Source organism: Poecilia reticulata, linkage group LG1 (genome assembly GCF_000633615.1).
Source record: "Poecilia reticulata strain Guanapo linkage group LG1, Guppy_female_1.0+MT, whole genome shotgun sequence".
NCBI classification, from domain to species: domain Eukaryota; kingdom Metazoa; phylum Chordata; class Actinopteri; order Cyprinodontiformes; family Poeciliidae; genus Poecilia; species Poecilia reticulata.
Window position 1 is genome coordinate 15,990,918 of NC_024331.1, and position 59,483 is coordinate 16,050,400.

At 39.7% G+C, this 59,483-nt stretch overlaps 4 protein-coding genes across 16 annotated transcripts; 1 reads left to right on the forward strand and 3 right to left on the reverse strand.

Annotated features, from left to right (window-relative positions):
- Positions 1-2,831: 2,831 nt before the first annotated feature.
- Positions 2,832-5,988, reverse strand: timm10 (translocase of inner mitochondrial membrane 10 homolog (yeast)). Its single transcript, XM_008407788.2, has 2 exons — positions 5,775-5,988; positions 2,832-3,650 (listed from the first exon to the last, which is right to left on the reverse strand). The coding sequence occupies exons 1-2, from the start codon at positions 5,843-5,845 to the stop codon at positions 3,455-3,457; spliced, it is 267 nt and encodes an 88-aa protein (XP_008406010.1). The 5' UTR covers positions 5,846-5,988; the 3' UTR covers positions 2,832-3,454.
- A 106-nt stretch (positions 5,989-6,094) lies between these two features.
- Positions 6,095-13,781, reverse strand: LOC103463981 (uncharacterized). 2 transcript variants are annotated; one of them, XM_008407767.2, is made up of 8 exons: positions 13,589-13,781; positions 11,895-11,963; positions 11,590-11,704; positions 10,579-11,510; positions 10,087-10,176; positions 9,404-9,893; positions 6,927-8,579; positions 6,095-6,634 (listed from the first exon to the last, which is right to left on the reverse strand). In XM_008407767.2, the coding sequence occupies exons 3-8, from the start codon at positions 11,690-11,692 to the stop codon at positions 6,444-6,446; spliced, it is 3,459 nt and encodes a 1,152-aa protein (XP_008405989.1). In that variant the 5' UTR covers positions 11,693-11,704; positions 11,895-11,963; positions 13,589-13,781; the 3' UTR covers positions 6,095-6,443. The 2 variants fall into 2 exon arrangements, with proteins under 2 accessions (XP_008405989.1, XP_008405997.1); XM_008407775.1 differs by lacking the exon at positions 13,589-13,781 and adding an exon at positions 12,293-12,313.
- A 1,562-nt stretch (positions 13,782-15,343) lies between these two features.
- Positions 15,344-47,441, reverse strand: ctnnd1 (catenin (cadherin-associated protein), delta 1). Of its 9 annotated transcripts, none has more exons than XM_008407676.2 (23): positions 47,185-47,441; positions 36,833-36,980; positions 33,614-33,688; positions 33,214-33,336; positions 32,135-32,415; positions 31,902-31,992; positions 31,528-31,718; positions 31,200-31,446; positions 30,964-31,035; positions 30,203-30,353; positions 29,008-29,209; positions 25,716-25,833; positions 25,419-25,575; positions 24,476-24,493; positions 24,112-24,177; positions 23,864-23,991; positions 22,642-22,792; positions 22,326-22,521; positions 21,614-21,810; positions 21,000-21,047; positions 19,405-19,487; positions 18,581-18,635; positions 15,344-17,280 (listed from the first exon to the last, which is right to left on the reverse strand). In XM_008407676.2, the coding sequence occupies exons 2-23, from the start codon at positions 36,971-36,973 to the stop codon at positions 17,222-17,224; spliced, it is 2,850 nt and encodes a 949-aa protein (XP_008405898.1). In that variant the 5' UTR covers positions 36,974-36,980; positions 47,185-47,441; the 3' UTR covers positions 15,344-17,221. The 9 variants fall into 9 exon arrangements, with proteins under 9 accessions (XP_008405898.1, XP_008405932.1, XP_008405906.1 ...); XM_008407710.2 differs by having other exon boundaries at positions 18,541-18,635; XM_008407684.2 differs by lacking the exon at positions 47,185-47,441 and adding an exon at positions 46,961-47,168.
- A 2,957-nt stretch (positions 47,442-50,398) lies between these two features.
- Positions 50,399-58,708, forward strand: slc43a3a (solute carrier family 43 member 3a). Of its 4 annotated transcripts, none has more exons than XM_008407647.2 (14): positions 50,399-51,904; positions 52,040-52,241; positions 52,816-53,135; positions 53,759-53,888; positions 54,378-54,424; positions 54,562-54,638; positions 54,729-54,821; positions 55,431-55,570; positions 55,657-55,781; positions 56,677-56,820; positions 56,928-57,035; positions 57,116-57,302; positions 58,127-58,250; positions 58,352-58,708. In XM_008407647.2, the coding sequence occupies exons 3-14, from the start codon at positions 52,946-52,948 to the stop codon at positions 58,493-58,495; spliced, it is 1,509 nt and encodes a 502-aa protein (XP_008405869.1). In that variant the 5' UTR covers positions 50,399-51,904; positions 52,040-52,241; positions 52,816-52,945; the 3' UTR covers positions 58,496-58,708. The 4 variants fall into 4 exon arrangements, with proteins under 4 accessions (XP_008405869.1, XP_008405876.1, XP_008405860.1 ...); XM_008407654.2 differs by having other exon boundaries at positions 52,064-52,241; XM_008407638.2 differs by having other exon boundaries at positions 50,399-52,241.
- Positions 58,709-59,483: the final 775 nt, after the last annotated feature.

Sequence of the window (59,483 nt, forward strand, 5' to 3'; positions counted from 1 at the left end):
TAATTTCAGTATGTTTTAAATTACATCTCAGTGTAAATTTTAGGGTAATAAAGTATGCCTTAATTTTCTTTATTTAACCACGTGAACCCCATTGAGATCCAGATCTCATTTTTAAGAGGGACCTGGGCAGAAGTCTGCATCACGCAGTAACCTGATTACAAAATTGATACATATGCAGAAGTATGTCTTTTAGGCACCTTTAAAGTGTGTTTAATGTAATATGTATGCATACTTTTTAAGTACCTAAAAAGTATGAATTTTTAAGTGCCAATAATCTTTTACTATTTATTAAAATTGCATACAATAAAAAAAATGATAATCATGATGTAATTTTTAAGAAAGTACCCAATCCATTTTCAGATGTGTGATGTAAAACCTGATAATCAACGGCCTTAGCTCCAGTTCACACTCCAGACCAGATGGTGGCGGTATCGCACACTTTCATTTATTTAAAAAACGGCACAAAGAGAAGAAAAAACTTGAACGCAGGGAAGATAACAAGCGCTGTTCAAATTCGCCATTTTTACTTGCATAATATTGCCTTCAAAGTAGAGAGGGCCTTGACAATAGTTACTAATTTTGGTAAATTCAAGCTGGTGATGTCAGATTACATTGTGTTGCATTCAATTGGAAAAAAGAGATTTCGATAACAAATCGGACATTAAGCGCAAATCGGACATGCGTTTAATGTCCGATTTGCCATAACTATTTATTGAATTCATAGTCGCCAGCTGGGGTGGCAAATGCCACCCCATGCCACCCAAGTAGATCCGCCCCTGCTCTTCGCTTTTCTTCCAGACTCTGGGTCCTTGGTTTTAAAACTAAATGCAAAAATGTCTTTCCTCTGAAAACAACTGGACTGAATCCAGCTGCTGCCCACACTTCATCAATCTCAATCTCTTGAACGGGCTTTGAGTCACAATCCATTCAATGCTGTTTCTTATGCACCGTTTTTTGCCTTTTCTGTTTTTCTTCCACTAGCTTTTTTAAATAACACCGCCCTGTGTGAATTGTCTGCTTCCTGAGCAGTGATCTTCAGCAGCTTACCCTCATTGTCCACTGGACAGCTATGAATAAACAACAAATTGGAACTAATGGGTCAGGAATGTGGGTCAAAACTGAGAGATTGAGTGGGCTGTAAGAAAATGCAATTTTTTAAAAAAAATTTAAACTTTGACCTTCACAAATCAAAAACTTATTTTAATATGAAAACAGACTGACTTAAAGACATTAGAGAGAGAAAGAATCTATAAATCCCTGTAGATAATTTGCTTAATTTATAGTCAGGAAGAAGAAGTGGATACAGTCACTCGTTCATTTGCATTTGTGTATTTAGCTCACGTTAATGAATGAGTGTACACAAGACAAAAAGTTGTGTTTGTGTTTACTATGAAAATAAAATGAATAAACGACGTGACTGACAAATAATTTGCAATGAGTCAGCTTTTCATTCTTGTACCATTCTTGCATTGCGATGCCAAAACATAATATTCCACAATTAAAATTTCATTTTCGTTGCTCCTATGTGACATCCCAACTATGAGAGGAAAGAGAATTAAGTTTTTACTTGCTGTAAACCATAATAATCAAACACAAATAAAAACTTGGAATATAGCCCTTTCAACCACTTTTCTTATTGAAATACTGACAAATAATGTTTTTAATTTTGGCTAATTGAGATGCATGAAGCATGGGACAGATTCAGTTTCTCAGAAGATAAACAGTACACTGTTTTTATTGAGCGTAGTTAACAGACTCTGCAGTTTGCACATGAACAAATTTTAATCGACGAAACACTGCGGTCCGGTAAGAGCCAAACAAAGTCAACACAAACACAACAAAGAGCAGAGTCCATTTTATCTGGATTAACCATACAGCAACAGCTGGACATAAAAAAAATTATGAGCAAATGTTGGGTAGCACTTTATTTGAAGGGGTGTGCATAAGACTGACATAACATAACATCTGTCATGAACATGAAATCTTTGAATGTTTATGACTGTTGTCATGAAGTGWCATTCGGTAAATAACGACACTTTTAATGCAAAGTTGCTCTAAAAGTTGCATTAAAAGTCCATTAAAAATGCCAACTTTGCATTAAATTATCATAATTTACAAAATCATGCAAAGTTGGCATATTTAAATCGACTTTCAATGCAACTTTTAGAGCAACTTTGCATTAAAAGTGTCATTATTTACCGAATGACACTTCATGACAACAATCATAAACATTGATAAAAACGTCTTTGTTCATGACAGTGTCATGTCAGTCTTATGCACACCCCTTCAAATACAGTGTTACCAAATGTTGCATAGTGTCTTGATTAAAAACACTTCATCTCAACCAACACAGCCACTGTTTTCTAAATTAGTTGTAGACTCGGTAGAGCTTTAACTATGCAGATCTTGCAGGCAGAGCCGACCCTAGAGTATTTGGGGCCCTGGGCAGATCACACCCACCAACCCAAACCCTGATATCTCTTTTAGTCTGTCTCAGTTTGACAGTGTGATGATTTCCTGCTAAGATAAATTGACCCTATCAAAGAATGAGTTCCTTGAGCCCATAATTAATCATTTTCCATTAATTACTACAGAAATAGCATTAAATACACTTTGTAAGCAGGTTTAGTTCGCAGACTTATGTGGGCCCGAGAGCTTATAAGAAAGTTTTTAAAAAAATTAAAATTATTTGTAGTTAAGTGTAAATAAAAAAAATATCCAGTTCAAATGTAAGCAAAACAAATAAGTTAGCTCCAGTAAATCATGACTGTTAACCATCTTTCTCTACCACATTTGTTAGTTCTTTAAATCACACCTTACCTTACATTTAATTTTTTTTCCAATTCAAAGATTTGGGAACCAAATACAAAAGTATGCTCTTAAATATATTTCCAAATCTGTAATTTTGAGACTTGTATACACAAGCCCTGTTGGGGCCCCCTGCTGGTCTGGAGGTGCTAGGCACCAGCTAAAGTTACTTATATCTTGGACCGGCTATGTCTGCGACCTTATGCAATCTTAGGAGCTTACTTTTTTTTTTTTTTTGAAACAGAAAAACATGTGAAAAGGCTGACTGAGTTCATCTCATAATCAGTAACAGCTCAGAAGCTTGAATGGTTCTGGACCAGAGAAAGCTGGAAATTAGCTGTAAAACTGAACGTAAAATGTCCTTCTTCCCAGGCGGTTCTCTGCAGGTGAGGTCTTCAGGCAAATCTGAAGAAACCAAATTCAGAGAAGCTTGTGGAGAACCACTTTCCTCCATTACTTCTGCCGTTCGTGTCATCCTCTGATGCAAAAGAGTAGGAATCTCATCTTAATGGACCCTCAAAACCTTTAACTTAACATTTTTTTTTATTTACCCACCCTCTTATTAAGACATGAGTCTGTTAGATCCCACACATCCCAGCCCAAACTCTTGCATTTCTCTACACAGACGCCGTTTTCTTCAAAGTCTCTATCCGCTCCCCACCGCCGCTTTCCTCATCATCTCCTCATCCTGCACGGAGAGCTCTGTGAGTTTACGTCCCAGTCTCTCGTGAAGGTCCAGATACTTGGCCACGCAGCGGTCCAGGCACACCGACTCTCCCTTCGTCAGCTCCGCTTCCTTGTAGTGTGGCGGGACGCACTTCCTGTGGCAGGCGTTTGTCATCCTGAGAACAGAAAAAGTCCACATTGTTGATTTAATACAGACAAAAAGTCAAAGTCATCCCAAAGAAAAAAAGGAAAAAGAAAAAGAGAAGTTACTTCATTTATGCTCAAAATCTGCTGTCTGGTAAACCTCAACAGCACCACCTGCTGGATTGTAATTTTAATTTAATGTATTCATTTGTTCAAACAGGAGGATAATGAATTTTAATGAAATTTCGCAAAACGTTGTGGCCGATGAGGATGTTGGCTGATAAATGGCTTGGATCAAAAAGTGCAACTTCAAATTATAAACATAACATTTCACAAAACAACTTTTCCAGATACTTTGCTTCAAACAGTAATGTGAGAAATATTATTTCAAAGAACCCAACAACTGAAAACAAGCAGCATGAGTCAACCACAGACGACAGGAATGAATCCACGCACCCCTGTTGTGAATCAATTTAAAACAAACCAACGTGACTCAGGCAACTTCCGGAAACATTTCCTTTCTTTTTATTCATGTTGGTCTGATTTTCACACAATCATCCAATTTGAAGAGTTTCTGTTCTCATTACACACCTGCTGCACACCTGACGTCAGCAGGATGATTTCAGTCTGAGCACATTACAGGAGATCTGGAATCACAAGTTGGTCCGGATAAAATGGAAAAATGTTGTAGATCAGGGACCAAGTTTGGTACATGTTTTGAAAACTTTTTTTTTTTTCCACTCTACAACCTTGCACCATATTGGGACTACGACATCAATCAACACAGAAAGTCACTCGATGCTTACTGAGCTGCACTTCCACTGGACGAGGGAAGTTGATGAAACTCTTTCTTCGTTCACAAGTTGCATTAATTACAGACTGTGTGCGCTATTGCGCTTTTGGATCCTACAGTCTTAGCTGAAACAATCCCCGTCTCATCACACCAGTGCTACCAGGAGGGCTTGGATTGTTTTTTTGCAAACATCACATTCTCACAGTACCATCTTCTGAAATTAGATAATCAAAATAAATCTCTCAACACAAAGTAGCAGAAATGTGTAAAAGTGTAATTAAAGGACATGATTTCCATTTTGTCTGCACCCGTGTTCAGCCCCTTTCCTCTGACACACTGAAGAAAAATATTCCCACAGCATGATACTACCATCACCATGTAAATGGTGTATTCACATTTCTTTTTCTGTTGCCAAAGCATTTTTTTTTTTTTTTACTTTTAAAAATGTATTTTACACCGCATAGCAATTTGACCCTCCAGAATTACCCTTTAAGCTGGCTTGGCTTTATGCAGGAGTAGACACTTATAAAAGGATTTGTTTTCCGTTATAATTTTTTATTTTATTTTATTGAAATACTGTAATTTAAGCTTAACACATTATTGTTTTTATATTGCATTATCTTATAGAAAACTCGCCTTAAGACCAGAGCAGGATTTCAAAAAGAATGCAACACTGATTATTTATGCTCAGCCTACAAATCGTGACCTTATGACCGAGTGGTGAGAAGAAAAGTCATAAAATGTTACTGTTGACGTTCATTGCAAGCCATGTGGTTGTCCTTCTGGAAGAAGAGCTTAGGTCCGACGAACCAAAACTTAACTTTTGAATCATACATGCAAAAAAATGCACATCACACACCGTTCTCATGCTGAAACATGGTTGCGCCTGGTGACACAAATAGTGCTGGGTATTTTATAATGGCTTTCTTTTTTTGCGACGTCACTCTTCACATGCAGCAGAAATCAGGTAAAACAGACAGCATCATGCTGTGGGGATTCTTTTTAGTCGAGCCTGAGAAATTGTACACAATTAATGGGGGGATGATGATGATGATGATGATGATGATGAACGGACCCTTAACATACAGGCGGAGCTACAGTGGGTTGGTTTGGATCAAAGGATCTGCTTACATTAAGTGTAAAGTGACAAATGTTGAGGAGTGAACATACTTTAGTTATGGATTGCACCTTATAAGATATAAAATGAACGACTTTATAAGTTGCAGGTTGAAAACAGTCCTTCTGATCAGAATATATTCTAGATCAACCTAAAACACTTGAATGATCGACATTCACCTTATTTTGTGTGTGCGCGCGCGCGCAAAACTCGGAAACGATTTTGGTTCGTTAGCGGAGCATTTACCGGTTGTACATGTCAGCCATCATCTCCACCTCCAACTCCGCCGCCAGCTGCTGCGCCTTCATGGGGTCCATGTCGCCGTCTCCGTGCTGCTCAGCCCCGGCCTCTAACCGCAACCCTCGCCGCTCCTCTGACCCTCTGCTGCGGACAGAAGATCCAACCGCCGCTTCTCCTGTAACCTTCAAAATCTGCAGCTAAAACACGTGTGGTGCGTTTCCTCTGTGACTTCCGCTGGCAAGACAACGTAAAACGAGGGCTTCCAAAACAGTGCGCCCCCTAGAGGCGTTTCTCTGTGCCGAGGAAGAGAAGGCAAAAGCCAGACATGAAAAGACAACGTTTTAATTAACATAACATTATATTTTACACATAAGACTGTTTTCAACTTAATAGCTTCTAATTTTTGTCAAAGAAATTAGTTAAATTTATTTGAAAAATATAAACAACAGTGAGAACTTTCCTCCTGCTTGTTAATACAAGAAATGTAAACACCCTCCACTTGAACTGTACATTTTTAACTAAATCTGGTGGAAAACTAAATTCTGATTCAATAAAAAAAGCATATGCCAGATAGAAACGAGTGAACTCCAAAAATTATATAAAAATATGGAACCATTAAGAGTGCTGAACAAACATTGTGAAAAAAAACAACAACAAAAAAAACATAACTAAGCATTATTCTCCTTCATCTCCTATGACATCTATTTCAATAACATCCTCCTCCTCCTCCTCTTCATCTGGAATGACGACGACCCTTTCCTCTAGCTCTCTGGTTGAAAACTTGTCAGGAGAGTAAAGTATGACGTCCACCTCTTCGTCCTCCTCCTTCCCGTTGCAGCCGGACAGGGTGCTGCCGCCATCGGCGCCTGGTGACACAAATAGTGCTGGGTATTTTATAATGGCTTTCTTTTTTTGCGACGTCACTCTTCACATGCAGCAGAAATCAGGTAAAACAGAGCACACTGAAAATGTCCGAGAGTGTGTGAACAGTTTGTTCCTGCATCGACAAACAGATGAGTTTTTGTCTCAATATGGAAAGCTATACAGCATCTCGGTCTTTCGGTGGCAACACACAAGACTGGGACGCTTTCACAGTCCGTGAGGTTTTAAAAGCTAAATCAAACCAAAAGCACTGATGAAAATCAAACCTCTTCATACCTTCATCAAGTCTTGTAGCAGACTGTTTCTCCTCTTCTGGGATGTTGCAGGAAGAGGCCGGTTTGTCCTCCTCGCCCGAACCGCAGCTCTTCCTGGCCTCTGAGCTGCTCGTTGCATCCTGCTGGCTCGTTTTACACGCAGCTGCCGACGTGTTGGGAAGTCGGGTGTGATTTTCATCAACTGTAGCATCAAAAAGCGCCCGGCGGTGAGTCTCTGAGGCGCCACTCTTGTCCATTTCTGCCTTCTTCTCCAAGTCTCCAACATCCGCAGGTTTGTTTCTGTCTTGGACTTCAGTCCCTTTCCTTGTTTTGGAGTGTTTGCGTTTAATCAGTTTTTGGAACTCCTTCAGAGTCACCATCCACGACTGCTTCTGTGGTTCCCCACTTTTCATGTTATCCGTTTCGTTTCTTCCAGAGCTCTCATCACTAGCGGTCCTCTTCAGCTGCCCCGCCTCTCCCTCGCTGCCCATCGGCTTTCCACACTTTACGTCTTCCAGTGGCGATTCCTTCTCCGATATTTCCTCGCCGGCCTCAATGTGACCCTTTATCTCAACGAAGGCGCCGACATCTTCTGGAAACTTCTCAAGTTTTATTTTAGGCGGTCTCCCACGTTTCCTCTTGGTCACGGTCGGATCTTGTTTGTGCGCCACGACGGCCCGGTGGATCACCGGGATTAAAACGCAGCACTTATCTGAGACGGCGCTGCTCGCGCCGTGCTCAGACTGCTTCACGAAGCCCCTGGTCCTGATCCGCGGCTGTTTGGCGCCGAGGTTTCTGGGCTCTCGGGATTTCTCGTTGCCTGTCGATGCTGACGGGGGATTGTTTAAGGAGCTGATGGCGATTTTCCTCTGCTTCATCAGAACGTTGTTGCACGACAAACTCACGGAACAAACTGTTGTTGCTGCATTTCTGACTTCTGGGTCCAGGGATGAAACTTTAGGCAACTCTCTCCAAGAATCCGGTCGGCGCCTCCTTCTCCTCTTGGGCGGTGCCATGTCTTCAGCAGCGTCTTGTTTGCTTTTCTTCCTCTTTATGGCATCAGGTTTTTTCTCTCGTTTGGGTTTTAGTTCTCCCTGCCCCACGCTCTTCGCAGACCCTGCCTCTCCTTCATTTTTCAGTTTGAGCTTCCTGAAGCTTTGCAACTGCTCTGCGTCGCTGCCCGTTTGCAGCAGCTCGGTTTTACCCGCTGTGATGGCGTTGAGCGGAAAGGTCAGCATGCAGGCGGTCTTTGTGAGCCAGGGCAGAGTTTGAACATCGCTTTCCATCCGACCCGAGGCGCTGGGGTCGGGCTGTTGGTGACCTGCAGGGGGCACCAACGGGGAAAGACATTGCGGCAGCCTCAAGTCCTCCATAGTGGGCAGGGAAAACGCTTCGGCTGACTGCGTGTCGCTCTCATGCGAGAGGGACAAAAACTCGATGCTTTGGTCTTCCTGGCAGAATGGCTGCTGCAGCATCAAGTCGTGAAGTTTCTGCCCGCTGGGGAAACACGAAACGGGATACGGGGAGCTCTCCCCTCCGGTCCAGCTCAGCCCATCCATCGGTCCAAAAGATCTGAACTCCGAGTGCTGCGGTTGCTCTGTCTGCAGAGCCGTGTGTGCAGCTGAGGGGTTTGTGTAGCCTGGTTGGTTCTGAGCTCCAAAACAGTAATGGAGCCCTAGAAAACCAGATCATCAGGGGTTAAAGATCAACAGCAGAGAAAGAGAGAGAGAGAAAGAGAGAAAGGAGATTCCGTTAAGTTCATGTTTTGGTTTGAAAATAAAAATCCATCCCGGATCATTTTTAGACAACAAATGTTCTGATCAGGGATGCAACTAATGATTATTTTTGGCAATCAAGTATTCTGATGGTTAATCGGATAAAACAACAGGCTCATAAAGCAGATTTTCAATTTTCAATTTAACCATTGAAGACTTTTAATGTAATATTAGAAATAATTAAATGATGCATCTAAACAAATAATCCAACTCCTTCTTTAAATAAGAAAAAATGTATAGCCTACAATTAATAACGGCATTTCTTTAGTGAATGCTTCATCATTTGTAGCAAAGGATTCAGAGGCAGCTAAAAATATCATTGTGAAATCAACATGTGAAAAGCTCGACCCTTTCTCCTCAACTTAACATCCACAGAATAGGGCTGGTATGTTGATTTTATTTTACTTTATTTTGCAGAATTTGAACCAGGTGATGCTAAAACTGCCACCTGAGGAACATTTATATACTGCTCAAAAAAATAAAGGGAACACTTAAGTATTCACTTAAGTGTTCCCTTTATTTATTTGAGCAGTGTATATATTTTTACAGTTTTGACTTACTTACTGCTCTGAGTATGTGTTGTTCTTTCAGCAAATTGACTTTTTTTATAGTCTGTATTAATCAATTACTAAATTATCGAACAATTACTTAATCAATTAATCACAATTAATCGCTTCAGCTCTGGTTTGGTCACATTAATACAGCAGAGTCAAACAAAACCCACCTGTGTCCGTGTTTGAGTGGCTCCCCTGCCTCCCCAGGTCTTGGTAGAAAACACACTCCTCTGCGCAGACGTCGGAGAGCGGCGCCGCCGGCCCCGCCCCGCTCTCCACACCAGGGACCTGGCAGAAGGTCGGCACGCCGTGATGGTTCGCGTGCGTCTTCCTGCAGCTCCTGCCCAGGTCCGGCAGCATGCTCATGCTCATTATGATGTTCTCCAACAGCTTGTCGATCTTCTCATCGGATTCCTCCATGGGACCCTGAAGCGGGGAGCGACCCTCGGACTCCAGCTCGCTGCTGCGGCTCAGAGAGAGCCAGCCACTGGAGCGCGCCTCCGAGTCCGAGCTGGTGTTGGCGTGCTTAGGAGGCTGGGGGGAGGAGGTGAAGACAGGCTGGACCCTCAGGGTCTCTGGCTTCTGGACCGGATGGACAGAGCGGGCGGGGGTGTGGACAACTTTGGGAGCAGAATGATGGGGTTTCCGGTTGGAGCAACTCTGCGGAAACAGACACAAGTTGGATTTTAGGAACACGTTTGTTTTTTTTGGGGGGGGTTTTTTACGTTTAAATCTAATCATTTTCAATCTGCACTGACTGAACTAGACTGAATATAAAAAAAAAAGTGTGGGTCAAAGTTCATCCATTGTGGCATAAAACAGATTAAGCTGTGATATTATGCTGTGAATCTACCTGATTCGGGTTGGTAGGAACCGACGCAGACTCGTCTGCGTCTTCCACGATCTCCCACTCTTCTCCTTTAGTCCTCCTCCTCAGTTTCACCTGAGCCAAAGATTATTGAAATAATGTGATAAAACCACAGCTCTGTTCTTCCTATTTAAGTTTCTGTGGGTTCATTGCTTTGAGCATTACAATTTGCAGCCACCAAACAAACACATCAAATAAAGTTCTGATTACTTTTATGTCTCTTCTGTCTCTATTTCACCAGGTTACCTTCTGAATTTTTCCACTATGTATTTTTTGTAAAGTGGGAAGAGGTTTGGCCAGCACACGGAGACGTACAGGAAGTATTACTCCAGGATGCGAAAACATCCATTAAAATTGTCTTTAATTTGTAGATTTTAATAAGCTTCTAAATGTTTCCAGATTATGAGACGTTTTCGATTATAGTTCCCCTTGATTATCGTTCAGTGTCATCATCTGAGTGCAGTGTGCAGGTCTCACCTTGACAGAAATCTGTGCAGAATCCATCATCTGCTCCACCTCTTTCATCCTGTCCATATTTTTTCCACTTCTTCTGAGATGCGAGTTGCTCTTCTCCTTTTCTTCTCCCCGTGTCGTTTCCCTGCAGACTCCTCTTGGCTGAGCACAACTCCCTCCGTCCACAGTCACGTTTCCGTCTTCCTGTCCTGGCTTCTCTCGCTCCACCAACTGTCTGGAAACGCTCTTTTCATGAGATGCTGGTGAACAGGCGGCGGCAGCGGCGGTGTTGGCGACCGGTGGCACCGTTCCTCTGCACCTGGACGACGCTGAGAAGGATGAGGAGTGTGTTAAGTAGTCGGAGGACTGTCCAGCTGTAGACTCCGGCTCGCTGTGGACGGTCAGGAAAGGAGTGAGCGAAAACTTGGAGATGTTTTGAGGTAGCAGTGAGGCAGACGAGTTTGTTGGAGGCGGAGTATAATCAGAAAGAGGACCAGGACTGGCCGCAGACATCAGAGTATCGTTTACAGTTTGTGTCTCAACAGATAAAAAGCTTTTCCTCTGAACAAGGGAATCATTCTCCGTCTTTCCACTGATCTCAGTCTCAACCTGTGCATCCTGCATTTCCATCCCTTTGCCCTCTCCCGTGTGAAACCTCTGCCCTCGTTCCAGCAGCTCTGCGCCTTTCCTCTCCCCATCTCTGCATCCCAACACGAGGTCAGAGATTCCAAACTTGTGGGCGGCGGCCAGAACGTCGTTCTGCTCCTTGCTGCTTTTCACTTCCAGCCGCCCGGAGTACAGGAGCCCAACGAGCTTCAGTAAGGTGTGGGCCGTCACCTCCTGCAGGTGGAGCAGACGTTTCTGTCCCAACGGAGGGGTGGGAGAGTCCGACAGCCTCTGGCTCAGATAAGGGCTGAGGGCGGCGAGGACACAGCTGTGGGTTGGGATGGAGATACCTTGGTGGAGACAAGTCGGAGAAGTTACTAACAGGGACTTCTTTGGTTTTCCTGATGTGGCTTTTAGTAGCGGCCTCACCCTCAGTTTGCAGCAGGGTATCACAGAACTGGGCACGGTTTTGTTGCATCTGCAGCTGTTCGAGAAGCTGCATTTCATAGCCGGGCCACCAGAACCTCTGCATGTTCGCAAGATCCTGGGAGCAAAAAGCACCAATTAAGAGGGGCACTTCAAAAAACATACTGCAGCTCAACAAACTACTTGTAATGTTAGACTAAGACCACCAGAGTCAACATAAAATGCAATAATGTTATTCTTTAAGGCAAAAAGCTCTACAATCAAAGAGGAGGAAATACAACTGCCTCCTTGGTTACATCATTAATTACCTGTGATTAATCACATTTTTTGGGGGGCTACGTTTGACGAGTCACACCAAGGGCTGGTTACTGCCGGATCTGTGGGACAAATAAATACGATTATCAAACTTATATTGATCAAACAAGAAACTTAAACACAACTTGTCTGACAACATGAGGTCGGCGAAAAGCAGGGCTGGACAACTTATCACGACAGAAGCATATGATGTCAATCGATATCAATAATTGTCTATATCATTAATTATCGATTAGATTTTGTTTTAAATATCTGAAATACTGGCATGACCTTTCTTGTTTTATCTAGTTTTTACTCCACACCTTTACCCAAATAAACCTTTAGGTTTATTTGGGTAAAGGAGTTAACTGTCTTTAACTTTTAAAAAGTTAAAAACTTTTCAGTTTTTAACCTGAAACTGCTGCTGTTACTCTACAGGTTGTTGCTAGGTAACCAAAGTAAGAGGAGGGTAGGGGACTTGACACTGCTTGTTACCCAGCAGTAGGCTGTTGCTAGGTAACCAAAGAGTGAGTTTAGATGATTCCACTCACCTTGCTTGGCTCACAGTGAGGTTCAGTGATTAAAGCCTTTCCTCTGCCTACATCTCCCAGAATGCTGTGCGGTTCTGCATTGGAGTTCAGTGAATATTCTGTGTATTGAACACTATCAGATGTACTACGTACTGATATTGATCACGTGTTTATTGCGGTATGTTGTTATTGATTTATTGTCCAGCCCTAAGCGAAAAGCTCTTCAAACGCAAACATACGTCTTGGTCTAAAAAGTCTTTGGCATCCAACAGTCTGAAAGGGTTTATAAAGCAATTTCTATGGCTTCGGGACTCGAGGGAACCACGATGATGATGATGGAACAGGAGCAGCCGGCCAACCAAAATTACTCCAAAAGGGTTTTAACAGCTCATTCAGGAAGTAACAGAGCAACAAAGCACTGCAGTCTACACTTGTCACGGGTAACCCAGCGGTAAGGTGGAAGTTTGGATCCATGAGAAAGTTTCAAGGCCTAAATCACTGCTGAGCAGAGAGAGTACAATGGTCCATGTCACCTCTGTACTGTTATGACCTGAGCATCAAACATGGTGATGGCAGTGTGATGGTCTGGGGCTGCTTTGCTACTTATGGATAACTTACAATTTCAGAACAAAAAAAATGTAAAATAATAATTTAAATTGGATTATATCATAGACATCACATATTCTGTAAAACACACGGTGTAGGATGGATGAAGTTTTCAAAAATAATCCGGTTCCAGTTCAATTTACGGGAACCCCCTTGGTGCGTGCTACATCGGATGCTAACTTCAGCAAAATCCTATTGTTATGGACGGGTCTAGATTTTGTAGTCTGCAGTCTAATTTGGAAATTTATAACGCACTTTAAAAAACCCCAGACTGAACATTTCCGATTCATCGTATAAACGTTTTGGATTTCTTAAGGGTCTCAAAGCAGAACACGTGGAGTAAGGTCCATCTTTTCTCATGCTGGAGTTAAGGTCTATGACCTTCACTGATTACAAAAAAAAACCTTAAGGCTAACCGTTAGCTCTTGTAATTAGGCAGATTAATCTAAAACAGACGCACAAAAACCTTTTCTAATAACGATTAGCCCGGCTGGATAAACCCTGAACTTGTTGATGTTAGCTATGTTACATTGCTAAATTTGCTAGCTGCGGGTTAGCTTAAAAATACTCACCTTTACGTTTCCTGTAGCGCAAGCATTTGTCTAACGAGGGATTAATCTTCTTTTCACATGAAACTTACGCCAAACTGAACATTACAAAGAATTGATAAATGTTCAGCAGTTCTCTCTCTCACTTGCCGTTTAGCGTTTAATCTAAAGAGGAGTCACCGCTTTTGCGCGGAGCAATGCCACCTTGCGGCCGCTCTGTCAAACTACAGGAGGGAAAAACGAGGAAACCTGTTAAGACTATAGAAATTTTGACAATTTAAGTTAGTTCTTTGGAGACAAAATATTTTTACTTGTTATAAGTATTTAAAATAAATATTGCATATGACGCAATATATCAAATAATATATATTATTTGATAATAACATATCATGAACTCAAATCCAGCTCCATGTCAATATTTAACCACTTAGACAAAACGTCCCTGCTACCAATTTCCACCCTCTTACTTTAATTGACCGAGATGCTCAAGTTAACAAAGACCGGTAGGCACCTTGACAGAAAGACAGACAGGATATAATCAAGTCACTGTAATTTTCAGAAATAGTTTTAGAATCGCATGTTTCCTCACATCATAGAGTTTTAATTATGACTGATCCATATTTTCAGTTTACAGAACTTTGTGTGTCTCAATGAATCACATTGAGACACAATGTGTCTCAATGTGATTCATTCAATGTGAACTTTGGTTCATCAAGTTAAGCTTGATGAACCAAAGTCATTCCTGACAATACGCAGACCAAGAGTTTAAAAAAAAAAAAAAAAAAGCAACCAGAATCCACCGGGACATTTTAAAAAACCTGAAGAACTGCTAATCAAATAAAATTTTAAAGAAAGTACAGTACTCTGATCTGTGACATAAAGCCGAACAGAAAGTAGTAACCATGAAACAACTCAAATGCTTTTAAGAGATATTTATTGTTGTGTGCTGCAGAAGGGAGTAGGTTAGCAAAAAAGAGCTGCTGGTGAAAATTTAAGTTTGTGGTTGTTGATTTTGAACTCCATTCCTACTTAAATTTCAACTTGCACTTTGGTTATTGCTTTATTTTATTTAAGCAAGTTATTAAAAGATAAATTCTTATTTACAATTACAATCACCAGTGTCAAAACATTGCTATGACACTGGTGGTGTGGGTTCTGTAAACCCAGTAACAAAGACAAGTAGGGATTACACCTTCAGCACTTTTGAAAACATAATTTATGAAGACCTCAGTAGACTGGTAACCAACCCAAAATGTGAAAATTGAGGAAATTACTCTGCCACAATTTAATAACTTACCAATATATTTTAAACAAGCGCTGGTAAATGCAGAAAGTGATAAAGTTTAGAAGTTGTTAGTTGCAGGGATGCTCTTAAATGGAAGAACAACCTTGTGCAGATTGATCAGCAAACTGGAATTGATCATTATTCTAGTTTTGTTCATTATTTGAAGAGTTTTTAAATGTTTTTTTTCTACCATGATACCAGATCCACAACAATCACCTCAACTACTTATAAACAGGATGTACTGATAATGCCTCTGCTAGCAGCTCAGTTTAAATACTTAATAAAATTTAAAAAATTAATAAAAAAGCCCACCTTGTCGTGGTGGGTCACAAATAATGAATGAGCAGTAATCCACCAGTACGTGATTCTCCTTCATCGTATTTATGTTGTACAACACATCACTGGTTAATTTATCCACACAAAAAGGACATTTGATTTCCTATACTTACACATTATCCCCGTTTCGCTACAAAAAACAAAATCACAACGATAGACAAGACAGAAATCTAGCGTTCTTTTTTATTAAAAACATTATTGCTAGTTACATAATTCAATCATAAATGAGAATGTGCAACTTTTAAGAGCCAAGGCAAAGAGATTAAGGTGTAATCCACAATCAGAATGTTCTGCGTAGGAAGTTTGTTTTAATCCAGCTATGTCGGTTTGCATTTAATTAAGACGTAAACTGAGTTTTTGTTTAAATCAAAAACGTAAAAATTGATTGCATATGCATTCACCCAGCACACCCAAAACAATGAACTCCCAAATCAATATAAAAAGAAAAATACATAAAACCATTAATTTTAACAAATATTCTCTTGAATAGATATAGTTTAGATGTGCTTTTATTCTTTTCACCATTTTAACTAGTAGCAAATTGTGTTCTATGCCTCCTTACAGATTTTCTGACATTATCCTTTGCTGTTCTCCAACTTTACTAAGTTTATGGTCGAAGGCAAGTTGTCTGCTTAGGAAAAAAAAAAAAAAAAAGAATCATTTTTCACCTGGAATGGAAAAGTAAAAAAAGACAAAACAAAAGAGAAAAAAACAAAACAACCCAAATACATTTCCCCCCTATAGTGCTTCTTTTAACAATCCAGACAATATCTACACCTCACTCGGCACTAACAAATGTGGGCTAAAACTCACAACACGGATTCACCTTCCAAATAGTGTTCTGAAGTAGTAAATTAAACAGAAATTGAGAATTTTATGCCATATAAAGAGGAGATTTTAAGCATTAAGTTCACTTATTCTTCCAGAACAGGCGTAAAAAAAAACCCAAAAAACGATGTATTCCCAACATATAAGCTGCAGCGATAGGAGAAAGTGAAAAACGTTTGTCTTTTCAGGCTATGTTGGATACATCCAATATGTGAGGCACTCCAGTTAGCTCACTGTTAGCAACAGCTCCCTTGCACATTCATAAGGTTTAAAGACCGGCAGATCCAGTTTGATGGCTGCTTCGGCGTCTCCCAAGAGTTTCCAAGATTATTAAACTATTTGAAAGAAGGATCACTTTCACTGTCTGCTCCAACAAGCCAGAGGAAAAATATTCTCATTTATTCCTCTGGACCGACACATATGCATTACAGACACTTGCACTGATTTATATTTATGGATATTCACCAAAGTCAGAGGCCCCCAAAGAGATCAGCGATGCAAGCTTTGAAGCACAGGCGGCACGTCAAATAAAGCAAAAGACATTTGTTAGTCCAGCTACTGAAAGAAAAAAAAAGAAAAGATTTTGAAGTCGGCCTCAACATTTTGGCACAGGTAGGCGCATGTACACGAGTAGCAGTTCAGAGCAAAAGCAAGTAGAGGATCAACCACTACAGCAACAAGAGGCAGAAGCTTTAAACAAATCTAATAAGACAGAAACAATGATTCTCAGAGAATTATGTAGCATTTAACCAGCAAAAAAATTAGGAAAAAAAAAAAAATAATTCCCTTGATTTCGTCAAAATAGTGTCATCGTCATGAATGTAAAACTTCCCCACAAAGTGTTCCAGTCTGATCATTTCCATTAAAAAGTGTCAAATCAGGCCTTTTAGTGTCTTCCTGGTAGAGTTGTACTGTAGTGTTGCTTCATGGAGACGCAAGAATCATAAGCCACAAACTCAAACTTAGTGGTTATTGAGTCACGGAGCACAGAGTGGTTATTGAGTCACAATCCGTTGTCCACAGGCAGCGCTTTAGATCCACATCACTTCCTGTGGTTTCATTCATTCGTCCGCTGCAATACAGGAATGTAACAGAGAGAGAAGAAGAAGAAGAAGGAGAAGAAGAGGAGAAGCTGCGACAGAAAGGAGTGAGTGTACATGTTGGAGTTAAATCCTGGCGGTAGTGTAGTGGTCGCCCCCGTTGTCAGTTCAGCAGGGGCAGTAAGTTGGAGGAGGCTGTCGTCTTGCGATGCACACAATCAGTTCTTCTGAAAAACAACAGAAAATCAGCGTGTTGGGAGCTGACTGTGTGAAGAAGCGAGTGATCAAAGGTGCCCATGCTTCAAATTCAAACTCAGAAAAATAATAATACAAGATTCACGAGAAGTAGCTGTGGGAAGCAATGTCATCACATCTTAAGACAAAAACTGTGAGGGAGAAAAAAAAAAAAAGCAAAACATCAAGATAAGAAAAATAACAGTTTCCACCAGCAGAGGGGGCAAAACAACGGTTTAAATACAGTACAATGAGAGCTCAATGAAAACAGAGGATGCTTTTGCAGTGCCTTGCAAAAGTCCTGGAATATTTTACATGTTACAGCCACAAACCTCACGGTGTTAATTTTGAGATTTTATGCAGCAGACAACACAAATTAGTACATAATTTCTAAAGTGGAAATAGAAAGAGAGGGACACATGTTTCTCAGCTGTTTTATCACTAATCAAAATTAAAAAGTGTGCCAGGCATTTGCATTTAGCAACCTTTTTACTCTGCAACCCCCAAATAAAACTCAGCCGCACACTTCTTCCAGAAGCTTTCTGAACCCTGCACAAAAATAATCACCCCACTGCTTGATGGTGGCAACACTTTTATTACTTTTTAGGTTTTGTTCATTAATTTACCTTCAAAATATTCCAAGATTTTATTTTTTTCTCCCCTTCGAGTTTTTCAAGCATTGAGTTTTTAAACTCAGTGCTTCAGATTAAATAGTTGCTAATGAGCTACTGCATTGTTTTTTTTGTTTGTTTTTTTAATCACAGGAGAAACTTTCATCAGTTTAAACATATAAGTTCAGATCTAAACAAAATCTGGTTCATAAATCTTAGGCCAACTTTGAAACTCAGCAGTAAAATAATTATATATTTTAAAAAAAAATTATTAATCAATTATATCTCAATTCCTTATAAAAGAAGCAAATCTTTTCCAGATTTGGCAAAAGCTAAAATTAATTTCCAAATTTTTCCAGACCTTGCCAGGTAGATTCTCTTACCTCCACTGTTGATCTGTAGCTGCGTCATGTTTTTTTTTTTTTCCCATCTATATATTCTGAATTTAATTCATTTTCCTATGAACTACCACGTGTTGATCTATCAGGTCAAAATCCCAGTGAAACACATAGAAGTTTCTGACTGTAACATAACAAAACGTCAATATCTAGAGGTATAAATATTTCTGCAAGGTACTTTTACACACTCCTACAATATTAGGCCATGCGGTGAGTTGAGCAGGGAAGCTGGTGGGACACATACCATGCGCTGACATGCAGTGTGACAGTGGATGTAGCCTAACCATCGTAAGAATCCAACAGAGGCAAGGAAGCCTGCCTCTCCCCATACATCCCTCCCTGAGAGAAGAGACAAAATATAAAGAGATAGAGAGTGTGATAGATTATGAAAAGACAGGAAGAAAAGCCCAGAGGTGGGACGACACAAAGAGAGCGGTGAACAAAGGAAAAAAATGAGTTCAGTGTGAGTGGACACCAAAAGTTCAGAGGATGTAGTTAAAGGGAAACAAARRGTGAGATAAAAAAAAAAAAAAAAAAAAAAARWAAWAWTAKTRSTGCGATGTTAGTTCATGTTTCAGGGAGACACATGGGAGATAACGTTCAAGATAGAGATCGAGCACTTTGCTCTGATAGGACGTGCCACAACATGCCATCTGTGGGTGTGAGAACGTTCACACACCAACATTCCCGGAGCTCGCATTCAGTGTTTGTGTGTGTGTTGCGCATGACCTAGTCACATCCATGAATTTCCAACCTTTTAAACGACAAAGCAATGACATGTATTTTCCCAGCTTTATGAGAACTCTGCCTGAACAGATACAACGTTAAGTGGAAATATTTCACAGAGGTGCTGAAGCAGCCGAAGAAGCGCTTGACTGGGCTTTTGTTGACCAACAGTCCTAAACCCCAACAATTTACAGATAAAATAAAGATGAAAGTTCGTTTCTTAAGAAGCGGGGTTAGGAAAGAAGGTGTTGGAAGTGTTTTCCAGAGGTTTTGTTTTTTTTTTTTTGTTTTTTTTTTTCAGCGATAAAGGTAGCTACTGTTTTAACCAAGGGTGCAGTCATGCGACGTTGTGGATGCGTGTTCCCATGGGATCAGCGTCTACCTGTACTGAGTCTTGGTCAGCAGCGTCGAGTGTTTTATCCAGCGTGTTCTTTCTGCCTCTCTGGTCCAGTGTGGAGTAGGCGTCTGTAGGGGGAAGCAGACGTCTTTAAGATCCTGTGGTACAGACATCTATGATACAAGCCAGTAAAATCGTCCTGTTTTCTGTGGACATGAAGCCCAGGAGGAGCGAAGCTGTGCAGCTGAAAATAGCTACGCATTTGTTCTGTACTGATTAAAAAATGTACTTGTACCATTTTAATTCAGTTAGGACTATTAACCATTATACTTTAGATAAAAAATTTAAAAAAAAGTTTTCAAATTCAGAGATTTACACACATTTCCTCAGTTTCTGGTAGAAACCCATTTGAAATGTGTGACATGACTGAGGTGTTTTTTTCTTTATCCCGACATAGATTACACAACAGTCTGCTGGAATTTTGTCCCATTTTTCCTGACAGAACAGGTGTAACGGGGTCAGGTCTGTGTTTATTCAAACTATTGAATTGGAGTAAAGAAATCTTGATCTAAACTCTTTTTATTCTGGCATTTCAGAAATGGAAATAATTTTGGGAATTCTCACTGACCAAAAACAGGAAAAATGTAGGTTAATTTAGTGGGGGGGTTTGTAAATACAGTGCATGTAAATATAAGGTTTTAACTGAATATGACTAACTTCAATCTACATAAAATCAGTCTGCAAGATTTTTGTATTATTGCAAAGAAAAACTTCTTTTTTCTACTGAGTAGTAATGAGTAAAGTGTGTCTTTCATGCAATAAAAGGCATTAAGAGTGAGCTCTGTCTGGAAAACCAGGAAGAAATTCTCCCTGGAGAGTCAAACTAGAAGACATTTAGAGCAGGGTCCATTCAAAACTAAATACATAATAACAAAATCAACTACAATAAATAGAAAAAACAACCCAGGTTTCAGGACCTCATTGCCTTTAAATGAGTTACTTAATTTGCTATCTTAACTAAATATTTGTGTCTATAATCTTGAGTACAGTAGCTGCTAAAACATCCAACAGAACTTGTTATATCTCAGAGGGTTTTGTCAGATACCATGAGCTCACTCCAACTGCCGCAAGTAAGATACTTTGTATGATTGCAAAGAAACAGATTTTCTGCATAAGCCCCAAGACAAAAAAATATTGTCCTTACAGTAGAAACATTGAGCTCATGTTTAAATTTTTTACAGCTCAATTTGAACAACATTTCCTAAAGCTTGGCTCAATAGAAAGTCTATTTCAGAATAGCCATTGTGTTTGGGTTTTAGACAAGTGTGCTCCACTTTCTGAGTGGCAAAGACTAAAAATCTTTTGAACAAAAATAATGTAAAAATTTTTTTTTTTTTTTTTAAATGCAATAAAGTAACAGGCGTCACAAATTATACTTGCAAAATATATCTGATGAGTATAAATTATTAGAAGTGCAGCTATTCTAAGATAAATTCTAATCATTCAACTTTTATCCACCGTCTTCTCACACATTCACTGATTATACGAAAGCATTTCCTCACTCATGGGTTTCCACCATGTTCCATAACTACAATGTCTCTTTCTACATTGTAGATGTATGTAATGATTTCTGCACTTGCCTGGTCCAAACTCATTCAATGGAATCATTTCTTCGTCTCTTTTCCCACCTGTATGAAAGCAAAACATTAAAACTGAGTGAAAAGCTTTATTTTCTAAATGTCAGGTTAAAAAATAAGGTCGGCCTAAGGCTTACAGTCACAGAGAAACAGCCCGTTACTTGATTTATTTATGAGTGGTAACAGCATGCATAATATTTCATTAATAAACTGGCATTCAAAATTGATATGTTAATATTGTTTTCAGACTATGAAGGTCGTCTTCAGTACGTTTCCAGATGCTGCTTTGTAAACCTGAACAGGTTGTTCAGATTCTCTTCATGCCTCAAGGCTACAAGGTTTCCGAAGCTTCTGAACTTCTTGGATTCTTTGGCTTACAAGACCAACAAACGTCTTCAAAGCCATGAAGTAGATTTTTCTTTTTTTTAATGCAAAAACTGCAACACTTAATTCAAAACAAAACAAAACGTGAAAAATAAATCATGTTAGTCGAATCTTTAGAAGTATTAATAGAAACGCAGGCAGCTGCAAAAGCAATAAGCCGGTGTGTGGGCTGTTTGTGTTTTTAATGTGTACATATAGTGAAACCATGAAGGAAAGCTTGACATCTCCCCAACCTTTGTCAATGAGAGGCAAAGTGCTGTCGTCATGTCTTCCATTGAGCCTGTTGTCGACGGGTTTGGGGGAATTTAGGTTGACCATAAAGTCGGTCTTTCTCCAGCCGTCTTTCTCCAAAGTCCGACGGAGCTCTTTGTGGGCCCACACACTCTGCAGCACCAGCCCGGCTCCACGCACCTCCCGTTCTGAGCGGTTACTGTTTCCCCAAGTTCAAAGAGGGAAAAAAAATGCTGGATGTTATAAAAAGAGAAAAAACAAGCAAGCAACTTCAAAAGGGCAATAAAAGCTGATCTATACTAAACCAGGCTTTCTGCAGGATTCACCAACTCAAACTAAAGGCTTCAATGGTAAATGGACTGAACTTAAATAGCATTTTTCCAATCATTTGGAAATAAAATTTAGCCATGTTGGACATATCTGCACACAACTCAGTTTTGAGTTGTGTGCAGAACAACTCAAAACTCAGTACTGAAGTTTTGAGTAACAGTAAAGTCCTGTGATAAAAAAAATGAAACTACATAAAATATCTGAGATTAAATAGTCATACCACAACAAAACTTAAGATTTGGGATAACATATTTAAGGCCAACTCTTTAACCAAAATGAATTTAAGACATTATACGGCCTTGATTTTTAGATGCCTTAAAGACTTTTTAAGAATGCGCTTTCACCCTGATTAAACAATCAATATACATCCGACTCTGCCATTACTTGTCCTTGTAGGTGAGCACCAGTCTCTCAATTCCTTGCGAGGCCCTCAAGGTTTTTGCAGCCTCCACGTCGGTTCCCAGCACCTCATGGAGCGTGCTCAGTATGGACACCACCGTCTCTTCTTTCAGCGCTTTCACTGGTTGATTCTGCCCACCACCAGGCAAGTCTGCCACCAGGTAGGGTACCGCATATTTAGCTGCCAACAGGCACAGGTAAACAAAAGTTAAACACTCCTCAACACAAACACCAGCACCGATCCAATCCGTCCCTGGAAACTCAGAGTCTGTTTGGTTGGAAATTACTTTTGATGCCTCACCGAGCAGTTTCCTGTTTTGCGGATCTATAGCCAGGTTACGGATCGCTCCGGACATGGCGCGGACGACTCTGTCATTGGAGTTATCCAGCAGCTCGCTCACCACGACCAAGCCTTTCTCTTCACGCATCAACGCACGGATGTACCGTCCATGCTAAACAGACGAGAGCACAGAGGATTTTCAGTAAACTACAAGTCGTGCCTAATCTGAAAACTTACAAATTACAAATATATGAAATAAGCATCAGCAGCCAAAGTGTTTTAGTAATGATGCTGACAAAACATTGAGGTTTGGTCAAAAAAAAAAGAAAAAAGAAACATTTCCAATTAGAAGGAGAAGCAACTTTTGTTTACTGGCACAACTAAATCCAAAAAAAAGTTGTTTTTAACCACATTGCATTTGCAGACAATCACACAGAAAAACACAGTTGTAACAGAAAATAAATGTCGGTATAATTTTTCCTTTCTCTAAACTCTTAGATTTTCTTGTCATTTGTTCTGCAGCTTTCTGAAAGTCTCTCAGAAAGTTTTCTTAAATTTCTCCTTCACATATTTCCTATACATAGTTGCTAATTTTGCAGAGCATTGCTTGGATAAAATTAGTAAAGTGCACACCTGAAGATCAAAAACAAAAGTATCTACATCTGATTCAACAAAATACATTTAGACTTTTAGAGTTTTTGGGCGACAAGAAGCCATGAATAAATTTGAATTCTGGAGCCTTTAATACCTGACTGATTCATGAGTCAGATTTAAAAGACTTATCAAACAAAACACATTCCTGTGTAAATAGTCAAGTATCCAACTAAAAACAAGTGAAAAGCAACTAAAAGAATGAAAAAAGAGACAACTTCAACGCCTTAAAATAGTGATCAAAACCCATTTTCCAAAACTACAGGAACATCTAGCCGCTTGGAAGCAAAATACAAACAACTTGTGAGGATGATTCATTGTTACACTGCCGCTGATAACAAGGGTAACACAAACTGTTACAGGTAATTACATTTCAAGGACAAAACATTCTGAGACAGTTGGTTCAAAAGCATCTTCACTGATCAACACCTGGAAGCTCAGGAGGTGAGATGGGAAGACTGTGATGGCGGGAAATAAAGATAGAAATGCAGAAGCTTTTGCAGCCCCACAGGGAGTTCTGGTGAACTCCCTGTGGGGAGTCATCATCCTTAAGTCATCATCCCTGTGGATGATGACTTAAGGTGGCTCTTACCGTCCATTTTCCAGCACAGAGGTTCTGAATGGCTCCAGCTGAGGCTTCCAGCACGATGGCGTTGCCGCTCTCCTTTAGCAGCGATGTGTAAAGGCGGACCACCTCTGGCTGGAACAGCAGCTCATAGCCTGCAGGATGGACGGATTTACACAGGAAGGAGGGAGGAAGCATGTAACAGGAGGTGAGCAGAGGAAAATGTAGAGATTTATGTGATGCAGTCAAACATCGCCTCCAAGGTCTACGCTTACCTTTAGCAGGTGCGGTCCTCGGTGGGATACTTATTCTCTCTTGAGGTGCCTCCTCATCTTTCCTTCCTAGACGCAGCAGACCCTCGACGTTACATTTCAAGAAATGACAGGAACAAGTGTGTACTACCTCTAAATAGGAGGCATTTCTAGTGCAATTTCTACTGCTGTTGCAATTCAACTAGTTTTGAAGTCTGCAAACACACTAGCAAAAAGGAAAAGTCAAACTAAGATGCAAGTTCTTGACTGAGGGTTACGGTGCAGGACAACCACAACGATGAGCAGGCGTGCTTGTTAGTTTCAACAACCCAGACTTGATCACGCAGCGGAAGCTAAGTGTTGCTACACAGAGGTAAAGAAAGCTTACCTTTGGAAAACCACTCATCTGTAGCCAAACCCAGATGGGGAAAAGAGGAACGGAGGAGAGAAAAAGATAAGGAAGAAAAGAGTGGCAGAAAAAAAAAAACGAAGGAGAGAAAGCGTTATAAGGGAAAGCAGCCATTACTCCGTCACCTAAATAACATGTGCTCACATCCTGACCACCAGCACAGATGACATGCGCCTTGTATGTATTCAAGAATTTATGTTTTCTGAACAGGTTGTGGTTGAAAATGAGAATTTGTTCACAATCATCTCATCTGGTTAAATAAATGTTAACTAACACAAACAGATGTGTCTTTAAGAATTTATTACCAACAGATTTAGCTTAGTAAAAGAAAAGAAACATCAACTAGTTCAGAGAAAGCAAACCGACGTCAGCCCGACCCTTTAACCAACTCCTCAGTGGAAACAAGACGTGTATTAAACGCAGTTTGTTTCTGCATGTGCCGCTAGATGATCATAAAATGTAAACTTTCTATCAGCAGTAAAAGAACTTTTACTCTCACATAAAAAGATAAATTTAGCATGATTGATTGTTAATGATCAAAAAGTAAACAAGTGAAAAATAACTAAAAAAACTCACTATTTCTGAATGAACTCGGTTAACATGAATAACACATACGATAAAGTATCAGCTTATGTTCCAGCAAAAAAAAAAAAGAAAAAAGCTGCAGCTGAAACAAATCAATGCTCTCAATGAAAAACCAGCAGCGACCACAAACGATGAGAATGTTGGCATTCCTTAAACATCGAGTAGTTTTGTTTGTTGAGGCGTGTGTGTGTGTGTGTGTGTGTGTGTGTGTGTTTTGGTATCAGTTGAGTTAGAATGTGTAGTCAGTGATGCCACCCTAAATGCCCCAGAAACTGAATGAGTGCACACACACACACACACACAACACATGACTTCCATGTCGCTCTGTGACACCGACCTTTGCCCTTGCGGGAGCTGAAGCAGCCAGCCCTCTGGCTTGAGGGGGCGGGGTTCGAGTTGGCTTGTTTGCTCTCGTCGTAGGCCTCGTAGTTCGGTATTTCTTTGTGCACATGATACGACAAGTTCCTCAGCAGACAAACACAGTTCTCAGTCAGCTGTGGAGACAGAACAAGGTGCAGGTGTAAAAAGATAAAAAAAATTAAAATTAAAAATAAAAAGTTGCAGGACACACAATTAGTTTTAAATACAGAATTTTGAAAATACCGATTGTAAATCCAGCCAACCTTGCACGTACCTTACTGTTGAGCTCTTTACAGTTAATCTGGGACTGAACGATGTACATGAGGGAATCGACCAAACCGGAGCACTCTCTCAGCTTCCGCCTCGCCTCAATTCTTTCTGAACTCACATTCCTAAAAACAGACACGAAAAAAGAAGAATGAGGCAACTGAGAAATGAAAAGCCATAAAGAAGGGGAAAAAAAGAAAATTGTCAGTTTTGGTCACAACATGAACCGACAACAAGTACAGCTGTGTCTGAAAACGCCCCCCCACAGTTGTTTGAATGAAACTCCCTTTAAATCTGCAGTTTCACAAAGAAGAGTACAGTCTGACAAGATCCCGTTACATCTCCGACTCATTCTTACTTAAAGATCAATCTCAACTCTGTGTGTGTGTTTGTGTGTGGGACATTGAGTTAGTCGAGAAACGTAAAGGAAGCAGGATAAACTAGAAAACCGCAGCCATTCAGTGTTGTATTTCCCAGCGACAGACGGCCGTTTCGTTCAACACCAGGACACGTTCCCTCCAACTGCGACTACGTACAGGTCGGTAAGTTCACTAGAACTATGCAGGGACAGAAAGTAGCACAGCTCTATCCTCGTTTGTTCTTGTTGTCATGTGCCAGTGGTTGCGCAAAACACACCGAATAGTTGTGCATACTGCGCATGTGCACTTCCACACACTTGCGGAGTGCTATTCACCTTCGCCAACGGCGTTATGGAAAAGTTTCACTGAGTCATGGTTTCAAAAGTTCCACTGTGAGAGACTCTCGTCATCGGTGTTGCGTAAACGAGCGGCTGGATTGCATCAAAAAGGTTGCAGTTTAACTGATCAGCGTCTCTGTGTAACAAGGCCTCAGAGTGAAACTTTTCTGTAACATCCCATACAGAGGTGTGAGGAAATCTGCAGGTGTGAACGCACACTTGCGCAGAACGCACAGCTGTAGGGTTTATTCTTTCCCTGCGCGGGCAGACAACAACAAAAACAATGGCTGATGGCATTGTGCTGTGTTGTGCTACTTAACCTGTTCAGCTTGGCACAGTTCCTAATAAGGAATATGTGTGTTTTACATGAGCACCTTCACTGAAGGAAGACGGGCTGCTGTTTACAATGTGGTTGAAGCTAGTGAGGTAGAAGCTAAGAATCAAAGAGCGAATGCTCGTTCGATGACGCACTAAAATCGCAGCTCCATATTCTGTTGTCGAAACGTGGTGCTTTTACCCAATTAACATCTGAAAATACAGACAGTTTCTAGGCTAGATTAGCTGCAATAAATCTGACCTGGAGAAGACTCGCTGGTTTCTGAAAATATGGACATAATCTTCCAACTTTAGTACTCTCTTTTTGGAATGAAACTAAAAGCTAAAACAACTTGTAGAACTTTTGGTAATTGTACTTGGAGATGCAAAATTTCTGCTTCTTCAAAACTCTGATATGTACGAGTAGAAGCTGAGTAAATACACCAGTTGCCATCAGAAGTTTTCCTCCAGCTTCAGACAGTTTTCATCCCTGTTCTAAAAGTGTAATAGCCGGGTTGGAATAACTGCAAACTGAGAACTAGATCACTCGTCTAAAGTTGTTATTTAGAGTGAAAGTTCACACAAATCACAGAAAAAGTTGAATAAATTAAAGCAAAGTTGTTTGTCTATATTTATTTGAGCTTTCAGCCTGTCAGGGAGCATGGTGGCTCATGGAAATCTTGGAAGTCTTTCAAACAGAGTTAAGATGGGAATCTAGGAATAAACCCGAGAGTGATCCTTACAGCTACTAATCCAAACCATACCCCTCACATCCATCAACCAGATTCTACAATTTGAACTATTAATGTCTCATTTTCATCCCCGATTCATTCGATTCGTTCTGGAGCATCAGGCAGACAGTAAAAGCTCAACATGTCGTTTATCCTACTTGATGCCGAGCACAAATCATCAACCACCAAGACTTTTAAAGTCTTCAAGATAACGTTATTTACATGCTTCTCCCATGAAGCAGAACAGCTCCAATTAACCGAACTGTGGAAGAGAATCCACTGATAACAGACCCACTGGCCTGCTAATACTGTTTACAGTGCACAGGCCATTGCCCTACTGCTCTCTGCTATTTCCTGCAATAACTTAAATTCCTTTCTTCCCGTTCCTCTGATTTATTTAAACATTGTGGCAGACCGCTTCCAAATTTAACAAGCAGCAGGGCTCTGAAAGAATTGTCAGTGACAGACCAACTCAAAGTAGTTCATAATGGTGAGGTGTAATAACGAGGACACTTTTTTTTAACCTATACAAATCTTAAAAGTGTGGAGTTCATTTAAGCTCAGCTCTTCTGTTCATACTTTCTAGAACCAGGTGCTGATATCAACCTGGTTTAAATCAAAACTCTCCACTGCTCATTGAAATTGATCAGGTTCAGTCGGAATAAATGGAAAGAATCTGTGGAAAGACACTTTCAGGCTTCAGCCACAGATTCTCAGTTAGTTTGGGGTCTAGACTTTGACTGGGCCAGTCTAATCTAAAAGCAGGTTCGCTTTGACTTTAAACCACTCCACTGTAGCTCTCTTGTCTAAAGTTTCACTCTAAATAACTAAGGGTGAAATAACAATGGAGGAAGGAGGGACATGTGCATTTTGTTGCTGGAAAAACGGCAACAAAATGCTGTTTTTCCAGCATTTTGCTGGAAGTTGCTGGGAAGTCCGGGGCGACTGATCTGCTGGACATTGAACTTCTGTCTCAGTCTCAAGTCTTTTCCAGCCTCTAAAACTTTTTGTTCCAAGATTGACCAATATACTGAGGAAAAACAACCCCAGAGCATCTCCATGTTTTATGGTAGACGGTGGGTTCAGGCCGATGTGTGGTGTTAGAGATTGTGAACAGCTGTATGGAGATTAAAATTAAACATCAGGTGATGTACGGAAGTAATTGGTAGAACTTAGTGATCCACAATTTTTGGATTTGTTTGGTAAAACCTTTTGAAAACTAAGCAACATAAACACACTTGTAAGATCAAACGCTGCAGAAAAATCACTCATTACATGATTACTCTAGTCAGACTATGTTTATGTAGACAAAACCTTTCTTGAAGAGCAGCAGAGTTCAATCAGATTAATGAAAGCTTGGAAAATCTTTGCATTCCAACTATGTTCTATGTAGCTTTATAAAAACACACCCAGGTCCTCTGCTGTGTTAACTTTCTTCCTTCCTCCTATCAATCTGCTTAACCAGATTCCTTCCCTGTTGTTTTCCTGAAAAGATCAGGTCTCCCCTCCATTAGCGGCAGCTTTGATCTGCGTTCTTCCCTTTCCTTCCTTCATACCTCAGACAGCCCGCTGTATTAGTGAGCGCCGTATCCCACTCAGGAGTTCTGGGCTTGCCGTTTTCTTCGCCCCCTCCAGCTCCGTTGGTCGCCCGCTCCCAGCCCGAATGGGGAACCATGACCTCGTCACAGAGAGCGTGCAGAGCGTTATCCACAATCTCCATCTTCACGGAGTCCTGGGACGACAGGTTCCACAGAGTCCCTTTGGGGAAAACGCACCATTTTATGGTTAATGTGTGAAAAGACGATGCTTAGTCTAGTTTTAAAGTGACATTTTAAAAACGGATATAATTGGGGAAACTACAGGAAAGAAGACCTGGAAATTTTGAATTATATGAAATATGCTTATATAGCATGATTAAAACAATAACAGTAAACCACAACTTCTGAATAAACATTTCTATTGTTTCATAGATTATTTATTTTGTTATGCGTCAGCATCTTTTATTCCTATTCATCGGTTTTTGCCGAGAGTTTCATTATTTTCTCCAAGGTACACGTTCCAAAGACCGTCTAGAAGCCACATTTATCAGAGATTGTAAGCAGCCAATATAAACAGGAAACAAAACTTATTACATACAACTATTCAGCATTTTATATCATGATCCATACCGTCTCTACACAAAAATAACCTAAAAAACACAATTTGAAGAAAAACAGCCTGCAAGAATGTGATTTTTTTTAGGCCTCTGAATTCTGTAATTCAACTAAATACAACTTTCATTGTTGTCCCTGTACTTCAGCTCAGGCCCTGTGTTTTCCTCAATCTTTGTTTTGCTCATGTGCATCAACTACAGATGCAAATGATCTGAAGAAGGAGCTTTACCATAAATGAAAAACCTACACAGAGAAAAAAAGTTCTGTCGGAAGGAAGACCTTTAATTTAGCAAGGAAGTGGAGACAAGAACATAATGGATTTAATAAGCTTGAAATACATGACATAACCTACAACAACTTTCTGAATCCATGTATGTACAATATAACTACTAAACGAAATGCAAATTTCAAACAGAAGGAGATCTAGTTGGCTGCCAGATTAGTGGAGGAAATATTGCCAAGTTTCTGCTCTTTCAACTGCATTCAATCATTTATTTTTAAAGAAAAACAGCTTTAAAAATAAATGATGAAACAAACTACAATACAGACCAGATGTCCAGAACATACAAAGCCTGTGATTTTTTACTATAAGTCTAACCTGTGATGATCTCTGTGAGGTCCTGGTCGCGCGTCTTTCTCAGCAGCCGGATCAGCGCTGGAACTCCATCGCAGTTCTTGATGGCAATTTTATTGTCTGCATCTTTGCCGAAAGAAATGTTCTTTAGTGCTCCACACGCTGCAAAGTGAACCTGTAACACAGAGCCAGGGACAGCTTTATGAGACACTAGTGATTACTCTGTAAACAAAAGATTAAATGCGTGTAAGGGAACCAGAATGTTGTAACCCAGAGTTATGCTGCACATAGTGCATAACACACTTCTCTCTCACTCTAGATGAAATGTAGAGCTATGAACCAGCTTTAATCTGAACCAGTGTACCTCTGGTTTGAACCAATACATCAGTTTTCCAACAAATATCTGATTTTAAGATTATTAAAACCTGTTTCAGACACAAATTGTACAATATATTGAGGTTTATTACATTACATAGAAAATGTTCAAAAAATGTTGCAACAAAAAAAAAAACATTCATATGGATTAAGCCCAAAATCATATTAAGACCATGTGTCCCCAAATAATTCACATTTATAGCTTTAGTTCCTTCTGTACAAACACAGAAGGTTTCTGTCTCGACAAATTTACCATGTAAACACATCGCCTAAGACATTTTATCGCACTCAGTTTAAAGAGCAAAAGCAGTGCAGTAAAAGCTCGATCCATCAATTTGGCTCCACTTAGCTCAGGCATAAATAACTTATGAAACAGACAGAAAACAAGTTGGGGAGAGATTCAAACTGACCTCTCTGTTAGGGTTGTCAAGCATGGACACGAGGGCAGGGATGCCCTTCAGTCGGCGGACGTCAGACTTCACCTGTAAATCAAGGAGGTTGATGTTATTCGTGTGCTTGTGTTATAGCGCGCTTCCTTATATTTCACCAGGTTCAGTGACAAACGCTTTTAAGGTCCGGTGCTCAAGTGGATAAAAAGGGCACCACGTGGAAAAGGTCATCTTCACGATGGAAGAAAAAGTCTTACTTTGTCGTTCTTAAAGGTGAGATGCTGCAGGTACGCAGCTGCATTGCTCCTGACTGGGTCCAGTCTGTAGTTCAGCATGGCGATGACCTCTGGCAGCTCCGGCTGACGCCATCCACTAGCTGGTGGTCCTTTCCTCATACTCAGAGTGTCCAGTGAAGCCACGCTGCCCCTCTCGCCCTTAGCCAGCGGTGCCCCGGCACCATAATAGTAAACCTCTCCTGCACCATCTAAAGCGCCTTCATAACTCCTGCAGAGGGAGAACAAGCTTGTTGTTTCAGCTATGAGAGAGAAGAACCAGTTTTTTGCCAAACCGTACTACCACACTCACCCGGTCCTGCGTGGCGGGGGGCCATGTGGGAAGGCATGGTTGAGGGGCATGGTGTTGTAGTGCATTGGGTGTCCCATGCCGTAGTCCGGCTCATCGTAGCCGATGCTGCGCTGGTCATCCTCCAGACCGTACGGATCTGCGACAAACCGGGGAATGGACGACAGCTCCAATGCACTTCCCATTCGCCCAACCTGTGGAGAGACGGAAATAACGCTTTACAGTAGCTGGAGACCAGTTATTCCAGTAGATTTTGACACACTGTAGCTGGCAAACAAATTGTCAATGTCAGGTAAAACCTGCAAGATCAGCATGCCAGAGCTAGATTCAGTTAAAACAAGCCCTGAAGCTAATGATGCAGTGACTGTTGCACACACTTGTGGTTGGGCAGCATATGGGTCCAACTGGTTCCTACTAGGAGCTCGGTAGCTCGGATCCAGGGTTCTGTAGCCATCTGCGTGGACTGGTCTGATAGAGAATAGATAGAGTGGAGGGAAAACTCAGCCGAAATGAATTCATTCAACCATCTGAACGCAACAAGCTCAAAATGCAGCGACTGCGTCACTAAAATCCGATGAGAGGAGTTCAGGTTTCAGTAAACTCCTGTTACCTGTAGCGATCGTCCATCCGAGCCCCCCTGCTGAGGCTGGAGTACGCCTCAGACGGAGGTCCTCCGCGGTAGTCGTCATAGCCCCCTGGGGGACCGTAGTTGTAATTGCGGGGCACGGTATGGGTGGGGTACTCCATGGGCACGGCGCCGCCCGGGCCCGGCCTGTAGACCATGGGTGAGGCGTAACCCCCGACAAGAGAACCGCCTCCATCCACAGACAGAGTGTCCGACACAGAGGGGATGACTGTGCGAGTTGTGGTGGTCTTTACTACTTTCTTCACCTAAAAAGGGAAGAAAGGGAGCGAGTGTTTTACCGTGGTTTTTGTTAACACACCTAGCCCTAAAACAGGAGCTACGTTCTTTACACTTGTTGACATTTTGTCAAGGATTGGCCTGTTTTTATAGGAAGCTGATTGTCTGGGTATCATTTAGATATCAGAGCAAAGAAGCATGAATGCAACAGCAAAATTTTAATAAAGCTAATTTTCTCTCTGTCCCCAGGTCACTACTATGAACTATGTTGTTAATTTATTACAAATAACAGACTTGTTGCAACATGGAAAAGACATGGTGTAGCTGCCGTGAGAGGTTTTGTCAGTTCTGTTTGTGTTTTCATACGCTACTTTAATCAGAAACTTCTGAAAGTCATGCTGGAGAAAGCATTCCCAAACATTTCAACAATAACATAAAATCCCCGTCAAAATTGAATTGCCACAGACACAAAATGCCACATAGGCACATCAAGAAATTAAAATATGCTTTCTAACAAAGCTCTTTTTGTCAGATTAAAAGTATCTTTAGAAAACAATCTTTAAGCAGGTGTTAAATGTGCCTATTCAAATTGTTTTACAAGTCAGAATGTTGTTAAATGTTTTAATTAGCTGAAAGTAAAAACAAAAAAAAATCATCATAGTTAACAGAAATAAATCCTTGAAAACATCAGTCTATGAACTGCATTTATATGTTCTTCAAACGAGTTACTGAAATAAATGAGCTTTTGAATAATGTTCCAACTTTCTGAGATGCACTTAGACTTTTCGACTCTAAAACACGCCACTGCCATTTGATCTCCTCCTTACCGTGGTTTCTGTGCGCCTCGTGGTCCCGTCGTCATCCGTCTCCACGGAGATTACCGGGGCCAAATCCTGAGGCTCCTCCATTGTGAAAGTCTCCTGCACCAGCTGACCAGGCTCCATCCTGAACTAAATGCACAGGTACACAATGCTCAATTTCAGTCCCGATGTCTCAAGTTGTGAGACTCCAAAGGGTCGTTTTGATATAACATAACATAGCTCAATTTATTGTGTGATGATCAATACACTATTTACGGTACTCTCAAACCAGTTCCAGTTATGAGCATTAAATGCAGTCTGCATCTTATACTCCATCTTCTATGTTGCTAAAGCGTATATAGTTAACAGAAAAGGAATGTGATGCTCCGTTATCTCCAGCTTCAGGCATCAGAGGTCTGATTCTTACATGATGTGTCCCGTTGATGTAACCCTCGTTCAGCGTCAGCCTTTCTAGGTCTGCATCACAAGGAATGCGGCCGTTCTGTTAACAGACAGAAACAAAATCATGTTCGTGAGAGAATCACACACGGCACTAGCAAGAAACTGAATTTAAATATGCATTTCTAGGCAAACACAGCATTTGTGTCACGCTGCTAGCTACTGAGCAGATGCCTTTATTCATCCAGAACAAGGAGAAAGCAGCGATTTATCAGATTACTTTTTAATTTCAGCCACATCTGTGTACCAAGAAAAAAAAAGGAATGTTATGAGACCTTTTTCTCCCATCATGCATTACAAACACGCAATCAACAGACCAGAAATCAAACAAATGGTTTTAAGAACTATATACTTGCAGTCATGACGATACAACTAAGGTTTTTATATTTAAGAAGGTAAAATATTTTTACCTTAATACAGTTTTTGCATAAGAATCCATCCTCCATCAACCTTTTCACATTCAGTTACTTTACAACCACATCTATTTTATTGGGATTTCCAACGACAACAAACATAGTGCTGCATATTTTTAAGTGGTAGGAAACTTTATGGGATTGGCAACTTTTTTTTTTATTTTTATTTTTTTTACAAATGAACATATAAAAACTGACCATCATTATCCGGCCATCGGGTGGAAATGGTTTGCTTTTTGCTTCATTTATAAAAAATAATTTTTTAGTATAAAATGAAAACAAATTTCCCATAGAAGACCTTTAGAAATTTTTTTTTTATTTTTTCCAAACATTCGTGGCTTTAAGCAAATTATATTTAGTTGGATTCAGGGATAAAAAAAATTCTAAAGGTTGCGGTTGTAAATAGCCAAAATATGAGAAACTTCAAGGAGGTATGAATACTTTTGCAGGGCATTGTTGCATAACGATAATGAATGAGCTGTGATGGGGGTATGAATAGATGACAAATGGAGAATTTGTCAGTAATGAAAGAAAAAACAGCTGACATGATAGATGATTTTCAGCCACAGACAGACCTCTGTTCCTGCTTAGTACCCATTTAAAATGAGATTCTTCGTGATTTAAAGTTAAAAAACAGAAATAAGCCACTGTTGGCTGGAAACGGATGACAATAAGGTCTTCAACACACACACACACACAAGCGCACATCAGATTAAGCTACTGGACTCAAACTGTTCAGATCAGATTAAGCCACAGACAGAAAGAGAAGCAGCTGGACAGATGGAGACATGTGGATACCTGTCAGTAAAGACCGATATCATGTTGTGTTGCCTAGCAGAGGCATGCTGGAGCCTTCAGGCAATGTTAACACACACCAATACACAGCAGTGATGGGGGCAACACAAGCAACATTCCTGGTCTGCACACACTCACTATTTAACATCCTGCATTTACAGCAGCACCTTATGACTCAGAACAGTCTTGAAATTACCTGAGACATTGTCAGATTAAGGTGCGGCTACATGCCAGAGCAGCAAACTGAGGTGGATGGTTATTGGTTAAAGCAGCAAGGGTTCCCTGATGGTGAGGAAGTGCTAAGCTGTACACACTAATGGCTCCTCTGAGAAAGTGAAAGAATTATCGAGCGTTTTAAGTTTGGGTTCAGAGCCAAGTAACTGACTCACCCCGTGACTGATAAGCAAAACAGTGACATACTTTAAGAAATCAAAAGACAGGATCTTATTTTCATCCTTACCCCAACAGGGGATACCCTCCAGCAAGTAAAGACAGAAGAACAAGAGTAGTCCGGATCAGAAAAAGTCGGAACAACAAACCAAACATAAAAGCAAGACGTAGTTTTGCATGCAAACATTCATGGACAAGTCGGGACAAAACCATCGGGCGGCGCAGCATTTCCAAAGCCTGACATTTTGGGGGGAACAATCTCAAGAACGTCTTTGTGGAACTTACAGATGTTATCTGAAATAATATGGCGTTTGAACTTATGCCCAAAGGTTGTGGGACAGACGTCAGTGACCAGGAACCTTCATCAAAAATACAGTGTAAGGAGCCCTGGTAGTGCCAAAAAAAAAAAAAAAAACATATTTTGGTTGTTTTACTTCCAGTATTGATGATGGAAAAATAATGCAAGTTCTCTCCCTCAAAGATGAATAATCGTTAATTTTGTAAAGAACACTTAACACTGGAACTGGAAGCCAGTTTTAAATATCCAAAAACAAAAACAGTACTGGTAAATATAATGGAAATAAAAACAACTCACAACCAAAACCGTAAATAAAATGGATTATGAAGTCTCTAAACATAATTGCCTTTCAAAAAATATAAATTATTAGAAAGGAAATTATTCTTTCCTTTCCGTTCTTTGCACAGGTAATGTCCACGGGTGAGTCTGTGGTTTCCAGAAGTTTGTAGCCTTATTTGTGACATTTCTAGAATGTCTGTATACACTACACTATAAAGCAAAGAATTCTGGGGAGGGATAAACCTAAGCAATAATCGCATGGTATATTAAAATAAGCTAATCTTTCTATTATCTTTGAAAGGCAATTTTGTTGAAAGAAACTTCATAATCCATTGTATTTATGGTTTTGGCTTGGTGTGGTTTTTATTTATTGGTTTTGGGTGTTGTGTTTTGTTTCGGATATTTAGAATATCTTCCAGTTTCAGTGTTAAGTGTTCTGTACATAATTAAAGTTTATTAGTCTTTGAGAGAGCAAACTTGCATTATTGTGCATTACCAATATATTGCGTGAAAATGATCCCAAAACAACAATATTGCCATTTACAGCAGTAATTTCTGTGACAATTTATTGTTCAGCACGTTATTATGACAGGCCTAATCCAAATTATTTTATCGTATGCTCCGTTCTCATTTTCTCTGAAACTATAGCAGTTGCTGTGATACTTATACTTCTGATGGAGTCTCTTGATATCAAGATCATTGAAATAGAGCTTATAATTTCTAAGAAAATATAAATTAGATTTGGATGTTTTATTTTAAACACATACTTCAGAAACCCCCTCTGGGGCTTAAGTTTTAAAAAGCATTTACTTGACTTTATTTAATCTGAATTCTAAGAGTCACGTGTTTTAGCTGCTGCTGTGGTCTGCTGCCGTCCAGCACAGATGAGATGAGGGTGATGATGAAGATGACTTTGGATGAACCGGTTCAGATCAAATGGAAGAATCCGAGGAGGATTGAGACGGAAAAGGTGCATGAGGGTAGTGAGGGTGGAAGAGTCAGAGGGCATTACCTGCATGTTGGGGAGGGGGCGGGGCAAGGTGCCGGCACACGACCTCCGCTCCTCCTCCAGAGCCCGGCTCAGCATCTCAAACTGCCTCTCCTGCTCCCGCACGGAGGCCAGCAGGGAGGCCGTACTCGCACACTGCTCCATTCACACACTGAGAGCAGAGCACAGGACAGGACAGGACCGTCACCACACAGCACAGGGACAGATGCGTCCAACACCAAGATTTATCAGAGGACAGACAGAAAGCCACCAACGTGCACACAGATAAAAAAGAGCAGGGCTCTGACGCAGGGCGCCACCAGGAATCTAAACAGCAAAGAAGCGATAATGAAGTTTATACTTAATTAGCGAGAAGCTGGAAAGTAAAGCAGAGAAAAAGTGATAAAAGTGGAAACCGAAAAAGCAGAAATTGCCAACAGAATCCACCTAAAACAATTCAAGACAGGGAGTGACATAAGGAGGCTGTCGTCACATTTCAATCTTTCTTCACCTACAGCTAAGCAGGGTTAAAATTAGAAAGTGAGATTAACAACAAGAGGGAAGAGCGGCAATTTTCAACAGCAGCATGTGGAGCTTGTTAGCACCTTTTGCCTTCAAAAAAGCAAGAATGTGAAAAGGAGAGAGATGTGAGAGCAGAGAGGGGCTGTGAGCTTCTAAACTTTAAAGACTGGGACAATGCATCGAAGCAACAAAAAAAAAAGGTTATTTTTAAATCAACAACAAAAAGAGTTCTGATTATATACCAATTTCTAAATGATATATTATATTGTAAGGAAACTTGTGACATTTAGGTTAGTGGCACAAAGTTACTCGATTCTTACAGTAAAAGTTGTTAAACAGAGAATTTATTTAGGTACTCCTCCCTCAGAAAGAGTCCAAACCGAAGAGTACTGCTGTTATCATCACCTGGTATAATTATTTTACTTTCCATTCAGCCAATTATTGGCCACGCTTTTAAAAATCTAAAGTAGCACAGTTGATCCTGATTGGCTGAATTCTTGGAGCATTTCTGGTTTTGTACTACAATCTGTGTTAAAACTAAAAACAAAGTTAAAGGGTATTGTTAAGATTAGTACGCAGAGAAAATGTCATCAGAGTCTCTCAAAGCAAAAATAAAGCTAGCTCTAAAAAAGCCAAGCTTAAAGTTATGTTTGAACTTTGTCCAGTGAACGAATACAGAGCTACATTGTATTTTATGTCTGTAATAACTTTTTAAAAAGAGCCTCTCAGCAGCCATGACTGTACCTAAAAAACATCCAACATTACGCAACCATAACTCTGGTTAACAATTAACCACCAAGGATCCAAGATAACACAGTATCAAACCGATTTGTCAGACTCCTTATATGGTCACCGTCTAAAACTTGGTGGTTGTTCTCAGCTTCTTTGAAAAATTGTGTGAAGTCACCAGACTGAAGACAGTTGAGTCAAACATAAATGGACCGCTTGACACACGATACCATAAAACTAAATGAGACCCGATACGGCATTTTAAAACGGCCTACTGAGCTATATTACTGTGAATAATGGAGGCAATCAATCATGTCAAATGCACTCAATTTAACATGTAGCCACAGAGAAAATGCTTGGAAAGAAATTAAGACATGGTTGCTTAGGAGAGACGCAGACGCAAGAGAAAAAAGGGTTTTTTTTCTTCTCCTGTTAAATAAAGAAAATGCAACCTAAACGCATGCCACAGATGGTATAAACCTAAATTACAGAGGCCAGTCCAGCCCAAAGTAAGACCATCGCAGTCTTACACTTTTACCCTCAGCAGGGAGACTGGCGTGGGAGGACAGGGGAATCTGGAAAAGGATTACTTCAGCAGAGTCTAATAAAGGAATGACATGAGCATGGCTCATCTCCAAACCAGGGCAAAAATCATTTTCTGCTTCAAAGTTCATCGACTCATGGATCGCCAATCTGCTGTCCGGCCGCATAGACGGGACCGTCTGAATGAAAAAAAAGACTCCAGTATTAAGTGTGGATGTATGCCAGTTTGAGTGTGTGTTCACATAAGCGAGTGATGTGTGGATGGGTGACTGAAGAAAGTGGCAAGTTTGTATGCTTGTTACTATTCTCAAATACTCCAACAGAGCACTGGCAACTTTTTTGTGAAGTTAAGCAAAACGTTTTTTCCGTCTGTGTGGGAGGAAAAAATAATTAAAGAAAAAAAAATAGAGACATTTGTGGTTAAAGGCACATTGGAGCTGCAAGAAAACACTCCCGTAGTACCATTGTCATACATTCCAGAGTAAGATTTAGCGTGTCATATCCTGCCTCAGCTGTTGGGAGCCGTCCTAAAAAAAAATTCATAATTCATCTTTTGTCTGTGTTGTCTCGGTATTTTAAAAATAAAAGCTGGAAAGAGAAAGTGGGTGGAATCCTGTACTGTTTCTTAGGTGAAATATGTAAACAAGAAAACAAATTGGCTTAAACTTTATCTCTAAAATAAAACAAAAAGCATGTTTATGTTGAAAAGGCCGTCAGGTGTTAACGTTGTTAATGGCAACGGTTGAGCATGGACCGTTCTTCCTTACCAGGTTTTACAAAGTTTCCTTATTAAAACTGACAAAAAAAAAGTTGCTTTCATACCATTCAGGTTTGTATTTGTCTCAGGTTACAGCAGGTTGCAGTTTTAAAAAGTCCCAACGATAATGTGAACATACCTAGAAAGGGTTATCTACATTTTCCATCATGTTACCAAAAGTTTTACTTTATTTAAAAAAGATTTTTTTAAAAAGCCGGATGCATTTCTGTTCCAAGGCAGAATCTGCTATGTTTTGGTCTGAAAATATTAAACTGTAAAAGGTCAAAACCTGAATAAACTATTATAACTCTATTATTATGGAAAATAATAGGAAAAAAAAATTTTAATATCACCTGTAGAATGTTTTATAGCTACATGCGTTTCTTTTTAAAATGTATAATTCTGGGATTACAATTTTTAAACAGATTTCAATGTGAATCGGGTGACATAATAAACAACTTCAACTTTTAAAAGGCTGCCTACATTTTTTTTTTTTTTAAGTATTTGGCTGTTTTGAATAAACTCTAGGTCTATACAAAACTAAGGCTCATTAATCTTTGAGAGGGTGAACTTGTATTATAATATTACTATATTAGTTGAAGATGGCCTCAAAACGACAATATTATTGTTTATCGCAATTATTTCAGGGACAATTTATTGTACAGCAAAATTTATTATACCGACAGATCCAGCTATGACATTAATATAACTAGTTAGTAATTTATACGCCACCAGGAAGAAGTGTTCCTTGTTTTCAATAAAACCAGTTAGTTCATGTTATACAATCTTATACGGGGATCACGTGGTTTTCTTATTCCATGCAAATCTACAGTGAGAATCTGAGATAAGTATTTTTTTATCAAAGTTAAGAATTGTTACATCTTTCTGACAGAACAAACACATCAAGAATGTAAACCTAATTTCCTGTTCCTTCCTCTCTGCTACACAAAATTGGTCAATCCCAACAGCTTCTAACAAATCTTAACGTTCTTGTGGAAAGATGCACTTTGCTGTGAAAGCTGTAAATGGTTTCCATCACTTAAAGCCTGGGAATCGGCCATTACGCTATTATTGGGCCATTAGCAGCACAACCCCCTCTGTTAAAAGGGCGGTGCAGCCATTAACTCCTCAAAGAAGCAATACACCATAACCAGTACATGGCAAATATTTAGACCCTCCAAATAATTTTTTGCTTAATGGACTATAACTGTGCCATCTCTTTTATAATATACCATATCTTCCATTTCATTCATTCTGTCATTAAGGCAGTTCAACACACATCCTGTTCACAGCTGAAACGAAGTTAAAACACTGTTGTGGCCTGGACAAGCGCTTTGCTGACTAGGCTTCATCTGAATGGTCGCACAGAGATTTGGTGAACACCCTGTGGTGCTTTGTGCATTGACCTTGGCCTAAATCCAGACAGTCACACTTTTACCATCCTGACATGAAACCACAAGGAGCTCCGGTCCTGGTCCACACTGCTCCACATGTGGCCATTAAGGCAGAGCCCAAGAAAGTGGATGTTTCAAACATGTCCACCTTAACTCACACTCAGGGTTTCCTGCAGGCTTTTCAGGAACCTCTGCAAGGCCAGCTGTCCCATGTAGACAACACAAGCTCATTTATCTTAGTGGGAAAGGAAATGAGTGGCCTTGGGCGCATGGAGGGAATCTGAATATAACTGAACAAATAAGACCAAAGAAACATGTTCAACCACAAGGCCAACTGCAAACATATCTACATTTTATGTCCCAGATATTATTAGCATGCTTTGATAGCATTATACAGTAAATAAAATTAGTTAACATCAGTCATGGTTATGTGTTGATTGTGTTGAAGTTGAGTACCAATCTGTATCTGTTGTCTTGCTGTGTAACAAAGTGCATCCTCTCAGCATACATTATGATTTCAATATATTTGAAATATTGACAAGATAGAATATAAACTAGAGGGGTGCCGATCGATCGGCCACCGATCACAATCAGCCGATTTCCGTGAAAAAGTGTTTGATCGATGATCGCCGATCACGGTCTCTTGTTGCCGATCACACAAACCGATCACCTGCATCTCATTTCACAGCCTGCCTGTGCAGTTGGTCTCCTCTTTCCTTCACACTGCGCAAACGAGTAGCAACAAATCCTAAGCGATGTGGAACTATAACGCACTGAATGAATGGGGAAGTTTGCGTGTTGCGGCGGAAAATTGAAGCACGTCAAAATGCATCAACACGACGAATCTAATATGGCATAAAAACAATGACATACTTAGTCTTCCTACAATAATAAAAAAAAGCTAATGGATGATGGCAGTATGATTGGGTTTATTTATTTTCAAGTCATTTTTTCCCCATGTAGGTTTATGTTGCGTTTATGTCTCATAATAAAAATTTTTATATTTACTGATTGGCATTTATAGGTCCAGATATGCGACTTAAAGTAATTGGTGTTGCTAAGAACTTCAATCGATAATGCATAAACTTTAGTTTTAAAGCAATATTTGTGTTCATTAATCTCCAGAATTTGTGTGATAATGACATTTATTTGTGCAATAACTTTTAACATCATTTTTCTCTTCACCACAAGTAACATCACAGCCTATAGCTATGAAATTGTATGTCACTCATAGAAATGAAAGGCATGTCCCAGAGCACCAGTCACTTTTCACCCGTTCTTCTTTATCTTCAAAACTGCCTCATGCTCTGCCTCTTGGTTTCAGTTTAGCTAGTTTCTCTGGCTTCTTTCCAACTAAAACCGACTAACAACCAGTAAATGTCTGACTTGTGTGAAGCATCGTCACTGATGGCTATTGGCCAAATTTGTTTTTTAAAGTCATCTCCATTTCTAAATTAGGGGATACAAAATATACTGCCTAGGGAAATTTAAATGCCAACCAAAGGCAAGTGACATAGCAGCAAACAGGCACAACACACTCCTCTCTTGCAGAAATAGGTGATAAACGTGTAGCAGAAGAAAAAAAACAGACTTCTTAAACCTAAAATCAAACGTTTTAGTGATCCAAAATCTCTATTTAAATGAGATGTCACCAACATGCCATACTTTGCTGAGACTAGAAAATGAAAGTGGTTTAGTCACCTTTGTCACATAGCTAAGCTAATTCTTGAGGTGGGAGTGTAAAAGCAACAACCAATGCCAACATATTAATTGGGGACTTAAAATTAAAACAACTTGGTCAAATTCAATGAAGTCACTGATGTGGAAAACAGCTTTTTACAGTAAAAATTCAAATGGTTTCTAGTTTTTGCTCAACTTTTTAGCCTCGGTCTGGGTTAATTGTTTTTTAAAGTTAAAGAGTTTAATGTGTTTTTACTGTTACATAACTTCATTATTTAGCATATTTTAGACATTAAATCCTTATCAACTGAACAGAGAAGTTATGGGTAGAAGGTGTGCTGGTTGTTTGGCTTTTATAATACCACGTTTAATACTTCACTGTTGCCGATATAGGAACTTTACAGACATTTTTAGATCCCATAAAAACACAGTGTCTGCATTTAAATAATTTATGTTTTAATTATGGACTATATTCGAATTTTGAATATTTTTAATAAACATACAATTTGACTCCAAGCAGCAGCCAGGACAAAATAATGTATTTAAATAATTTTAATACTCTGTCCTAGACCTAGAAAGTAAAACAAATATGAATCAACTTAAGTTTTTGCACTGCCCATTTGATTCATAACCCAAATTGTCTCACAGCATCAGAAATCAAATAATGATATGAAATGACAAATAAAAAGTGGTGTATTTTTGTTTTTTGCTGGTTTAACTGACAAATATTTCTAAACCATTGTTGCACATTTTACAAATCCTCCATCTGATTTTATTGGATTAACATTTAGAAAAAAAATTGTTAGAGATCTAAAAATACGCTGCATTCTGACTTCTTATTTCTAAATGACGGACTTTCTTCTCAGCCATCACAGAAGAATAAAACTTCAGCAGAGCTCTTTCAACACGAATCAAGTCAAAAGCTACATTACAGAAATAATATTCATTTTGGGCCATTGAGAGGCATCTGTTAATTGTACAAAGCTAATAATGACCTACATATGACATTATGCCTTGATTTATCAATAAGCCTTAAGAGAACTGTCTAGTAACCTGACAAGCCCTTTGATTTAATGATTCGTTTAAAGTCCAGGACCACCTGCAGCTCAGGGAAAGGAAAAAAGGAACAAGCATCCATCTGAAAATAAATTAGCTTCCATTGATGGTACAGCATCCATCAATACTTCAACATCTGAGCAGAAACCACTAAATCCACTGACCACTATTGAGATTATGTAACTGTGGCTTTATGTGTAGAAGCTGGTTAGCACCACGTTATTCTGGGCTGCAGTAAGTAGTGGTGAGAAATAAAGGAAACAGGTCAGCACGGCAAAACCGTGTGATTATTGAATGGAATAGTAAACAGGGAACTGGTAAAAACATTAGCAGCCGCAGCGTTTCATAGCTAGTTAAAAATTAACACATTTTGAAGATATTTTCTCAGAATTTCCCCACTGTGGGCTAACAAACTATCTTTCTATAGAATGACATTATTTTAAATCACTTTGAATTTCGCCAAGCATTTCAGCTTACTCCGAATTAAAACCGACAATGATTTACTACGTTTAATCTGCAAACAGAGAGCAATCGCTTGTCGACAGGAATGTTTGCACAACGGCTGCCGAACAAGTCGGTGGTCAACGTTTCCAAGAAATCAACCACGAGCTCCCAGGGAGGCGACAGAGCAGAGGTTTCACTTCACCGCTGCATTTTTTTTATCTGCTCATTTTGATTCCACTCTGAGTTTACCATCACACACATAACACCCAGAGGCAACCAACACATTCAACTTTCAAGTAAAAACAGGCTGAAGGTGTGATTGGTGGAAAAGTAGATCAAGGGAGATAAATCAAAAAGAGGAGAAACAGACAGCAAGGAGGAGCAAGTATAGCAGAACTCCAGCCTCGGTGTGTGTCAGAAGTGGGACACACCCATGGTGTGCCCTGCAAGCCATTCATTACACACTAGCAAATGATAGCCCTGCTTAAAACACCCGACCAGCTAGGAAAACTTCGGCCTCCACAGACAGAACGGCCAGGAATCATTCCAAGCAACAAAAGAAGTATCTAAAGAAAGGACGTTGTGTCCATTTTCTCTTTCAGTGGCCACTCCCTTCTTCCCTCATTTCAAGAGGGGACATTTTTAAGCATGCCCTTACTTGTCCTCAATCTACTCCATCTGTGTTCCAGCAGGTTGCAGCAACAATCACTATAGGGTGTACACAGAAATATGCAAGGCATTTGTATGCTTCACTGATCAGCTGATTGTAGCAAAGGGGGAATTATTTAATTGCAAATGCAGAAACAAAGTTTCAGGTTTGCCGTGTTGAAGTCCAGGCAATCAAACAAATCCTACAGAAAATTATAATCCACTAACGTGCAGCGCCTTCATAAAGTTTTAAAACACTCTTTCCATTTTACAACCACAAACTTATGTTATAGCTATACGATTTGGTAACAAAAAGGAAAATGATGCATAGTTTTTACACAGGTGTGCTAGAGAACATTAGGTTGTTTCCACCTGATAGTCCAGTAGACTCCGTTACATTTTCAGCTGGTTGCGGTTCACTTTCATACTGCAATGTGTAAACGAGCCAAACTTGAAAACCTGCCTCCCCCCACATCTGAAGTGGAGCTGAACCAAGAACCACTAAAGAAAACAACACAAAAACCTCTGAAAAACGCACTGAGAGCAACTTCTTTCTTCACAAAATGTAAACAAAAATTGAGTGGCATCAGATTTTAGTGGTTGTACGATTTCTCTTATCTTTGGCAAAACACCACGAGCCATTGCTCCTGCTAGTGCTAGACTCGCACGTTTGTTTTGGTTGCGTTTACCCAGAATGCCCAGCGTTATAGTCCACTTCCTGTTTTTGGAGCGGCTTCCGGTCTGCTTAACATTCACATAATTCATTCAAACCGCACCAGAGTTCGCTTCAACCGAACACAGACCTATGTTTTTAGATGGACCAAAATTTGCGTTTTTGGTCCACACCAGAATTCGATTCCCCATTCGCATCTCCCCAAACAAACAGACTTTGTAGACATACAAACCAGTTCAATTAACACGGACTAAACAAGACTGATGTGAATACACCCTTAGGAAACAGAACACACTCTAGATCAAAGGATCTAGAATCTGGATATCACAGAAGCAGCAAAGAGGCCCATGGTATCATTGGTGCAGCTCAGGAGGGAGAATCTGTCTACAGGACAATGATGGTGGCAGCATCAGCAAAAATGGTCAGAGTTGATGGATAAATGGATGCAGCCAAATAAACAACAATCTCAGAAGGTTGAAACTTTCAAACCACTTCAAACTGGAGTGAAGACCCACTTTAACATACCATATATCCACACTAAACCTTATTAAGTCTAGACCTAAACCCAACCGAGGTAAGACTTGAAAATTGTAGTCCACAAAACCTCTACATTCACTCTGAGGGAGTCTGAGCTATGTTGCAAAGATCACCTGATAAATATAACAGTCTTCTAGATTTGCAGCTGTGACAGCTCTGAGGTGTTTCTACAAAGTATTGTCTCAGAGTTGCTAAATATAAATGCATGCCACACAATGCAATCGTGTATCTTTTTTTTTTCTGTCTGATTAAATCTCAGTCAAATAGGTTAAAGTGTCTAGTTCAAGTAGGAATGAATACTTTAGCAAGGCACTGAATATCCAAGCAGATTTCCTGTCTGTATTCAAACTGAAAAAACTGTAAGTAGAGAAGGTAAAACTAAGCCTCCACACAAGGGACTAAAATAATGAAGCAACAAACACTCCTGTTGTCACCACACCCCACTGGTCCAGACCCACACAACAGGTTCTTAGACTTGAAACGTCGTCTCCCTCCTCTGCCTGCCTCACCACATCAAAAGACAGCAGCTGAGATTTCACACCAGACTTTAAACACAGATCAAAATGTGAACAAAAATCAAAGGCAATCATACACACAACAGGAGGATAGTCACCTGAAAGCTCAGCGCAGGTTAACCATCCACAGAGAGTGGGCGTTTCAGGGCACACAAAGGGCGAAATTGATAAGCAAACTGGACTTTGACTTAGAGTTTACGGTCTAGTATGCGGTAAGGCGTCCCAGGGGACTTCCGTGTACTCTCACCTGTGATGGGCACACAGGAAATCCCGGGGAAAGAGGCGGAGAAATATTTTTAAAATAGCGTTTTTCAAACGCGTCAATCAGTGAAGAGGCGATGTTTTATGTGATAACACCTCTCAGCCATGCAAGTCTCTCATTTGTATTAAAACTTACCGACATAATGTGTGGAGTTTGTTTTCTTTCCTATATAATTGCCGCTTTAAGGTGAACGTAGTTTAATACACCTTTCCCCCCTCGAGTTATTCATCAACGAAACGTAGACATTGGTGCTAGCTCCATTAGCTCCATGCTACGCCGCTAGCCTGCTCAGGCAGCCAAGTTCAGCAAACCAAAAGTCGCTTCCGCTCCCACCACCAACAAACCCCAAACCAGCCACGCACAAAACAAAACACTACCAGAATTGCCATTACCCGTGTGGTAGACACTTTCAGCAGGTTTCTTTCTCAAAGTCCATAAGTGTTTGATGGCTTCGGGCCTAGCCGAGCTCTCTTGTTTGACACAATCCGGGGGAGCCCGACCCCTCCGGGCTGGGTGAAGAGTTTGGGTGAGACAACAAAAATACGTCGGCGCAGGGCGATTTTACACCCGAGAGATGCTGAGAGGAACCACGGTGAATACCGGAGAAAACACCCACCTATGCAGCGCAGTTTTTCCTTTCCTCCTCGCCTTCGCTTGTTGTCCACTTGTCTGTCCTCTTCCTCTCCGCTGGGGGGCGGGGGGGGAGATGTGGGGGCCAGCGAGAGATAAGAAAGCAGGATAGTTCAAAACGATACGACCCAGATCCAGGGTTGATATATTCTAAAGTAATTAGGGTTATGTGGTTTCTAAATGTCACAAATGATCCAATAAACAAAAGAAACTTTTTGTCGTCACTCCTATGGGAAAGATTGGTGTGGCTCCTCACCTTCCCACAGGACTCCTCCCCTATGACTATGTCACATCCAATACAATGGAAGAAATCCAACTTCGGCTCAGAGCATTTCTCAGAAGCTTCACATACAGGTGCAACTCAGTAAATTAGAATTTATTTTTTTTTTTTTGTAAGTTGATTTCTTAGACACAATATATTTTCCGCGATTTACTGCAACAGTGCAGCGTGGCATGGAGGCGAACAGCCTGTGGCTCTGCGGAAATGTCACGGATTCCCAGGTGGATTTATTTGCAACTTCGTCTATTCTTTCTCATGATTCTCTCACTGGACTTCAAGCAACTTCCAACTTCTCAACACCCTGCAATCTTGGTTTGCAAAGGAAACACAAAAGGAACTTTAAGGGCTTCTTATCACTTGTTTTTCATCATCACTTGTCTTGTTTTTGTGTTATTCTTTGTTTTATTATTATTATTATTATTATTATTATTATTATTATTATTATTATTATTAGTATTATTGCAGCACTTAAATTTGGTTTTATTTTCTGACTCTCCAAAAAATAGCTAAGAGTTTACAACAGTACAGCCTTATATTTTTCTATTCTTGAAACTTTAGAAGAGAAATAAATATTTACTTTGTACAGTTCAGATGTTGCCACCTTGTGGCCGAAAAGACGAACTTCTCCAGAGGTTCCACCTGTCGAAGATAGCACCTTTACTGATCTTACAAAAAGCATAACCAAAGTTCTTAAAATGGGTGTTAAATATTACATTTTTAGAAGAACTCATCGAATACTTCTGAATGCATGCATTCTGCTACAACCAGCCCACTGAGGATGTTCATGATCTTGATGTGACCCAAAATGAAAATTTGTTTGATTTCTCTGCTATACAGGAAAAACAGGTCTAATTCATCACCTGCTATTTACAGCCCTATTAAGTCCAAGTTCATTCAACTCAGCTCCAATAACATTGCAATGAAGTCGTATCCAATTATCTTTTAAAAACAACTCATGCTGTGTTATCTTGAGCAATCGTGACATCAGTGGAGAGGAAGAACTTAATTTTACAAGTGAGAAGCTTCCGGGATTTGAAGTTGTGTGGTGTCCGTGTTGTTTTTCACTGAGCTGCAGGTCTTCCTCTGGAAGGACGAGGCTGAGCTGTGTGCTCTTGCTGCCTCTGCATTTCATCCACCTCCTCAGCTGGAGCATTAATGGAGCCAAAGTTAAAAATTGTGGAAACGTCTATAGCTGCTGTCTGAGGGCCCTCTAGTGACCTGTGCTGTTCTATGTATCTTATCAAGTTTTCTGTAAGTTTCTAAGGGTGAATTCTCAATTTTTCTCCTGGAGATTTCTCTTCTCACTTCTCTACCCTGATTAATCTGATCTCCTCAGTTAAGGTGTTACCAGAAGCAGCAAAGTTAACCAGTTTGGATTATTACATTCTATCTTTACTGGAAGGAGATTGTCATTGCTACTTTCTTACCACTATGAGAAGAAGTTCACCATCTAAGCTAATTGTGAAATAAATGTTTTAAAGATTAAAAGTATTTTAGAGAGAGAGAAAAAAATTCGTCTTCTTGTTAAGTACATGAAGCTCTCCTAAAAAAAAATTCTCTACTGTAAGGAGTCTCCTGATTACCATGAGTTTTGAAAACATCTTACATGGCCAAATGTGTGTGTGTGTGGACATTTCACATAACATATAGTTAGGATAAGAACATATTAATAACTTATAACTCAGCACTATCATCCCTTCCTTTCAGTTTCACACACAAAGATCACCAAGGACCTGCACAGACAGATGCTAGGAGGTGCTGGAGCTCTGCCCATTTCCCTCTGGATAATAAGTGCTCTTCTGAAATAATTTTTGTCCCCTTCTTTTTCTGCCACTGTAAACAAGAAAAACATAAAAATGTATATCAGAATGTATATCAGAGAAGGCTAATTCTCCATCACAATGTAGGTCACTATAAATCAGTCTTCACGTATTTGTTTTTGTTTTAGACGATGTTTTGTCTGGGAATTGAAAACTCTTAAGATCAGTTTCCATTTTTATTCCTGAAGGTGGGGTCTCTGTGTGCAGGTGAAGTATTCTGAATCAGGTTACTGTGGGACTCGGACTGACCACCTGTCTGAGCTCGGGGAAGTGGGAGGGGCTCACGGCAGCGTGGGAATTCTGACTCTTTTTAGAGAACCGGTTCTTTTAGCTCGGATCACTAAAAAGAGTTGGCTCTTTCGTCTCCAAATCGGCTCTTCAGGTTTGTTTGTTTTTTGTTCCTTAATTTATTATCCAACAGAAAAATGTTGCAAAATGAATGAAAGATCATAGTCGGAAATGACTACAGCTATTCTTCTGGGTCAGCGTAAAGTGAAATGTGCATTTTAAGTTTTAAAATACCATATGAGTTTATTATTTGGCTTTTGATGGTTACATTTACAGATTTACATATCCATCCATCTAACCTGGTTTAATGGAGATGCTCATTGTTGCTCTCATATCTTGTCTGTCAACAGTCGTCCTTAATAAAGAAACCCGTAAAACAACAAATTAATTACTTGTGTGCTAAATAGAGCATGTTGGTAGCAATATTATGTGAGCTATTGAAGCTGTGTAATTGCGGTGTAATAGTTTATATTAAACATATCCTATCATTTCAGGTGTACAGACAGGTGAGGGAGAGGGAAGTCTGGACCTCCTTAATTAGGCTGCTACCCCTGCAACCCGACTCCGGATAAGCGGATTAAGATGGATGGATGGATGGATGGATGGATGGATGCTTACATAGGCACACATGCATGATACTCACAGCACAATAGAATATAGACAGTAATGTTAGCTAGCTAGTTAGCTAGGCAAATTTGAGGATAGGTAAGAAAAATGCTCTTTCTCACACACACACACACACACACACACACACACACACACACACACACACACACACACACACACACGCACACATACGCACGCACGCACGCACGCACACACAATTTGTGTGATTCCTTTACAAATAACAATAATAATAGAAAGAAATAATAATAGAACAAATAGAACTGTTTGAAAGTTAATTGATATCTTGGAAGTCTGCTCCTCTTCAGAAAAGAAAGTCTAAGTCTGAAAGATTTAACAAGAAACAAAGAGTTTGCCATAATTTTGTTAGTATTCAAATTCTTTTCCCATCACCAAAATTATATTGTTGAAAAGGAGACCCAAAAGCTTTCTAAAAATATACATCTTACAATCACCATACTATTACAATGTATTTATTTTTGTTTTGAATATGTCAATGACATGGTGGAAATATTTTACTATTTGCATGTTGATTTGTTTTGGTGGCATTTTATTCATAAAAATTGTATTAAACATGCATTTCAAATAGAATAACATCACTTTATGAAGTTCAATGGAAACCCTCAGCTTTTGGAAATGGGAAAGTCTCAAAGGTACCTTATGGTTATATTGACTTAAAATGTGTCCAAGGGTTAAATGTGTTAATTATTACATAATGCGGTTTTTATTACATTTTAAAACCATGTTTTGTTACATAATAGCATACATAATACGGCACTGCAATCCTGATGGTGCTGTCTTGCTGAGTAATTCCCATATGGATGGTAGGAAATTTGATAATGTATCAGTTTTATCTTTACATATATAGTGTTTTTTTATATAAAGATTTTTTATTATAATCTGAAATAGTTTCACAGAAATGTTTAAAAAATGAACACAAATTATATCTCTAATTTCTGCATATTCTTAGGACGAACACTAGTAAATAAAATTTTCCTCCTGATAATTCTGTGACATCAAAAGGTAAAATAAAATTTTATTATGTGGTTATAAAATTGGGTTTTGTTATAACCAAGGGGATAAAATTTGACTGAAATTTTGATCATCTAGTTATGTTGTTGGTTTAATGTTCATCAAAATTCCCAGAGGAACCTTTCCTGAACCAAGTTTGTCTCTGGAGAAATAACTTTCAGTGGAGCAAATACGGAGAAAGTCTCACACTGTCTTAAGTGTTTACGATTATTTTCCTTTTACTGTTCCCATAACATCAACGTGTTTTCTTTCTGCTGGTAGAACTTCTCACTTTGACCTGTTCAACATTGTATTATTTCTACACGCTCATTTTATGAGCGCGTAGAAATGATAGAGTAATTCAGTCAATAAACCTGACTGAATTACTCTAATCTTCACAGTACTTGGTCATTGTTTTATTCCTCAGCTAACTGTGGTCAGATGGCACCTGAAGATTCGTTTGTTGCATCTGGATTTCCTGACGTCGGTTGAAAAAGCCTGGAGAAATCTTCTTAGACTGTCAAGAAATTCAGATCTGTTAGATTATCAGTTTTATGTTATTAATCAGTTTTAATCTGGCTTCCCTTCTGGTGCCGTGGACAGAAACACAAAGCTACTCTTCGTGGCACATCAGTGGCTTTGTTGTGTTTCCAGGTCTGGCATAAAAGTGCAGGAGTGCAAAAGTAAGTTCAATCACACAAACAAACAGCATTTCAAGAAGTAAATTTAAATATACTTTGTGCTTACCAATCATGTTTTAGAGCCTATGTGTGAGTTCCCTATTGCACCAGTATTTTGTCTTGTGCCGGTGCTCATAGATTAACCCAACTAATCTGGATTAGAGGCAGTACTTCCTGCAGATAACTGCCGCAGCCCATAAAGTCTGCTGTCAGTATGCTGTAGCGTCAGTTCACCATGAGAAAGATAAGAAGCATTTTAAGAGGGAAGACCCGCCATGCTGTCACAGAACTGACGAGATAAACTCACAGGAACTGGACTCATTGGCTTCACTTCACAGAGGTGAAAGTTATTATTTAAAATTGTTATTAATATTTTAAAAGGCTAAAGTTTCGTTTTAATCTCAGCCATGAAGATGTTTTATGAATAGAAAAGCTCTAGCTCAGAACTATAGCACAGCTGGAAGTAGAAAAATACACTATGTAATAAACATTTTGCTAAGAAATGATATGCATGCATTGCATTGGTTAGCTGTGAAGGATTATCAGTAAAAAAAAAAAAAAATCAATACATGCTTTTCAAAGTTGGTAATATTAGTTGTTTTTGCTCAAATGTTGCTGTACTGAAGTTAAGTTATTAATTACTAAAATAAATTCCAGCATCAGATCTTTAATTTTGCTCTAATACAGTAAACACACACCCTGATTTCCACTGACAATAAAACGTCTGTCATTTTGTCCAGTAGCAGATGTTCCTTCAGCCTCTCATTGTTTTAGCAGCTTTGGGATGCATCCCATCTAACACGTTCTTCACAGCTGGCTCTATGGTGTTAACTTAATGCTGCTCACCAGAAGGTGGCAGAGGAACTGACAAATTCAAAAAGTGATCATCCTCCTTGTTTTCTCGTGTTTCTTAGGCAGGAAGATGATTGCCGCTTGCTGGAAGAACCCCGGGGAGCTTTAGAAAACAGAATAACTTTCTCTGAAGACAGACCTTATCGTCGAAAGTTTCATCTGATCTGAGCTCTTGCGGAGAAGGACTGAAGCATGCAGGGCCGCGAGGTCGGCTCCAAGATGCGCTACTGGCTGACGCTGATCTCGGGGATGCTGGAGTGTCTGTGCTTTGCAGGTGTGGTGTTTGGCTACACCTCTCTGGTGTTTGTGCTGAAGGAAGACCAGTACTTCAGTGAGTTGTGCAGCAACAACACAGCCAGCAACAGCTCTCTGGTGGAGACAGGTGAGCAAAAGAAGAAACAGGAGACTTTTGTGATTTAAGTTTCTGAAGATGGGGCTATTTGTTTAATTTCTCCAGTTATTTGGGTGTTGACTTTGCTGTTTGTTTGTCAGTTGGGTCAAAATGCTCTAACACTGCATGAACGTCTATCCTAAAGCTGGATAAAAAACATCAATCATCAGAGGCGCAGCAGGAGACAGCAACCGGCATTAAAGCACACTGTATAAAATGAAACCTAATCTTTTTTTTTCTCATTGTCAGACTTCAAATTAGCCTAAGCATATCAGTTTGGATTATAAAAAATTATGTTTATTTGATAAAAGCCAGAAAAATAAGAGAGAGACATGAACATGTAGCTTAGAGATAGATGCAGCCTTCGTTGAAGAAGACTTAATGTTGAAACCAGATCTAAAGATGCATAAAAAAATATTTCTCTAAGTATATAGACACACCTGCAGATTGTGACACCATGGGACCATAGCCACAATGTGACTGGAAAAAGCTTTGAAGTAATTATTTATGGTCTAATTTTGGTTTGTACATGTTTCAGAGTTGCTCTACTATGGGTAATAAAATATGTTTCTTCCATAACTTTGTCCATGTCTGAGTGTTTCTCTTTCTTTTAGATTGCAGAGGTCAGGATGAGCAGTTTTCTATGGTTTTCACCATCGCCTCGTTCCTGAACAACTTCCTGAGTCTGATCAACGGCTACCTGTTTGATCGATTTGGCACCATGGTAACAAGACTGCTGGCAGTGTAAGTCTCAAACACGAATCTGCATGCAAACTCAGGGGGCACTAATCCATTTAATTATTAATTTTAGATTTCGGTTGCAGTCTACAATGCATATAGAGAACTTCGCCTATATCGGCAGTCTTGAAATTCTGCTTAATCTTCTAACTGGTTTATATACAAAATCCTAGAAACAGGTTTCATGTAAAATTTGAGCTTTTAGTTCAATTATTTCTGTTAGGATGAGAGGAGGAACCTACAATGGTGAACGTGATAAACTTAGGGAGGGTCTTACAAAGACAGATTACACCCAGACAGATGTCACCTCCTTTGACCACATTCTGTCGACAGTTACTGTGTTTACCATTAAATAGGCGTAGTTAAATAACAAGCGAGATAGTAACAATGTAAGCCATTAAAAATGAACCTTTTTAACAAAAACACAAAAATGCCTTTAACTTTTATTAATGTTATATAAATGACCAGAGATACTCGTGTGTTTTCTCCTTCCAGATCTTTGTACACAACTGGAAGCCTTTTTGTGGCCTTCTCCAGTGCAGGTCTGCAAATAGTTTTCTGCAAACAAACATATTTAATTGATAAGGTTGTAGAAAGAATATTTCACAGTAGACAGCTTGAATATTCATCTTCGAGGTGAAAGATTACTGTCTTTTTTTTCTCTCCCACTGTTCTGCAGCATATTCCTTGATGCTCTTCCCTGCCTTATCCTGCATCGCCGTGGGAGGAATTCTGCTCCTTATGACGAACATTCAGGTGGTTATTCTGTAAAAGCAGCTGCTCCTTCATTGGAAATCAAATACAGGAGGTCATTTTATTGAAACATTTGGAATTTGTTTTGCGGAGGTGGGGAACCTGTTTGCCGCTCATCGTTCCACCATCATTACTTTATACAACGGAGCCTTTGACTCTTCTTCAGGAGTCTTCTTCATCATCAAGGTGCATTGCCATGTTTTGCTACATGTTTCAGTTTGGTGGAAATTGAACAGATTATTATTTACGTACGGATTTGTTTTAATAGGCTGAAAAACCAAACTTAGCAAAAGTTGGAAACTAAAAATAAAACACAAGATATCATCGCCTTCATTTTATCTACCGTAGATATAAAGTTACAGCTTTTGTAGAAAACAAAATAGGTGAAAACAAAAGAAAAAATATTTTCACCCATGTTGAGTTAGTGTAGTGTTACAAGCTTGTTTAAGAAATGTCTTAAGAGGAAATAAAATTACAAGAACAAATCTGACTATTTCATATGCCGGAGCAAAGGACCGGAAACCTTTATAATATTTTACATCATCTAGACTCAAAGTGTTATCAGTGATGGGAGAATAAATCCTAAACTATGTGATCAATTTCTTGGAAAACCATTGCAACATCAGCCAGTGACTTTAGTCTGCAGTTAGTTTTAGTGATACAGAAAGACAATGAACCCTACTGCTGGGACACTTGTATATGACAATAATCCTAGAGGAACAGAAAAGATTCTACAGATGAAGAATGCAAAGACTGCTTCAGATCACCACATGTTGTCTCCACCTCCCACTACAGATTCTACACGAGCGAGGAATCTCTCTGCAGTCCTCCTTCCTTGCCTTGTCCCTCTGTAGCATCATTCACGTGGCGAGGACTTTCCTCTTCATGCCCAGGACCCACATCCCGTACCCGCTGCCTCCACGCTACACATACGGGCGAGCGTCTTATTATTCATTGTTGTTTTCAGAAGGTTCTCTTCTGGTTTGAAACTTGACGGCATGCAGTGTGTCCTGATGCCCAGGGTGAACTGTGGACAGGCCGACAGCTACAACGTGGAGCAGGTCAAGAGGACGAAGGAGGAGGATGCATCTAGCAGAGACGAAACGGCAAAGTTGGATGAAACAGAGGTCGAAAACGCAGAAAAAGGTATCAGGCTTATGAGTGACAACGCCTATGGAGAAGCAGATCAGTTCAACAGATAGATTACACCACAGCCTAACAGCATTTCAAAAGCACTGAGGAGCGTTAACTGGCTTCTGTACAATGTCTTGTAGAAGCACTCACACTAATTGAACGATTCACTTTCTGTCACATTACATCCACAAACTTCAGGGTATTTCTTCAAGATGTATTTGAGCTGGATCAACAAAATGTGCAAAAATTATTACACTGCAAAAACACAAAACCTAACCATTTTTTATCTAATTTGTAAAAAAAACAAAAAAAGACTAGACAAAAACAAGATGAGATATTATTTTACGTGTATTTTGGTACACTTGAAGTAAGACTCAACTTACTATATGAGCTTGTTTTAAGTAAATAATTCTTGAATGTAATGTACTTTTTTTGTGCCTGTAACAAGACATGTTTTTTCAGTTTTAAGTGATAGTGCCAGCTGAATTAGCACTTATGTGTAATTTACCTAATATATATTCAAGAATTGGTGGCCTAAAAGAAGCTCATGTATCTTGCTGAAAAGCTTACTTTTACATGACTTTGTCTTATTTTAAATGTTTTTATTATTTATTTATTTATTTATTTATTTATTTATTTATTTATTTATTTATTTATTTATTTATTTATTTATTTATTTGAACATGATAGAAGTATAAAATCAAGCTCATGGACAAGGAATGCAAAAGACATATTTTTGTGCTACAATAATCTTAACACGCTCGAAAAGGAGTAAGAAGAAGTAAGAAACGTATGGACTCCTTCTCAGTGTACTGAGATATTTGTACTGCTGCTTCACTGGCAGGTTGCTTAGCATAAGATGGCTGATATTAATGGATTTACTGCATTGAACCTCTGATTTGTTCAGTGGCGAGCTTCCGTAGCTGTGTTTTGTCCTGGTTCTTCCTCTGGCACCTGTTGTGGCTGTCCATACTGCAGCTTAGACACTATCTCTTCATCGGCACGCTCAACTCCAGGCTCAGCCGACTGGCCAGAAACGACCCCATCCTGGGTGACTTTCTCAGACCTACTTCTTCATTTTCTTCTTCTTTTCATTTTCTTTTTTTTTTATGATTTAATGATTTTGTTGTGTTCTACTTTCCACCACATGCCTCTCAGTGAGCCAGTACACCAATGCTTTTGCAATGACCCAGCTGTGCGGAGTGTTCTGCGCCCCCTGGAACGGACTCATCTTGGACAGACACAAGGGAAAGTCTCGAGCCCCTGGTAAATCCCTGGAGCCTGACCCACTACACTCTATGTCTGTGCAACATCAACCTGTCCCTCTTTCTATCCTCTCATGGCAGGAGAAACTGAACAGGACGCTGACCTGAGCTCCTCCTACCTGTCTCTGTTCCTGACTTCCCTGCAGTGCCTGTTCTTCTCTGTTTGCGCCACCATTCCTGTCCTCCCACTGCAGTACATCACCTTCATCCTGCAGGTCCTCAACAGGTCCTTCCTCTATGGCGGAAACGCAGCCTTCATTAGCATCGCGTAAGTGGCTGGTATAAGAATAAATAAAGAAGATAATTATTTATAAATGTACGCTATTTTAATTTATTGTTGCTTGCAAAATTATTTTCTTCAGTAATTGAGTAAACGTAAAGACAGCAGTTTGCATTGGATTCTATTTAAAGTAGACCAATACGGATGCGTGCCACACTTTTTAAAAAACTGAGACCCTTGTATTCTTTTCTTTCCACTAAGCAATACTGCACATTAAGTGTTGATCACTTGTGGAAACTATATTTGAAAACTATTTTTGCATTGTTTGATGTACTGAAAAAAATTATTTTGGCCATCTAGGTAATATGTTGAAAGATTTCATGGTGTTTCTCTGATATTCAATTCAGTTTCCCTCCTTGCAATGAGAACTTTTCTTCTGATATTTTGAAATTATATCTTCACAAAACAAAATGTAATTTGTGAAGAAATTTTCATGCAGAATTAACTTTCAGTTGCTACACACGACACTATAATGATAAAGAGAACACTTAAAAGGCAATTTTATTGAATTTGGTTAAAGTTTGTTGAAGGCGTATTCCTATTTATTACCTAAGAAATTGAACTTTTTTGGGGGGAATGCTACACCTCAATGATCTGCTTAAGCTCAAGTATTGATATAAAGCAATAAAATAACATGAATGCTCAGTATTAAGTAGTTTGAGGGATAAAAGACTCAAGACTTTATAACAATTTCAAATATATTCAGGCCTCTGCTGCATTTTTAGGTGCTGCAGGCCACAGTGTATTTTTTTATCCACAATAGAACAAAAGCCATCTCTGACTTTCTGCCTTTATGACTCCCTCCTTCTCAGATTTCCATCCCGTCACTTTGGGAAGCTGTACGGCCTGGTGATGTCGCTCTCTGCTGTCATCTCTCTGCTGCAGTACCCCTGCTTTTCCCTGGTCAAAGGACCTCTGGACGGAGATCCGTTTTATGTGAGCACTAGATATCAATTTATAAAAGACGAGTGCATCTTTGCGCTTAACGTATTGTTACTGTATGATGAAGATATTAGAATATACTCCATGTGTTTCAGGTGGACATTACTCTCACTCTCCTCTCTGTTCTGGTGTTCATCCATCCCGTCTACGTCTTCATCCACTGCAGGAGAAAAACCCTGAGCAGGGAGAACATCCCTCCAACTGATATTGGTCCCACTTTGGCTCAAGCTAAACTGTAGATGATGGATGAGTATGTGTGACAAGTTTAATAATTCAGGGTTTCCTTGTTTCCATCACATTGTTTTAACTAGAAAATAGAAACAAGGATATTTTATATCATTTTTATAAGCAGACATGTTTTTAAAAAAATGTTTTACAAGTGCAAATGTGTTTTTATGACTGAAAAACATTTGTCAAAGTCATAAACTGTTTAACTTGTTAAATCTGTTATATTGGAAGTTTGAAAATTTGTTTTCTTTTTAGTGAACGGGTAAATTCCAGTCAATTCCAGTTTTGGAGAATTAAAAATTTGGAAATGACTTTCTGAGATTTCCCAGATTGAAAATCAGAAACTACTGACTACAACAGGGTTCTTGCCACTAGCTGAACAAGTCAGCGTCGGGCCGGGGGGCGGGGCCTATGACCGGGCCCCTCATGTGTATCGCCTGCGCTGCTGGAAACTGTTGAGGGGGTGGGGGTACAGGTTGGGACAGTAACTTACATACACCTTTCTGAACAGGCGAGGGCGCACTTTCTCCGTCTAAAATCAGATATTAGAGCATCTTGAAACCATTCCTCTCCTCCCTGGCACCTCCAGACCCGGGCCCCCTTCCGGCCCTTGCCGGGGGCACCCGCCACCCCAGGCCCCCTATAGCTCCGCGCCTGACTTTTTGGGGCTCGTTCCAAAACGAGCCCCAAAAAGCGCAACCCGCGATTCATTAAATTTGCAAGCGACTTTGGAAACAAAACAAGCACAAAACCGCTAATAATAATATAACTTGGTGACAGAACCACAAAATAGTTCCTGTTTTTCCAACAACGAGATGCTTTTGCTGATATTGTCGCATATAAACGGCGGTCGCTCCGAAAGATGCGCAGAGCAAATAACATTAAATTACTAAGGAACAGTAATGAACAGCAACGCAAAGTGATTTCGTTAAGTAACTGTAATCTCTCACTTTATGGTGTATCACAAACACACACAAAATGAAACTTCTACAGGTATGA

Excerpts from the sequence above, each read along its gene's own strand:
- timm10 (XM_008407788.2), bottom strand. The coding sequence starts at position 5,845 with ATGGACCCCATGAAGGCGCAGCAGCTGGCGGCGGAGTTGGAGGTGGAG. Across the intron at positions 3,651-5,774 it reads ATGGCTGACATGTACAACCG|GATGACAAACGCCTGCCACA; the intron begins GTAAATGCTCCG and ends TTCTGTTCTCAG.
- LOC103463981 (XM_008407767.2), bottom strand. The coding sequence starts at position 11,692 with ATGCAGAGGTTCTGGTGGCCCGGCTATGAAATGCAGCTTCTCGAACAG. Across the intron at positions 11,511-11,589 it reads TACCCTGCTGCAAACTGAGG|GTATCTCCATCCCAACCCAC; the intron begins GTGAGGCCGCTA and ends GTCTCCACCAAG. Across the intron at positions 6,635-6,926 it reads TGCTACAAGACTTGATGAAG|GCGCCGATGGCGGCAGCACC; the intron begins GTATGAAGAGGT and ends TTGTGTCACCAG.
- ctnnd1 (XM_008407676.2), bottom strand. The coding sequence starts at position 36,973 with ATGGAGCAGTGTGCGAGTACGGCCTCCCTGCTGGCCTCCGTGCGGGAG. Across the intron at positions 33,337-33,613 it reads ACATCAACGGGACACATCAT|TTCAGGATGGAGCCTGGTCA; the intron begins GTAAGAATCAGA and ends CTGTGCATTTAG. Across the intron at positions 19,488-20,999 it reads ATTGAATGAGTTTGGACCAG|ACGCCTACTCCACACTGGAC; the intron begins GCAAGTGCAGAA and ends TTCCCCCTACAG.
- slc43a3a (XM_008407638.2), top strand. The coding sequence starts at position 52,946 with ATGCAGGGCCGCGAGGTCGGCTCCAAGATGCGCTACTGGCTGACGCTG. Across the intron at positions 57,303-58,126 it reads GCAGCCTTCATTAGCATCGC|ATTTCCATCCCGTCACTTTG; the intron begins GTAAGTGGCTGG and ends CCTCCTTCTCAG. Across the intron at positions 58,251-58,351 it reads TGGACGGAGATCCGTTTTAT|GTGGACATTACTCTCACTCT; the intron begins GTGAGCACTAGA and ends CATGTGTTTCAG.